Source organism: Myzus persicae, unplaced genomic scaffold (assembly GCF_001856785.1).
Source record: "Myzus persicae strain clone G006 unplaced genomic scaffold, MPER_G0061.0, whole genome shotgun sequence".
NCBI classification, from domain to species: domain Eukaryota; kingdom Metazoa; phylum Arthropoda; class Insecta; order Hemiptera; family Aphididae; genus Myzus; species Myzus persicae.
In genome coordinates this window covers 15,823-81,102 of record NW_019104303.1, presented here as the reverse complement: position 1 = coordinate 81,102, position 65,280 = coordinate 15,823, and the positions used below count along the sequence as shown (strand labels likewise).

Here is a 65,280-nt window from a genome sequence, read left to right as displayed (position 1 = left end):
AGTTTTCTGGTTTTAAAATAATAATAAAAAGTAAATTTTGATGTAATACGTAGCATCATTAAAAACAATAATTTTTACTATATTTATTATTTAATTTTTTTATAAACAAACTATGCAACTAGGACTCGATTAAAAGTAACTCATTATTTAATAAATGTTTAGCAATAAAAATCAGTTAAATTAAAAATGTTGAGATATTGAAAATTATATTAAAAAAACTAAAAATCTGGTATGTGGAGGTCGCTCTGCTGTATATTGGGTTACAAGTGGGTCACTGTTTGAAAACTATTGAGAATTTTTTACTTTTGACCCCTCAAAGTACCGATACTATTCACATTTTTACAAGAAAAGATGCTTGTTAAAAAAAATTTTAGCACTTTTACTCTCCCAAAACAACGTGATGACAAACAAAAAAAATAAAAAAATAAATTGTAAAATCAATGCATTCATCGCTCCACTCGGAATCTAAAAGAAGTTAAAAAGTTAAATTGACATAACTTAAATTTTTTAACTCGTATACACCCAGGTTTGATTAACTACAACATTTTAGATTATTTGAACGCCTGTGTCTATAGTCTATTTATATATTATATAAAGATACCTATACTAGTATAAAAGTATATTTTTCATTATCACTTGTACGGAGCGATTACTGGTTAGGATAGTAAGTTTACCACTCTGTGAACATTTTTGTTTTTTAGATACAACTATAATATAATGTAATTTTACCTAATATATAATAGGACAATGAAATATATATAACACTAAATTAATAGTGTCCTGTTAATGCTAACTTTGGATTTAAAAAAAATTATAAGTTATAAATAAAAATTGTGTCTTATGAGTAATCACTTATAACGGGGATTTCTAAATTAAACTGTATAATGATTGTCTATTTCAAGTACTTAAAAATAGGTTATAATTATAAAATTACCCTATCATCATGGTTCAGATAAACGACAACGACGAGCGGCGTTTGTATATTATTGGATCTCTCGTATTTTGTGCATTTGCTCTCAGAAATAAAATATGTGTCTAAACAGGGGTAGCATATTTTTCATGAAATTAAATTTTTATTTGAAGTATAAAAAATAAATGTAAGCGCCAAAAAAATATGAAACCAAAATTAATTACTTTAAACATCGACGCTTTCGGGCTTCGGTGAAATTCCTGATATTGCATGTGCATTGAGGAATAAATCAGATAGGTATACGACTGAACTTAAGTCTGAAAATATTGAAATTTATTATGAAAAAAAAAACCGTACGGATCTCTTCTTGTTTCTTGTTCATGTCTGTAGCTTTGCAAACTGAAATTTTAGATCGATTGCGCTTTGCAACTACTTCGACAATCTCCACGGATTGCATTATAATTTATACTACGTCAACACGATAAAACCATGGATATATAGTATATTACACATTTCTATATCAAGGAGGTCTGTGTTTGAGATTTGATCATTAAGATAATGAAATGAGGTATAACAATAACCAAAATAGTTTATAATTTTAAAATTTATATTACAACAATATGTAAAGTGCATATCATTTTAATAATGAATAAAGGTTGTTTTTAAATATTCCAAACACAAGTATATTTTTTTTTTATGAGTTATTAAATAAAAATCTTGTTGTAAATAAATGTGATTACTACTTTTTAGATTTAACATAAAGGTATTCATTACCCAATGCATCACATTTACCGTACATCGACTATACTAACTATAGTTTGTAAAATTCCAAGTTAAATCTTTTTTTCTGAATACTGTCGAGCACGAAATTAATAATTAATATTTTTTGTATTAATTTTGAGTGCATTGGTTATGTATATTTTAAGCTATTTGAGAATATTTAAAATTTCCTTATTTAATTCTCGATAGATATTCAATAATCACCAGAGCGACTTTCCCAGCTTTATAAGATAATTTGATGTTTGATGTACGACGGCGTCACTTTAATTCGCGGTTCGACCACAAGCAGACGGTATAGTAATATTCATATATTTCTCAACATTTATATAAACTAAAAATAAAAATTGTTGAATTTTGCGGGACATAAGAACTACCGTGTACTGTACTGCTGTAGTATGACTAGTAAGTTCAACACTATTTATATCTATATTTAATTGTATAAATATGTTATTATTCTGCGACTTGGATATGCCGTCGTCGTTTGTGCTATAAGCGTATTTTTTTTGTGTTGCGCACTCGGGAACAAAAAATATGCCCCTACTTTACCCGGGTAGCAAATTGTCTGTGATAATATATTTTAATTTTGAGACCAAAAAGAAGTAAGCCCCAAAAGAATAGGTAATCAGACTTACGTATGCTCTTCATATATCGACTGTTCGGGGATTATATAGCTGCAAGGACATATCTGGAGGCAGACGCTATATCGAGGAACTTCTTTTTTCATCTAAATCCGAACTGAAAAAATTACTTGAGTAGAATGAAATATGTGAGCAAATGTTTATTGTTGCCTTACACATTTCTCTTTTGTTCAATGAAATTATTATAATTGTGAATCGTCTCCGATGAGTGACGACGATCGGCTTTTGCCATAGATAATAGATATAATATAATATATTGTTATCAGTTTTCGAGTTTTTGAATTTTTTGGATGACACGATACATTTTTTATTTCAGATTCCGAAACATAATATTCTCCCGGCAGTGGGAGTGTTTAAATCTAAATAATTCAGAACACGGAACTCTGCGTATAGGCCATTTAGATACACTACTGTCGCGAGTCCATTTTTTTGTCCGGCATCTCACAATATTGTTTTTAGTCTTCACGGTTAAACTATAACTTAACATAAAACTCTAGAAGTATCGAGACATGAAAAAAATTCAAAATTAGGCTTTGAAATATACAGAAGTAATAAAAAAATGGATACTTTAATCGTGAATATAATATTCTCTCTGGGCTTGGCATTAATATGTTATCAAACAATATTATTCTATAATAGTATGCAGTATTTGCTAGAAAATTGTGTGATTATGTTATTCTACTACACTATAGTGTAATAAATAACGTAATATGTATACAGCCGTGTAGGTACCTAACTAAGGCTCTCACATAAAGGTAAGTGACGGGGGAAAAAACCTTATGAGTTATGATCAAGGTTCGGGACTTATAGCATTTGCATATTTTTTTTATTTATTGTAAAATGTAGCAGAGTGCGAAATAAATTCATACCAAATCTAAAATTTGAATGTGCATACTTTGCATATTTCATACATTTTGTCGGAAATCGCTTATTTGTACGTTATTGTGCTTAATTTGCATATTTTGGAAAATTTTTCGAAATTTCAACTTCACAAATTTCACCCCATCTAAAAAAAAAATAGTAATGCAGCTTACTCGCAGTCTTATGTAGTTACCTATTTGCTATATACAACTCACAACTCCTTATAATTTTCGTGGTTTGAAAGTGTGCCACCCGCCGTTGAAAAACGACTGTGTTTCAACTGTGCTACGTCGAAAACTATACCATGTCCAACAATAATTTTTAAATCATTATTCAGCAATCTCAATGATATGGAGTTTAGTTTGAAAGAATACAGTGAAGTAAAAAAACTAAATGCACAGAATTAAACGTTTGGGATTTTTAAATGTAACGAGAATTCTAGTAATAATCATTTATTTATTGAAACAGATTAAATTACTGAGTATCAAGAGTACTCATTGGCTGACTTGCAATGTAGTCTGGCAATTGACACTAACAGGTATTGTATATAATTATTTCAAAATAATACAGGGTGTTTCTGAAGTGTGTGAGGTAATTAGTATACGCATACTCACTGTGATGCCACAATGAAGATTTTTTTGAAATTTTTTTTCTAACTTCAAAACCTGGGTTTTTTAAAATTATTTTTAGAATATTATCTTGAATGTAAAAATAAACACTCTAGTCGTATTTTTTTGCAAAATTCTCATACGAATCGAGATATCGCATCATTTTTACATGAATAAGAGGCTTTTAATAACATGGGTTTCACTATGTGATATAAATTTATAAACAACGTACTTAAGATATCGTTACATGAATATATTAATTATTAGCAATATACAATTTAACGTTACTCATTCAATTTAGAGTGTATTAATTATGAAATACAATATTATATCATAACACTGAGCATTACTGGTAATTTTAAAATATTGTATTTTATTTATTATTATATATTTTTGAGTAAATGTCGTATTTAAATCTAACCGCAGAATTGTGTTTAACTTGTTTTATGTATATTATAATGGAAATTTTATTTGAAAACAAATAGCAGGGTACATCATTGACATTTGTTTGATCTATTTAATAATCTATTCATATGGCCATCGATGAACTTTTCTGTAACTATTTCACATTACATAGTTGCAGAATTATTTATACTGCATGAAATCTAGATATATTATGCTTATTTAAAATGTATGATATCTTAGTTATTTATTAACAAGATTATGAAATTAAAATGTACCAATATGTTATTGATATTGTAGAAAAAAAAGAGGATTATTAATTTCTTTTCTTTTATTTATGTGAATTGTGTTAATATGTATTTTAAAGTTTTGATTTATCGAGTATTGTAGATTTAGGTGCAGGGGGGTGGGGTGTCTCTGCCCCCCACAACTCTGTGATGCATTCACAGATTTAGCACCCTGCGTTTTAGAGGTCTAGTTGTGCCATTGCATATAGATAACATAGAAAACGATAGTTTCGTTGAAGAACCTATAGGGTCAGATACTGAACAAAATTTAGAAACAGTTGAACAAGAAGTGATTTAACAAACAATAGTTACTGAAGATGCAGAAAATGAAAAATCTAGTAATGAACCATTATTTAAAAAACCAAGAACAAACCGAAAAATGTGACCCAGTGAAAGAGTGGTGGAACCGATATTGGAATTTCTAAAGACAAGAACTCAACCAAAAAAAATTAATGGGGATACACCTGAACTTTCTTTTTTTAAAGTATTATTTAAGACATTTAAAATTAAATGATAAAAATCAAGGTCAATTCAAAAAAATTGTATTAAATACCATTGATCAGCTTCTCGACATCCGAGAAACGTCGTATGAAACGCCAAGATACAATAATGCGCCACATTCTAATATTATACCTCATTTATCATTTAAATGCAAATCATTAACCGCAGCAATTTAATGCAATTCAGTACATTGCGAGTTCTCCAGATTTCTCTTCGTCGGATAGTTCAAGTTCTTATATTTTGCATTAATACAGTTGATTTTTCAGTATAATAAATTATCATTTTTATATTGTTAAAAATTAAGTATAATTAAGTTTAATAACCTTATTAAGTGTTAACTTATTTTATTATAATAATATTATAACAATAAAAAGTAATGCGTTCAAGAGAATTCGCAAGTCTAGAAGAATTATTTTTATACTACCTGCTATAATTTAAATTCTGAGTGGAGCGAAAAAATGAAAATGTAAAAAAGTTGGACAAGTGGGTACCGCTCTACTGTTCAGTAGTTGTCAAGCATGTCGTTGTAATGGATATGTTATAATTTAATTCAATGATAAATCATTGTATAAAATAAACGAATTTTTTTTTTTTAAAGCACATCATTGTAAAATCAATACATTATTTCGCTATGCTCCGCTCAGAATCTAATATCCAATTATTTAGAATTTGTTATTAACTTACCTCAATGTCACCAATAATTTCTCTTCTGGAGTGATACTTTTTCTGAAATAAGTATCAGTTTTTCGAATTACATCGTTAAGTATTTCTAGAATATAATCAAACGTGTCGGTACTCATTCGTGTAAAATTTCTAAATTTACATTCGTAATTTCGAAGTTCATGAATAAAACATTTAATTGTATTATTTTCAGTTCGCTTCAAGTTCAAAGGATGAACCCAAAGTTTTTTTTTTTTCCTGTTCAATTTCTCTTAAAAGAAACCATATAGGAATAGCAACGTCCTTTTCGTCGGACGACATTTTGACGACTATTTGATATACTTTGATTTGACTAACTATGTTTTATCTAGTGAGCGACAACAATGCTTTATTATGACTAAATATAACTTACATAATACATTTCTCCAGTCAATTTTGCGTTACCAGTGTGTGGTCACTGGTCACCCTTACTGGAAATTCAAAACTAGGCATGCGGCAGCCGTCAGGCAGTCGGCAGATGGCGCTGTTGCTATGTAGATGGAAGAAGAGTATTTATTTACTATTCTTCCTTACGCGATGTTATTATTATTATTATCTTATTATTGTGTGTTGTTATTGTTAATAATTTTTTCGGCACAATCGGTCTGTCTCGTCAATGACCGTCGTGGCCTCATTGCCACAACCCGACAACCGTTTCTTATCATTGGCGGCACCGCAAAGTACTATGTGTGCACACCCGTGTGTATATGTGTGTCAACATTTAAAATATTATTCTTTTCGTAACACACGAGTTTAATTTCCAATGTCCAGGACACTACTGTCTACAATATTTGTCTGTATATTGATATCACATTATCAATAGTCCAGTGTACACTACAACTGTTAACACTTCGCAGTTGTCGTTTTTCTGCATGAAGTAGGTGGACATTACCTATACTGTGGGTTATAAATTGTAATATCACGATTTACGACCTTGAACTGGTTACTTATTAATTAGTAATTAGTGATATTATTACTACCACAACTTACCATATTACTGTGGTCAGGCATAATTTACTATAGTGACATTTATTGAAGTGTAAATCTGAATATCGTCTGTGTACTTATGATCATTATTCTTTTCGTAAGGTACCAAACACCAATATAATGAGTTTGACTGATTTAAGGACGTCTTATAATAATTATTGCGTCCAAAATTCAAAATACTAATATCCAAACGCATTCAGGTGGTAAAACCTGAAACTCCTAGAGGTTCTCTAGATTGTTTTATATTTCATTAAGTTGAACTGTTTGGGAAGACACACATCGGCGCAATGTCCAGTAAAAATATGAAAAGCACTAGGGTCGAGTCCGAATTAGCCGGATGTCGAGAAGAAGGAAATTGGTCAAAGATATTGGAGCTCGTCGAACAGTTGTCCTCTGGCAAAGGCAAGTACCCATATTCTGATATAATCTATAACTCCCAACAATCTGTTGGACTGCAGTAGTAATTTGGCAAAAACAAAATTCATTGCAGCTTGAAAGCATAATGTAAGGTGTTGGCGAGGTGATTGGACAGGATTGAGTGGGTATGACTGTTGAAGTTGTCGTATAACTAAAAAGTATATACTAAAATTGTATATCAAAGAGAGAGAAAGCTAAGCTTTTTTATCCATTTAACAGTCACTAAAGTAATGGGGAAAATAATTTCAGAATACTTACAAATATGATAGCGCATTAATGCATTATAGACATTTTTTTTGTTAAGTTGTGTTTTGAACAATATAAATTTATTCATAATTTTTATATAATCAGTGAAATTACTGTTAAGCAAATCACCATTAACACTATGTACAATGGTTTATAGTTATAACTACCATACTACTTATAAATACCCAAATATATTGTAGTTTGACTCGTTATTTTATTTAAATCAGAAATTCAAACATCTATCGATATAATATTAAACAATTAAACTGTCTCTGAAGTCTATAAGATATTAATATCTTGAATGTTTTATAGTGTTTGTGTAATATTTTTTTCCATTTTTTAGCAATACTGTACAATTTAATGGTTGGTGAAGCAAAGTTGGAAATGTTTTTAGAGGAATACCCTCCCATTGAGAGCAACATTGCAAAAGCTTGTGGTGGTCTTAATGAAGCCAAATCATACTTAACCGAATCAATTAGTGAGCTCTCTACACAAGTAATAAATTAATAATAATATTTGTATAATGCATATTTTACTTACTTAATTCAAATTATTTCTAGTCGGGCTTGAGTATCGATAGTCATATGTTACTTGCTAAATTGTGTTACGCTTGTGGTCATTATGACGAAGCGATGGAACATTGTACAGAAGCCAAGTTGAACTCAATAATACAAACAGATTTACAAATCCGTAACATAAGGATATTGTCGGAATCATTTGCAGTAAAAGGTGAGTTTAGTTTATTCAAAATTCTACTGAAAATAATTGTAGTGTAAACATTTAATTTGCATTGTATTCTTTTTAAAATTATAATCATAGGTTTGTGCCAAGAAAAGTTAAAACCAGCTTCCAGTTCTCGTTTTAAAAAAACAGAATGGATTGAAGGTGTTATTAAAAACTATGAACAGGCTGCCAATTTAGGCATTTTGTATTTGCAAGAATTGGACAACAAGGAAAATCAGTCTATGTTACCATCGCCACTTGGTGGTAATGCACCATTGATCACAAATAACAATTCTTCATCTGCTACAGGTATTTTTCATATTCTTGCTTTTATATATTAAATGTCTGAAGTAAATTTCTTTTACAGGATCTCATTCTCCACAGCCTGTGAACATGACACATTCTCTGAGTATCTTAGTTGAGACAGCTATCTTGAGATTGCCGCTATTGCTTATTGAGAGTTCAAACTATGCTGGTGCCATTACAACATTCAGGTAAATATTGAGTAAACTTACTTACATTAAATATCTGATTACAACTCTTATGGGTTTTACTTAGGAGTATATTATCAGCTTGTGAAGCCCATGGTAGTCATTCCATTCGACTCATTTTAACATACCAATTTGCTGAATTTCTTTTGCGCAAAGTCTCTCCAAAATACTATTCACTACCAACTCAAAGTAGTAAGTTCTTCTTATAAACATTTTAATTCAAAAATATAAGCCGATTTTAACTATTTTAGCTCCCTCTAAAAAACAGTCACCAAATATAAGAAGATCAAAAAAATATAATTCTATTAATATGTTCATGCCCAGAAGCGAACATGAAGAAGTAATATTATTGCTTATTATAAGGTAATTGCTAAATACTTTAAAAATAATTTCAAATTTAATAACTGTATTGTTTAACAACAGTGAAGCAATGGCAGCAAGAAATGCAGTACTTAGTCAATCGCCAGAGTTCAAAGAAGCAAGAATTAGAGCTTTTAGTTTGGCCACAGCCATTTATGATCTGCTTACTTTTGCATTAGTCCTTTGGGGTCAATATAATATGTTATACGAGGTTAGTTTTTGTTCTTTTTGCATCTATTTGATATTATATAATTTTAATTATAAAATTTGATTAGTCTTTTGAACGTGCAATGAAATTTTCTGCTGATGATGCTCATGTTTGGATGCAACAAGCTTTATGTCTTGAAGCAGCTGGTCGTCATATTAAAGCTTTGGAAGTATTAACTCAAGTCATAAGTATGCAACCCAATGCAATTGTTCCGTGTTTATTAGCTGCTCGAATTTGTTATCAACATTTATTTAAGGTTTGCTTTGTGAATATTATATTATTATTAATATGAAAAAATATAAATACTAATTTTAAATTTAGATGGAAGAAGGACTAGGTTGGAGTCAAGAAGCTCTTAAAAGAGAAAAAATGCACTCTGAGAATTTATTATCGAGATGTAATCTGTACATAGGCATTGGAGCACAGTGTATGGCATTGACTTCGTTTTTGAAATCAGTCAAAGATAAATACCATGCCCTATGCTTTGAATCTCTTACAAAGTAGGATTTTTTTAATTTTAATTTAAATTTATGTTAATTTTTTTTTTTGTTGTTTATTATTTTAGAGCACAGCAATTGGATCCTAATGATCATCTAGTTTATTATTACTTAGCATTTTATTACGCGTGTTTGGCTAAAGTGCCAGAAGCTACAACTAAAGTACGTCAAGCATTAACATTGAATCCTGAACATACACCATCACTACAGTTGGCTATCTTATTGTTGAGTGCTCAGAAAAAAATAACCGAAGCCAAATCTCTTTTAGAATCATCTTTGGAAGATTTTCCTGATCATATTGGTTTGTTATTCATCAGAGCCAGAATCGAATTGCAGACAGAAGCTTCTGATGTAATTAAAATACTTAACTATTTTCATAGGCTATGCTTATTATTAATTTTATTTTTGTTTACATATATTTCACAGGTTGCACTTGTGACAGCTAAACATATGCTTTCTATGTGCAAAGCATCAGCTAGCAACGAAGGTTCTCCTTCCGTAGAACACACTGATACTCGTAGTATTTTTCAGCTTTACACCACTGAACTCTCAGACAAAGATTCAAGTAATACACGCATTCAATTTATACAGTTGTTTAAGAGGACATTGTACCCGCATTTGTGTTGGGTTTGTCTTACTAAAGCATAATATATCAAAATGTATGTACAACCAGGCCTGTTATTAGATATTTTCTGCCCTAAAATAATGCATGACTTGCTTGTACCTAGCCTTCCTTCAGCAGTTCTGATTTTGTGTTGATAGCTTAAATATTAGAGTGAATTGACTTATTATCAAATCTAAATGTAAGAACATTATTTGTGTTATCTCTCTGATTGTTTAATGTTTATGATATTTTAATTTTAAAGTGAGTTATAGGTACATATTTAAAATATTAATATTTAAAATTTTCATGGTTCACTTAAAAATTGAAATATCCCAAAAATACAGATAATGTTCTTACATTTAAATTTGATAATAAATCAGTTGGCTAATATTTAAGTTAACAATACAAAATTGGAACTGCTGGACCATACCATTTTGATATATTATGCATTAGAAAGACGGATGTTATGAGGGTACAACATTCTCTTAATATTTATATTCATTATTAAGATAACAAATTGCATATTGCGTAGATTCCTTGGGACCAGCGCGTATTGAACAAGCCTTATCAGAAGTAGCGTCATCTATTAGTTCACTGGTACCCCAACGACCTGTGACCAATACGGTGTGGCACACACAGCAAAATGTTTGGTTACTTTTAGCCGAGGTTTACTTGTCCCAAGAACAATTTGACTCAGCAAATAATTGTTTATTGGAAGCAGCCAGTATTTTTCCATTATCACACCACATCATGTTTATGGTAAATGTGCCTTAATATATCACCTTAAATTGAGTTGGATAGGTCTGCACTCCTGTGTATTTCCTAACGAATTATCCAACTTTTGTTGTTGTTATTTTATATTTGTTTGAATATTATTATGATGATAATTCTTTCTCAGACGCGGATCCAGAAAAATTGATTGGGAGTACTCAAAAAAAAAAAAAAATGGTTATACCTTTCTGTTTTAGATTATGTAATTAATTTACCATACAAATTTATCTTATTGGTGACTTATTTGACAGGGGGTACTCAAGCACTCATATCTCCTCTCTCTTGAATCTGCGCCTGGAATCAGTTTTATAGACTCAGTTTGTAATTTTTAAAATACTTAAGTTTTCCTAAATGTACTTCAATAGAAAACAATTTAAGACAGTATAAATAGACTAAGATCAACGTGCAATATTACCAATAGACTACTGTGAAATTGACATGCATTAATTCAATGTAGTTGCTTAGTTTCATATTTTTCCTATTACCATAAAGTGTCTTATTTTATACTGACTTCAGAAATAAAGTATTTCTCTTAATATGTCGATACAGAGAGGATTATTTCATGAAAAAAGAAACGAATTCAATGAAGCAAAACAATGCTATCAAAATGCAGTAACAGTTCATCCAGCTCATTTGAAAAGCTTACAACATTTGGTAGTTACATCAATGTTTATTCTACAGCCAAATTTTTTATCACAGTACTTTTGTTATACAGGGTTTGATGTACCATTATTTGGGTAGCCACAGATTGGCCGAAAAGACATTGAGAGACGCTGCAAAAATAAATCCTTACTCTCCGGAAACATGGTATGTTTAAATTCATATAAATTCAATAAAATGTTCCATGTTTGTAGCCATTGAATTGAACATTTCAAGGTACAACTTGGGGAAAGTCTTGGAGAGTTTAGGAGAAACCGACAGTGCCACGGACAGTATGGCCACTGCTCTGCAAGTAGAGATGGTCAGTCCGATTATGCAATACACAAGCATTCCTTTGCCATTTGATTAAAACTATTGGTTTTTTTTTTTATCATTATTATTTATTATTACGCTGTATGATTTACATAGTAGACAAAAAGTAATTTAAAAAAAAAAAAAAGGAAGAGGTTACCGTTACCATACACTAGTATCTATTAAACAAGTTGACATGCTTGTTGGTTGGCAGTATTAAATTATTTTAGTTTAAAATGTTACTTATTATTTTTCTTATTTGATAATGTTTGTTATGTTATTTGATCAAATATTTGTTGTTTATTAATAAATGTAGGAATTTTGTTTGATTGTCAATAATTTTGGTTTTCCATAAATAAAAAAACCATCATTCAATTGTTGTCTTATCATTTTAATACAACCAATCAAATAAAAAGTAAATACTTCATATTTTGAAAATGTTATTATAAATATTAAAAGGTAATGGATAATATATCATTAACAATCACAAAATTATCTATTTAATGAATCATGCAAGTTAAATACAAACTTCCTTCTTATTGAAAGCTAAAAAATATGTAAACCATTTATTTTTTTTTATATTTCAAGTACAAATTTGGATAAAATTAGATATTTAAAGATGGTTTAAACAATATTAGTTATTTTTTCTTAATTTGAAAATATTATAATATAAGCTGACAGAACATATTCTCATAATTGTTTTCCAAATACAATGATTTTATATCTTTGAATTCAAATTTAACACTTGCATTATAGTGACCCATACACACTACCTGTACAGCAGGGTGGACCTACCACTAGTACCCACCATTTTTTAAATTAGTTTGATTCAATCTTGAAGAAGTGGTATTCCTGCATCATTAAGTATAATCAATCGACAATTAAGTGTCTATTCATTACAAAATGTGTCTTAAGCATAATATTCTCGTACAAGTAATTTGTTTTGGAGTCACATCTATTTTAATTTTTGTGGTCAAAGCTGACGTCCATACTGGGAGGTGTAGGTAGTTAACGATCAGATTATCGAGGTGTATGTTGTATTCTGTTCAAGACAAAAACAGACTTCGGTCGCTGGCTTATGTGCATGGCCTCTCAAGTCGACTTGATAAAGGAAGTGTCTGAAAATGAGTCTGATTGTTGCAGAGGTCTGTTCTCATCTTGAACTGAGTAGTAGGAGTGAAGATTTTAACTGGAAGTGTAAATTTGGGTACAGAGTAGTTTTCTGATTGTTTTCTCCTTGAGTGAGTTTTTCGTCTTAAAAAGCATTGAGGTGATGAGTTATCTTTCTTATTCCATTCTAATGGTTGGTTTTCTACAAAAACTCAATAGGGTTTACTGTATATTTATAAGGTAAACATTTTTGTGGCACTTATGGTTCTGTTAATATTATTTTCCATTTATTGAACCAGGTGGAGACTTAACTTGAAAAAAAATAGAAATTAAATTCAACCTTAAGAAGATGGTTGGTGTTTTCAAATAGATAATTCCAAATAGTTGTCTTGAGTAATTGAGTGAGGATTGTTTTATTGTAAGCAAATAATGGCAGTAGAGTTAAGAGATTCAGAGATATTGTGACACTATATTATATTAAGGAAGGTTGATCTTAGGACTGATCCTTGGGGAATCTAGCTTTGATTTAATTTTAAATCTCCTGAGCAAAAAATTATGTTTTGTTTTGAAAAAGAAAAACCAAATTAATGAGCTGTATAATTCAGCAAATCATATTGTAACACATAGCAATAATTAAAAGCTGGTGTAGTAAACCCAAAAGAGTAGTATATTATTCATTATTATTCTATAGCAATTATTAGAATATATTACTTAGAAATCATAATAATAAATTATACACGAGGCATAATTTATGATAGATAGGTAGGTATAAATATGTAATGTTCGGAAAAGCCTAAATAACAGGAAACAGAGATCAAGAGTGAAAACAACAAGTTGTTTTTACCTATTATACAATATAATAATGTGATTTAGCATTATTGGGGTGTAAAATTAGACTATTAATATATCACGCCATAATAAGTCATTGCTAGAACCCGCATAAATACGGGTAGAGCACCTACCAAATGTTAGAAGATATTCAGCACTGCTCGATAGCGTGACGCGCTTACGACAGTGTGCTTAGAGATTTTTTATGTTTATAAATAATAATTAATAAATTGTTTCACTTTATTTGACTAAACGAGTCTAAGTGTTTTATTAATTTCAATACATATCTTCTCAACATACGTCTCAAGACAGCGACAAACGTGCTACGTCGTTTAAATAATTATTGTGGTACCGATCGTCGTTTCCTGCACAGCGATCACTACACTGGTTTGACAATTCACTTCATCTCAAATAAAACAGATAACGTACAATTTAGAATTAAAAGCATGTTAATTAATAATTGTAAATAGTACAAATAAGAAAATAGTTCATGAATGTGATTCAGACAATGAAATAAAATGTAGTTGTCTAGGAATAAAAGAAGTTAAAAAATGTAAAATATCTACTTTTGACGTGTAATAGCCTAAAATGGAATAAACATATTGAATAAGTTATTATAATTACAATACTGTTCTGGAGAACCTTTTTAAGAACCTTTATAGAAAGAATATGTAATTGATTTATACTACTCTAGCAAAATCAATAACATCCTTAAATTTTTTAGTAAAAGTATATTTTTAAATATCGTTTGTGCGATTCTACCGATCTGATACTCAAAAGACCTTGGATGTTGACTGCTTATACTGTACAGTAATAGATTACTCCCATGTTATATGAATATTTAGTGAATAGTGAAACATGATTATTTAAATCAATCAAAATCAATAAATAGTAAAATATTTTGGATGCTTAAACCAACTAATTAATAAAAATGAGTTTTTGTCTAAACTAAAAATCATACAATTTTGTAAAAATGATAATATACTCATAAATTATATAATATATAAAGAATAAAAAATCATTTTATGAGAAGACCTTTTAATATTACGAAATAATGAACAAACAGATTTAGTTTAAAAATGATTAAAAAGTTGAGTTCTTCCTCAATAGCCTTTGGATAACTCCCAATTGCTCTCCAATAGGATAAAGTTTACATGTACAATTTGATTAAACTTTGTTTGTCTTCTTGAAAATTGTTACACCGAATAAATACTCATAGCACTCAAGCCTAAAAATCCATTAAAAAGAATAAGTAATTTGTGCGCCTAATACATTTAAACGTTTAAACTCACTGTGTTTTAGCTGTAATCCATGAACTACCCCAAACGTACATTCCATGGTTGCGGACCAAAACTGCAGAAGTGCTGGGGTATTTTCTCAAAGCTAATTTAAAAGTTTCAACTAAATCTTTCTCATATTTTGAATTCTCGATTATTGGTATAACAAGTTCTTCATCATTATCATAGAATTTTCCAGTTTTTTCATTGAAAATTCCCTAAAAAAGTTTACAAATACTTTTATCTGTGAAAATACCATTTCATAGTTGTTGCTTACTTTTATCATTTCTAAGCCAGTAATCCTTAGTTCATTTTCGGGATTTAACAAACATAATTTGACTGCTTCCATAGAATGTACATGTATCACAGCTCCTGCATTTCTCTCTAAATGTTTTCCATAAATTATTAGTAAAAAAATAAAACATTTCTAATTATTTAATTTACCAGTATATGCACACATGAATATGGGAGTGCACTGGCTTTTTGATAGTTTTTTTTCAGGCTCCGGAACTATAATATCCTCACCATCCAGATTTTGAACAAATAAATCGTCAGGTTCAATATTTTCTTTTTGAACACCAGATGGTGCAATAAAAATTTGGTCACTAATCATCATAAAAAGTTAATTAATTTTTTAAGCTATAATTACCAAAATTATAGTTTATTATACATATTCAAGTCATACGTAATTATAACATTGAATAGGGAAATAACTAATAAGCATATTATAAAATTATGTTACTCTATTAGATTAACACAATTTAAAGAAAATTAAGATGTGATGAACAGTAATAATTATGTACTTGTATTTAATGCTTATGCCGCCACCTGTTCCAGTGACCCAGCCGTTGGCATAGAATTGTCGACATAGCTTGGGGATTAAATGACGAGGGTGATCTTTTGAATCATTATTCTGAAACATAAATTACAATTGTGTACTTTACATTTTTTATTACTAAATTCATTATATTAGTTAAGATAAAAAAAATCCAGTTGTTTACTAAATATAGTAAAATAAAATACCATAAAGTAGGCAAAAAAATCTATTGAGATTTCCAGTCTAGTCCCTATAAACTCTACGTTTAATTTCAATTCTATTTTAATTTTAGACTTTATTAATTAAATGTTTTTTTTTTATTATTTAATATATTAAAATGTCTCAGCATACAAGATGCTATTACAAGTATAAACATTATATGATTTTACAAAATATTATGTTGTGTTAGTTGAGTCGAATGGTAATTGATTATGTATAGATATTTTTAAATAATATAATGGGAAAAGGAAATGAGATAAGATATTATATAAGTTAATTAATTTTAGTATGGATTGTCTGGGCGATAAGATTATGGAGTGCTATTAGCTGTGAGTGCATTTAGGACTGATGAAAGAAGGGAGATAAGGGGGCTAATTAGTGAGTTTAAATTTGATATTAAACTTGAGAGCGTCGGTGATTTTGAGTTCCGAGTGTAGGTTTTGATGAGTTTTGGTGGCTTCAGGGTAGGATTTGGTGTTTTGATAGTTGTTAGTGTTGTTGGAATCAGGAATCTTGGCTGGATGGATGGTTTTTTTAAGGCAGCTTTGTAGACTTGGCATCCTTTGAAGTTGGCAGTATGTTCCTTAGTGCAAAGTGCACATTTGGCGGGACTATGTCAGTCTTTAGGGCATTCTATTGTAAGGTGGTTTTCACCACATTTAACGCATTTTGGTTCGTGGCAGCAGTTATTTCTCGTGTGTCCATAGGATTGACAGTTGTGACATTGTGGTGGGCCACGTCTCTTTTTGTGTGGTTTCTCAATCAATACCTTAGTATTGAGTAGGAACTTGATGTCTAGGATGTCTTTATTATTGCCTTGCTTTAAAATATCCACAAAGAATAATGGTAGGGGACATTTGTTTTTATTTTTGACGTTGTATATGTGTTTGGCTGAGTGTCCTAATTCAGTTAATTAAATGTAACCTTCCATTAGCTACTCAGTATTATGATATAACTTGATAAAACAAATTCAGTAATTTTTATTATTTATTATAAAATTGATTTATTAATACTTACACAAATCAATATATTTGTTGGGGCAAAATCATCAGCATCAACATGATCCATTATTAATATAAAACTTAAGATGAATTTTTAAAGAGAAAAAAAATCTAAAAACACGTGTTTTTATAATACAATTTGTATGAGAAAATATCTAAATGCGATTATTTCTAATGATGTTGAAAGTCAATATCTCAATTTTTTACTATCTCAAACTAAATTGAAATACCCACAAACAAACCATTATAATAAAACTCGATAACTCGATATCTTGAAACTTTTTTCTGTTCCCCTTGAGATTTGACATAACGAGTGTATTATAATTGAGTACCAATGTTATCTTATCAACCAAAGAATAATTAATTCTTAACATTGAATTGATTATAGGTTACTTAATCATAATACAGTAGATTAATTCACCGATAATTTTATAGTATAAATATTTAAATATTCATGTAACTGCTGATAAATATTATATTAAACTTTTAATTTACCACCAATGCCTGCTCTTCGTGATTAAAATCAACTTGTTGGTCGCCATTATAATTGTCCTCGATCATAGCAAGCTGCTTGATAGGAGTTTTCTGTTCAGTGGATGAATCAGCCTAAATAAATGAATAAATAAATAAATGTTAAATTGAATGATTTGTCCTAATAAAAAATATAAAAATATCTTTAAATAAAGTTTAGTTTATAATTTATCAATATTTGAATGATTTATGTCAATGATAATGTTGTAGAAATATTAACACATTTAAATTGATTACAAAATAACATAGAAAATATTTATAATACAAACAATTAATAGTATATTGTATTATGCAAACTTGTTCAGCCGGGCCAATTATATTTTAGAAGAGAGAATAATAAAAATAAAATATACAATTATAAAAGTTATAAAAATACAAATACAAATAACAATATTTGTATCATAATTATTTAGACTCAATTACAATCTAAAAAAAATTAAAATTAAACTACAATAGTTTTAGATTTAATTGTACTTTTTTTTAATATATTACAACAAGAGTGCTGTTGGATAATATATTTTAATACCATCTATTCATTTTATTTGACAAAATTTGTGTTTAACAATGTAAAATTATGTTCATTATTAAAATGTTGATTTTAATTAAATTAGCCTTTTAAAATAAAATATTTTAATTCTTTAGAATTCTTCAGTAATAAATTAAAAATATTGTATGTTTAAATATAAATAAATAAAAGTAAATTATAAAATATATGATTAAATTACATTAGTTTGCATACCTTGTTTTCCGAAGGTGAATTAGGTCCTAAAAAGTTGTTACCAAAAAATGAACTTATGCGCTGGTGTCTGCAATTTAATTTTAATATTTCATCTTATAATATAAAAATAACGATGAAGAGTAGGTATACAATTTTTATACTACTTTAATACAGATTTATCATTATGATTTAATGTTTTACTTATTCATTGCTGCTAAATGTTCAGCTTCATCAACCGCTTTATTCCATTTGATTTTTAATTTGCTGCGAGAAATCTGAGTCTGAATACAAGACAAAAATACACAAATACATATAATTCAAAAATAAAAAGATAACATTAATTAACAAACAGTTACTTCATATTCATTATAATTTTTAACATTTATATTTCTAATGAATTATGTGAAACCTCAGACTAACTGTATAATCAGACTTAGCCCAGGAAAAAATGAATATAAAATATGGCACTATATTGATTTTAATGGTGTAAGTAGTTATCAGTATCAGTGTACATCACTTTGTGAACTAATATGAAGCAATTAAACTGCTCTCAAAATATTCCTGATATATCAAAGAAAATCTCTGAAACTTTTGTCAAAATTGGTCATGTATTTGTTGAGTCTACAAGCTAGAAACAAACAAATACTGCCTTTTTCATGAATGTATAAATAACAATGAGGTAAATATTATTTTGTTTCATTTCAAAAAGATCTCATAGCAATGCATGACAAGTCGGCTAATTTAAAACAATTTAATTTTTACTAATTGGGTTTCTTTGCCAACACTCAATTAATGTGAGTAACCCTATAAGGATTGAAACTCAAAGCAAATAACACTTATAGAGTTTTAGGAATATGTGTGTAAAATGTGGTGTCAATTGGTACAATAGTTTAAAAGTCTATAAGCCCCATACAATAATATATATTCACTTTTATACATACAGATATAATCTAATCTAATATCATGCAATTATGAAATAACAATCCACCATTTTATTTAAATTTGTATGCAGAACAATTATCCACAGTTGCTTCTTTAATAATACTACAATAAACAATAGCAGACTGGAGCAAAAGATTATGAATAGTATTATTTTTAGAGCTGAACCTGCAGAAATCTTAAGATAATTAAGATTTTAAAATTAATAAATTAATTTAGCTTTCATTTAAGACAGTAAGACACATTCTTTTTTTTTCTAATACTTTTTTTTTTGCGATTAAGAGTTTTAGTCACGGCACCATGTAAGACACATTCAAAAATAAAGTGGACTGACAGAGCAATGTAAGATATTACAACTGGATCGCTGCCCACCGCTGTCTGTGTACCCGACTGTTTGATAGCATCTTTAAAGCTTTTCAGATGTTTTATACAGAATGCCATGATATTATCACTATGGCACTACCACAATAATAATAATTTTATAAATAAAAAATGTATTTTATTTTTTGATTAAATTATAACTGCACCCTAAGAATATTCATCATATTTAAAAATTGCAAATTGTTCAAAACACAAATCTTGATAATAATAATATATTAATGTTATCAGTTTTAACTTACAGTTATTTTGGGAATTTCTGTTAATATTTCTTCTTTACCAGTGAATTTAGAAATTTGTTTCATTTTAATCCAATTTCTTTTATAAGCGTCATTGCAATAATAAATATGCAACATTGGTATCATATTCTCATCTAAAACATGACCATAAAAATTAAAATTAAAAATGTTAGATTCATAATACATTATTTCAACATACTTTTAGAAAACTTATTTGTTTCTGGGTCTGTAATTACAATTCCTGGCCATACTGGATATTTTCCTGTCTTAGCCCACACCATGTCACCAACGTTAAATACATTCCTTTTGCCATTACTCATGTCATTAACCGAGGCTATTGAAGAGGATTTTCCATTGCTTTTTTTGTTCAATATAAAATTTATTTTTCGGTACGACTCACCCAAAGACAAGTCGAGCTCTTCATTAAATTTTCTTTTATTTGATATACGACCATATCGGCTTTTTTTTTGATCTTCCATCTTTTTCATGATTCAATCTGGAATAAGAGAAACTGATTATAAAAAAAGAAATAAAGCCTTCAGTTACCTATATAATATATACAGATAGGTAACATAGATTATTAACAAATAATAAGAAACATTTTCTCTACTATGCTGGTTAAAGATGTTTTTCTCTGTTAATTTGACCCAAAGTCAAATAAGAAAATGTTATGTTACATTGTTCTGTTAGGTATCTGGATGTTAAGTCGTTTTAAAAGAGGTGGTGCATAAATACAGTGACTTATAAGTCTCCAAATAAAGCCTGTAACAAAAATCTTACACCTGGTTGAGCCATGAGAGGGTGAACGATACTTAGAATAAATCCAGCAAGGATGACAAATCTTTTTTGGGCCCGATTTATCATCCTATTTTCGGTTGCAATACTTGGAAACCAACCTATCGTCAACATATACTAATTCACAAATGAAACAAACCTTTACAGAACACACTATGCAAACCAACAAATCAAATTTGCACCATAAAACATCCCATTTGCACTGGATAAAATCGTTAAATAATACAACTATCTACATGCAACATGAATAGAAATAATTTTTAAAAACTGATTAAGTGCACACTTACAGATGTAATATTTGTATGGATTTTATGTCAACTGTTTAGATTAGTTTAGTTTACGACAAACATGAGAACACCTGAATACTTTAAACATAACTAATTAAACACTGTAGAAGATCATTCACAATCTCAGTATGACACCTATAACTTAGAAGAGTTACGCTTACGACTCCCAACTCAAACCACGACCTCAAAAATTCACAACAGGAAAAAACTCACCCAAACAGCAAAACGAACAAACACAGAATACAGAAAAATACAAAATAACAAATAAGATGGGAATTTGAAAATGATTGTTTTCTTAACAAAAATAGTCAGGCTGTTACTTTCAACAAAAAATTATTTCCCTTAACCATAGGCATCACTGTTGACAATCCGATATATTTATAAAATTAACTTTCAAATTTCAATATTATGATGGATGTAGGTATTCATATTTTTATATTCTTTACTTGAGTTTTATAACTGGTTCAGTAATTTAGCTGCTCATTGCTCAAGACTCAATAATATTAGTATTGTGAGCTGATTAGCCGCGGCGTGGTATACACGCTATTTAGGCAGGAACTAAGGCGCTAGACCCTCCCCCAATTCCCAAGATGTCTGTAACAAATATCATACATGATTATCACATAATTTAAACATTTTTTAAATATAATTTATAACACGAATATTTTTGATTAATTGTTTATCAACCTTAGATTTTCTAAGGCCATGCTAAAATCTAACCAACTACGGACTATAGATGTATTGTGGGTCGTGGGTATCTGTTGGCTATCTATATTTGTAATTTAAAATATAATAGATTGGCCAAGAATATCACCATTCTGCGTACTATTTGTTTTCACTCTCTGGGCCACTTTCAAAATGGCAAATTTGGTAGATTGACGAAGCGCGAAGAAATCATAGTTGTTATTTCAATATTTGTTAGCTTTAAAGTGAATTCAGTGACACAACTACCGGGGTGGTTCAGTGCTTGGGAATTACAACCACTGGGCCTCGGGGCCTCCCAATATTTTCATTATTGATCACGCATTTCATGATTTCACTATAAAATATATTATTTATAAATATAATAAGATAAAATTCATATTTGGATATCAAGAAAAATTTCCTGAAATTATGGATTAGGTTCTACGTAATTATTGAGTAACTGTATTGGGGCACAAATGCAGGATTGAGGCAATAATAATTTATAGAATGTAATCGATAGCGATCGTGGCGTCAGATATAGCCAAATCGGTCGATCGGTTTGGTCACCAGCTGCAGTATAATATATCATAATTTTCCCTACGTCGTCATTCGTAGTTTGAAGTTATCAAGAGTGAAGACTCAATGTCGAATACCTACTTGGATTAGTTGGATTAGTTTTATTACACGAGTCGAAAATTTCAACATCGTGGCAGTTACCAACTTGTTGAACTCGATTTTAATATTTTATTATCTTTTATTACAAGTTACAACCGCGGATTAACATAATATCCAATATGTCATTATGTATGGTACAGAACACGACAGTGTATATGTATAATAACTACAACCAACAACTCACTGTAGCCTACACCAGCAGCTACCAGACAGTCTGTGGGCTGCACTGCGAACCTACTGCCAGTGTTGCAGCAGGACAGTACAGGTGGTCCCTGTCGAATCCCTTGCCAATAATTTGCCATTATGGCCAATATAACCTGTCGAATATTTCCAATGTAAATTGGAATTCGTGACGATGCCCGGGAAAAAACGTTACTCCGTCATGGCGATGCCGGTAAATTCCGGGAACCTACTCTTCTCGCCGCCACCCGAGACCCTAAATTCCATATTCACAGCACCGATAACACTGTCACGCTTAATTTATGTTGTTAAACTTGATTTTCTTCACCGGCCGAGTTCCCATGAAAGTATTTTACCTGTTTATTTTCACTGGCGGAGTTGCGCTTCTCATTTGTAAAACGGGGGAGCCTGATTGGTCGCCGTTCAACTATGTATGTATATAGGTTATTTTTGGTGAAGAGAATACGTCTATTTTTATAATATTTTGAGAAATATTATTTCATGTACTAGGAAATTGTTGTCACAATAATTCATTGACTATTAATAGTTGGAATTCACAAAATACACTTATTATTTATATAATATAGATTTTAGACGCACGGGGATGTGAACGTTGAATGAACGTTTTTAATGTGTGACTGGTGAGTGGTGGCCGGTGGGTGTACGCGAAGAGAAACATAATTAATAATTATTATTATGATAATAACTGATAATTATTAATTTTATTGTTATGTATGTACTACTGTAATATAAGAAATTTAAATAGTTTTATTTCTGAAATTTAAAGTTAATACAAATTCTAAAAACAATTACAGCTCTGCACTTATACTTGTTCTTCTAAAACATCTGCTACGTTATACTTAAAAATTACGTTGAATGTTAATAATAAAATAGATTTTATTGTAAAGATTTTAGAGTAGAAAAATGTGTAAATTACCAAAAGTATAAGATGGGAATGGTGATTTGATAAAGTGTGAGCATAGAAATGTGCTTGCAAGCAGAGCGATCGGTTTTTTTTAAAGTTAGGTCCTTATTTGGATTGGTCAATAATTTTTCGCCTCAATTGAAAACTGAAATGATGAGACTGGCACCTCTAACGGGCTCTGTTCCCTATACCCCGGATAGTAGACATTGTATCCTGTCCTGCGCTTTTTTATATAAGATATATGAAATACTTAATATGTATATATACTTATAAGTTATAATATACCATATCAACAAGCAAACGGAGGTAGAAGTGATTAGCCATTAACACCATTTTTCTGGATGGCTATTATACAACACATATTTTTCCTTCTCAATATCATTTTCAACATCGCACAATTTAGATAACAGCTAAACCGCGTCGTACATAATAATATATATTTTATATGTTAGTATGTGAACCGATGTTCGCGTTAATTTAGCAATTGCGCTTGTTTATTTCTTATAGGTTCGCTGACTAAATTAGTGCATTTAAGCGAGCAGTAAAGCAGTCAATGTGATACATTGGTGATCACTGAACAGGAACTTAAAAACAACCAAATGATTCAACATTTATTAATAAAGTGCAGAATACGTCCTAATAATAAGACTTAAATTAATGAAATAAATAAATTAGAAGGTGAACGTGCACTCAGAAAAATGTTTTATATATTTGAGAAAATGTGTATATTGATAAAGAAAATTGGGCAAGATTTCGAACCTGTGATTTTAATTATATCCAGATAGTTCTATATTTTAATACATAAAACACATGAATTGCCATTTATATAATAATGTATATTAATACAACTTCATGCTTTTCAAAAAATTTAACGGAGGTCAATTCTGCACTAAAACAATATATAAATCGGAGTGTTGTTAAAAATGACAGACGACTATTTTCAAACCAATTACCCGTACGCATATTGGTTTTATGCTTGACGTTGCATTTCTAAAAAATGTCTTTTTGGCCGATGTATAATTTTTTTTATGACCGTTTTTGCATTCACGGTGCCCCGGAAGTAAACCCTTCTCTTGAAAAAATTCAATCGCATCTTTTTCACTGTTCGATAAATTTCACAAATTCATAATTATTTTAAAATTAATAAATACAATAACGGAAATACAACTGTTGGCAACAGGTAATCGAGCGAATTGTAGTCGCAGCATCGGCGTGGTAGAGATGACTTAATGGAGATTTGCGGTAGTAGGGATTACAGAAAAGTACCAAAATAAATACCAACAACTTTTTATTAGACAATTGATTTACCATTCCACTTGATTAAATCAAAATTGATCTATTTAACTGTAAAACATGACTGTAAATTAATGATATTAATGATATGATGTCCTAATATTTCAAAAAAATGATACCTTAATTAGAAAGTTCATTGCTTAAAAATAAGTAATAAGTAATAACATAGTTGTATTACCAATGTAATCCTAATATTTTCCTTGTTTTTAGCATATTTACTACGTATTACTATATACTACTACAGGGATATTTTTATTTATATCTAATAAATTACTCATATAGGTATATTTAAAGAATAATTTATATAAAAATCAGTACGCAATTGTTATCATTTAATGGAATTTAAATTATCTTCAAATTTAAGAAACCCTTTGTTAAAATTAATAATATTTTTTTCGTTGGAAATATATAGATTTTCATTTATATTATGAAAAAAAAAAATGTAAATTAATAATAATTAAGATCAATATAGCATAATACAGCTTAATATAAATACATAATAGTATTGAAAATAGAAATTAAATAGGTATTTATTAAATATTAAATAAGACAGTAGGTACCTACTAAACATACAAATAATATAAACTTAATTACAACAAAAATTAAATAAAATTAATAAAATTAAAAAACAAGTTTTTAACAACAGTAAGCCCAATTATGATATTGTATTCCAATCGTCCAATACCGCATGGTATATTAACAAGTTTTTTAACTTATTATCGACTAATTATTTGGGAGGTACTGGTTTGCGCACAAATACCCAAAAGACAACTTGTTTGGGCACAAAACTACCACTCGTTTGGGAACAGTTGAGCCGTAACCATACACTTCGTTTGCGCACAGTTACCTTTTAGACTTTAATAATTTAATTCCTTGCATGTTAATATTTGTTTGTTTACAAGTAAATTATTAAAGTACTTACATACATTTTCCTTCCCCTTTAACAGACTTAGGACTGTCTATGAATGTATTTATAGGTGTGGCTAAAAATGCATGTTAATACTTGCTTCTTAATACTTGTTCAAGTTAAAAAATGCATGTTAATTTTAATTGTAATATAATATGATTGGTAAATATACGTGTAGGATAATTTGCATGTCTATCATTTTCCGTAATAACAGTTTCCCATTATTTGAATGTATTTAATTTAGTCTATTTCGCCGGATGTATATTTTGTCCATATAAGTTTATGCGATGTTCGACTGATTCTATTGACTCTTTACGGCGATAGTTATATTATTTTTAATTCTGTTTCCGTTTGTATTTTAAGAATCATGTCTGTTACCTGGTGTATGTGGGGATCTGTTGCCGAAATAAAATTTAATTATTTTTGTGTGCGCAAACAAGTTGCAGCCAATTATTTAACTAATTAATAAAAATATCGAAAATCGGGCCCCATAAGATTATAGATAAAATGTACCTAAAGTTATTTTAATAATAGGTATTTTTGCTATAAACCGCTCCAATAAGCAGTATTATTTGGAGTACGAAACCATGTTTTTATGACATATTTTGTTCACTAGTGCGCATTCTTATATCAAACAATTTTTTTTTTTTTTAGTATATAAACTTAAGAAACATTCAATTTTTAAATGTATAATTATTTTTAACAGCCATAGTTGATCGACTTTTCTGAGTGGAAGTCAGCAAGTGTATTGGTAAAGTTAAAATTTTATCAGTTCCTTGTTGTAACTGAAAATACTCGTGAATATAGTATTATTTTACTTGTGCCAGGCTGTGCGTACGAATGAAAGAGAATATGCCTTTCGTTTTCTACGAAAATATAAACAAATTTTTATTGACAAACAGTAAAAGATAATTCTCAATACTCATACTCATGTTGATAAGTGTGATATTTAAATAACAAATTAATTTAGTCTTACTACATAATACTTGTTATTCATACTTTTGATTATTGAATGTTAATGTTTTGTTGTATGATGCATATTCCGCAGGTAAACGTACAGTTGATGATGTGTTCAAACAGTTAAAAAATGAGGCAACAATGTTGAGTAATAATCATAAAAAGTATAGCACTATAAAGTTGCTTAATTATCAGTGAGGATACCAAACACAATATCGCTAGAACTAAGAGATGCATTATTTTTGGTTTTGGAATCATTGCATGGACGTAAATAGGGAGGGCGTTTAGCCCTCTCTGGGTCATTTAAAACCCTCTTTAAGATGTTTTAATATATAGATAATCTTTATTATGGTAGATGATGTAAAAGCATTCGTATAAAAGTTTCGTTCACTTTGATTTATACCAGTCAATCTTGCAATATGGGCTACTAGTATGGGGTGGTTTAGGTGACTGCACTACTAACATATTGCAGGTAAACCAAAACAACTTAATAAGAATTTGCGTTCTTCCAATTAAGCTACTTTATAAAAATATCGCAATTATGTTCATTTTTAAGAGTGTCATCAAAGGTCAAAATAAAAAAATCTATGATGGTAAAAGGGAATGCAGACTTTATGACATTCCAGTAAAATACACGAGAAAATCATTCGGCCAATCCTTTCTTAATTACTTAGGATCGGTTTATTTTAATACTATGTCATATTCATATAAAAAAAACGTCTTCTGTACCAAAACTAATCCTAAAAAAATTATATACCACTGGTTATTCTTCCAACTAATATAATTAATTCCTCTTTCTTCTGAACACCTATCTATTTTTATGCTTTTGTATATCTTTTTTTTCTTTTGATCTGTCTCTAGTGTAATTGTAATTGTATTCATCTTAATATTCACTCAAATATCTTATTACCTACGTTAATGTTTAAACTTCTTATTTTGTATTTAGTCACATAGCATTATTATTTTGTATTACTCTCTATCTCAACACAAGCTACTGCCTAAAGAGATAGATAAATCTAGTAATTAACATTTTATTGTATGTATTATGTAATTTATGAAGATTATTATAATAATAAAAAAAAAAAATTCATAAAATCGTCACGTTATGGTTTCGAATAAAGAAATTATATCTTAAAACAAATATGAGAGTTGAAAGTATATTTGTAACTATTATATAGTTACCTATAAACTTAAAAACCGATTTTGTGAACATTTTTCTTGGAGATATTAAGAAAGTTTAAAGAGTACCTAGTTTGAACCAAGTTCGATTTATATCAAGTGCTATACAATCCACCACAAATTGACTGTCCATCTTGGTCGAGTTAGTTCACAGAGCAACGGAAATTAGCCTGTGAACTAAGGTAAGTAGGTATACAAAAACCAATATACAAATCTCAATTTTGAATTTTATCACTAACAAAATTGGGTTGTACCACTACAGTTAATACAGCCTCAAAAAACTATTCGATCGTGGTTTATTTCCATTTCGTATGGAAGCTATTATGTTAAATTATTACTGTCATTGCATCCAACCTCAAATATTTCAAGGCAATACGACCATTGAAGTTGTACATTTTAAAGTAGATTTTAAAAACCCATATCGTTAATGAAATGTGGATATGCAATCAGTTGAGACAAACATAAGGATCAATTATTGTATTAATATATTATGTAGCTAGGACCTAGCTGACCTAGCTGCTAGGTGTTATATTAGACTGATCATATTTAGGTAAATATAGGCAATAAGTTCGGTTAGGTATACATTTCTGCATAGTCGCATAGGTATTATATTAGATATTGAGATCCACAATTTTGCTGTAGGTGTGACATAAACAGAATTGCAAAAAAAATATTTATATCTTCTTTTTCTTCTTATAAGTACTAAAAATTATTAGATAGTGATATATTTATTATACTTAATGAGATCTTTTGTGAAATCTAACAAAATTACAAATTCAATTAAAAATAAACTGTCATTTCAATAAAAAAAAAAAAAATAAGAATAGTTTACAATAATATTATATAAAATGTTGCAGTTCAAACAGAGTTGATTCATATCTTATTTATCCATGTTCATGTTTATAACAAAGATATACAATAAAAAAACTAAACAATTTTCAAAAAGGTATAAATTATGTTCGTTTTATAATTGTGTCATTTTTTAAATTCTTTTTGCAGATTTGATTTTTTCTTGAATACTAGTAGGAAAATTGGAAATATATTTTCTTGCACATATAGAGCAGAAAAACTTTGAATAAAATATACTGCATTCAGGCTTAACACAAACGTCTTTATCACACATAGAACATACTGATCCTAAGATTAAGAATTGTCTTTTGCTGCGTGGAGAAAATGGATCTCTTGCTAAATAACAATCAACTTTTGTTCCCACATTGCGATTAAATGAAACATGGTTGTTAAAACAATCATATCGTTCAGTCAGATTACAGTTTTTGCATACAAATATTGGCCTCTCTTCAATTACTGGTTCTGATCTATAAAAAAAAGAATGTTTTATACATTTAATTTATGAGGAGATTGGCTGTTTACAGTTAATAATATTAAATAAAAAAATACACTTTAAATGAGTTACCAACATTTTGTAATAAAAAGTTTAAGTATTCAAATGTATTAGGAGTGCTACAGGCTTGCTATCTTCTATACATATCTTTTCATATTAATTATAAAAAAACTTACTATTAAAAATGAATTGATAAATAATTAACTCAGAGACAAAATATTATGTAAATTACACAAATTTACTTAGTATACTAGAGTTAAAAAATGAATTAAGTAGTAAAAAGTATTTTTTATAAATAATACTTACTCAGTCTTAACTATCTTTGTTTCTTCAGCTTTATTATCTGGAGTTTTAGTCCTTTCAGATTCTTCATTATTTTTACCCTCCTTAGTCCTTTCAGATTCTTCATCATTTTTACACTTCTTAATGTCAAGTTTTGTTTCTGATTTTACAATTAAAGGATGCTCTTGTTTGACAGACATTTTGAATTTCTAGAAATTAATATAAATTATAACTAATTATCTTATTCACTTATCAACAATAATACAGTTTTTACAAACTGTAGGTAGATATAATTTTTCTTTAGTTATTGTAATTTAACAATGTGATAACTAATTACCAACCTCTATAAATAATTCTATCGTATTCTAGAATTGTATATCACAAGAAACCTGATTAATATCTGATTTAGAATCAATATGTGCTTCGAGTGTATAGTTCGAACACTGTAATTATAAAATAGTTTATAATAAACATAAATATAATTACACAGGTACACGACTATTCAGTTTGAAACCTCAATCATTATTTTTGATAATTAATAATAGTTATCAATAATAGCAACTCAGTGTTTTTCAACTTATCGATTTCGTATTATTAAAAACATCACACATGACACAATAACAGACAACTTAAGTAACGTTTGTCAATCCTTGGCATGCTTAATAGTTGGAGCCACAGTCCACAGGTAAAATCTATTTTTTTTTAAGAGAATATCAGAACACTATTTATTTTCTCTCTATGACCCACCCATATGGCGAATTTACGTTTAGCAAAACAAACCCTGTGTTATTACTTTTAATATTATTGGGGTGAACTCATCAATTATCAAACTTTAAGTTATGAACACTACATGTGTAGGGACACACCCTATGTTGGCTATTTTTAATGATATTTTTATTTCTATTAAGTTATGAGTGTGTGAATTATAACAATTTAAAAATGCATATAAATCGTATAAAAATTAAAATATAGTGAAAAAGCCAATATACGGACACAGGTAGTGCACTTGATTAAAGTTTAATAATAGGTGAGTTCAATCTTAGATTAAAATTTAAAGTAATAACACAGGGTTGATTCTGCCAAACATACATATTTTGATATGTCGAGAGAGGGAACAAATGGTGCACTGACATTCTCTTAAAGTCTTAACGAAAAATCAATGATAAATGGACTTACAAAGTATTGTCCTCTGCCTAGTGAGTACCCACTACTCACTACTCAGTAGTGATTCAACAGGAAGTCAGGAACCGTTACAACTACCCTAGTACTCTGACTTCCGAGGTCATAAATTGCTCAATAAATGAATGAAATAAAAATCGACTAATCGGACTAATCGGTCATCGATGGCTCGATATAAATTGTAAACATTGAATATTAAACACCAAATGTTTAAAACTTTAAATAGATAAGGTCTATAATCTTATCTCGAATCGTGATGTAAACACCGACATGCCTAAGGTTCCGGAAACGCGAATACTACGCAAAGTAAGATCCCGTTTATTTAATTAATATTTATCATATTTATTTTTATTATGATGTTCACCTACCACTGAGCATAGAATATAGATAATGAAATAATGCTTCTGAGTACTGACTGCATACTACCCAATTCGTTATTCGTCTCTACTCTCTAAATGTATGATACAAGTAAAAAATGAAACGCGTAAAGCCGTAGCTCGTGCCCCATAGACTCACCACCACCTTTTGACCGTATATTTGGAAAATGATTTCGAAAAATGGCGTTGTAAGTGTTTACGGTTTTCTGTTGGGCTTGTCCATCTTATTCGTGTGGTTGCTGCTTCGGAATAGTGACTTGCTGGACACGTATGTCGACCCTGAAGTTGTGAACCCTTGGCGCTTGTTTATCGTCTATGCGGCTATCGCCAATGTCCTGGTACGTGTAGTCAACCAAGGAACCACGTATAAAGTGAGTATTGTGATCTTCATATGGACCACTGTGTAGAGCTAAATGTATCTATTTTAACATGTTGTCTGCAAACCTTTCAGGTATGTGCCCAGGCCTTGTTCTTGGGTCTGGCTATGGCTGCAGGATTGCTGATTTCGATCCAAGCACCTGCCTCGTGGAAGCCTTTTGGATGGTAATGAATGTCAATCAAAAATCTCATTTACATTCCTGTTAATTATCAGTTCACAATAGTCACCACAATATCGTATTCATGATAATGTAATATACTCAGTTTTAAAACGTTTACACACAGCTCCACAGCACTTTTGAAATAGTTAAGGAATTTACTGTGACGTAAAATAATGAGATTGTACTTAGAGAAACATTAGATAGGATTACATTAATTCAAAAACTTAATGTTTACTTATCATAAAATTAATTAGAGAACCAACTTGACGCCCGTTTCATATATAACAATTAAAATGCTCAGTCTATGTATCTAGTGTTTGACAAATAATTAAGAGAAAGCTTCACCACGTGTGTTGTGTCTGTTCTACAAACTTACTTAATTTTCTCCTGGCAGGTCTGACCCTGAAAAAGATGGTTGATATATTGAACCAATACAATGAGATACACTGTTGCTTTATTGAAAATCTTGATGGTTTTATATAAATAAAATAATAGATTTTGAGTGATTTTTTATCTATCATTCTGTTCAATTTGCACAAATGTTTTGAATTATCATTACGAGCCAACTTTTTTATAATGAAAACTCTTACCATTTACATAATGATTAGTAATGATTCATTATAGTTTAAAATATTATAATAAATAAATCAAAATGCTTAATGTTTCATTTAAAGAATAACCATGTTCATTTAATTTGTTTTTCATACAGGTATATATGTGTGATGGCCATTTTTCATTACTCAGAGTTCCTCAGTATAGCCGTGTGTAATCCTAAAACTCTAACGTCTTCATCGTTCATGCTGAATCACAGTATCGCGTATGGTGTAGCTGCTGCAACTAGTTGGCTAGAATATTTATTGTGGCATTACTTCTTACGTGGTAATGAAGCTTTAAAAGTACATTAGACTGTCTTCGTCATTTATGTTTTTAATATATTTAAGAGTAAGAAGATTTTTTAATGATTTTTTTTAGTTATGTATGTTGTTATAATATTTAAAATTATTGTCAACAAAAAAATTTGAGCAAAATATAATGTACAATATCCAGCCACTTTGGATATTACTTATTTTATGCACAATGCTAAAACCAAATCTAATTATAATATACTAAAGTCTATATTATAATATTATTATTCTATAAATCTATACATACAGCAATAGTTAAGTTCTTTTCACTTTCTCAGATATGAAAACTATTCATGAAATCAGTTACTTTGGTCTTCTATTATGTGCCTTTGGCGAGGCTTTGAGAAAGGGTGCCATATGGACTGCCAGGGATAACTTCACACATTTAGTGCAGCAAGAAAAATCGCAGACACATACGCTGGTCACACACGGAGTGTATTCATGGTTCAGGCATCCTAGTTATGTTGGATGGTTTTACTGGTCCATAGGCACACAGGTAATGCACACAAAATCAATAACATGGTTAACAACAAAAAGTGCTGACTACACTGTTTAATTATACGTCTAGATTGTCATGATCAATCCTGTGTGCGTGGTGGCGTACGCATTGGCCAGCTGGAAATTCTTCAAGGATCGAATCTATTACGAGGAAATCACACTCTTGAATTTCTTCGGAGAAGACTACATTTCATATCAGGAGAAAGTCGGAATCGGCTTACCATTCATCAAGGGATTTGTGGTTACACGTGACAAACAATAAGAAACAATTGTTTATCTAACTCACTATGGGATTGGAAATAAACATTAAAAAACATTCTAGACAACCGTGTAGAGTTGTTTCAATTTTGTTTCGCATATGATAAATTAACTAAGTGCATACAAATATGTATATAATATATTTAAAGTATAAAAATACAAAGTAATACAAAAGTCTATTGTTAAATTACTTTTTGTGTAAAATAAGCGGTTAAAAAATAGCACTTATACTTATACTTATGTATATATAATATATATTTTTTATAACATGTATTTTGATATTAATAATAATAATAAAAATAATAATAAAGGTTTAATCTTATTTTACAATTTGATTTTTATTCACATAAAGTAAGATTCAAGTAGGAACAGGAACTTATACAGGGTAAAAATGGAAAAAAAACAATATGAAGTAAAAAAATTGGTCCAAAAATAAAAGAAGTCTTACAATATACTTATTGGCAAGTTATATCCCATGTTAAATAAAACTACTAATTTAATAAAATAATGCGTTTCCAGAAAAAAAAAAACGTTATTCAAAATATAATTTAAATATTGCATTAGGATAAGTTATTTGGCACATTGTTTTAATATTGCTGAACTTATACTAAAATACCCCTATTATTGATAGTTGCCCCCATGTTATCAATAATACCACTGGCCGCTTTGACAATGTCCCAATTAGTATTTTCTAAAGCGCTTAAGCACACGCTGTGTTTGATATTGGTATGGCCCCCGGCCTCCAGAGCTGTTTCTAGTTTGGCCAACTTTATCGCATGGTGCACATCCCAACCAGTAACTCTTAACTTGTCCAAACACTGTTCACCTGACACCTGGTAAAGAAAAGAAAAAAATCACGCAAGTTAACAATACGGATATCATTATGTGTTTATTTCGTTCATAAATACATACTTTGGTCCCGAGAACTTTGATCATTATTCTGACTTCGTCGCAATCCAGACCCCGGCCATGCTCGGGTCGATCAACAACATCGGCAGCTCTGTCAAATGTTTTTTGCTGCTCAAAGTTTTCCTCTTCGTCGCAGCCGGGGGGTTCAAGAATCACCGGAAATGTGTGAGCTTGACGTTCGGCTACTGGTGATTCAACGGCGCCCAACTGGTCCAGGGCGTCTAGTTCTAAGGCGATTCTCTCGTCGAAACTCACTTCAGAGGTACTAAAAACGAATTGAAAAACCACGTGAAAACCAATGTAATTATATCAAACTACTACAATCATTTATCTAAATTAAAACATGACAGTTATATCATATATATATTGTATCCTCTCTCTTAAGGGCCCAAAGTTCCGATACATTTATCGGAATAAATAATCGGAACCCTAGGACATGGGTATGTATCGTCAAGGTACAATATCTCTGCCGACATATATGGGTTACCTTATAGTGTATGATAGTGTACCTACTTAAATACCTAGTCACACTATAAAATAACGTCAACCGTATGTCCGTATATAGCGTCAGATATTATTATGTGAGCATTGTCTCGCTTTTGAAATCTACTTTCACTTTGAGGATGGTCTCGTAGTCACTAAAATTCATTACTTAGGTAAGTTGTAGTAATGGTATGTTTAAGTAAATATAAACATATTGGCAGTTTAAGATTTAACAGCGATGTGCCATTATAAGAAAGTTAACAGCGGGGACTTAAATCACCTATGATCAAGGGTGCCAGCAGAAATACGTGTGGGCGGAGGGGGCAAAATCGAGTATCTGATAACACAGCAAATACAATTTTTCTGTTTTCACAGGTGATACACAATTTATATTTACTAAAATAGCAATGGGAAGGGGAATGCACCCACCAGCAGGAGCCTATGCCTGTGACTAGAATTTCATTATAAGGAATATCGTTAATACTTAATTGTTTAAATTAGCTTATATTATCCATAATTCATCTTCATATTTTCAAACTATTTATGAATTTATTGCAACTTTTCTGTTTACTTTAGTAGTTCAGTATAAGTTTTGTTTGGAATCCTATAACAGGACATACCTAGCCAGTAGCCACATACTAGGTCTTAATATTGTAATGACATTTTGCTTACACCTTACCAGCTGATAAACTATGTTGACAACTGTCAATATAGGTAGGTACTTAACTAAATCCCACAAAAATCAACTAGGTTGTATAACATCAATAGCCACTATAGTCCCCACTTACATACATTTTTTAATACTAATATTATTAATTAAAAAAGTACAAATTAGAAACCGATCAGCAAAAACTTACTGACGATACATCAACTACATCGCGACACGTCATGCGATTTCGCATCCAGCTGCAAATCACACCAGGACGGAGGCTTTAGGCAGTAGGCAAAATTAATCATATAACATATATGTTTGCAAATTTGCAATAGACATGGTAGCCATACATAGCTGAGTCTATAATTAATGCTGACAGTTCACCAATAAGAATCACACGAAAAGTGACGAATTGCGTAAAGCTAACTACAGCAAAAAGTTAAAACTCAAAAATAACGCGTCATTTATTTTTGATGGTTCGTGGAATTTATATTATTTGTATTTACTTGTCTAAATTCCGAAAGTTAAAATAATACAGTAGGTTAAGGGTTTTATAAACCTCATAGAAAATGATAAGTTGTTTTTTTAGAACAGAAAATTCTTTATAAAAGAATAAACTGCTAATGTAAAAAGAGCTTGACAGGTACCCAAAAACGAGGAAAATAAACGAGAACAATCTAAAACGAGTTAATTTTTCATTCATCGAGGTGCACGAAATATAATAATAATAATTATTATAATTTAATACATTTTATGAAACTAAGAAAATCTAAGAATAGAATCTGGGTCTGAGTCAACAATAAACGTAAAAACTTTATACTAAGTTAGTAAAAGTTAAACTAGTTGAATGCTTTCTTCCTGACGACTACAAAATAATTAATAAACAATCAAAATACATTTTAATATAATTCCAAATCCAAAAGATGCAAATTATTGTCTTAGTTACAAAAATACGGATGGATTTTCTCGAAATCTAAGCGGGACTTAGGAGATTTAAAAACTAAACCAGTTGATATTAGCTTAATAAAAAATACCTATTTCAATAAATCATTAAAAGTTAAAATTGAGTAAGTTGAAGAAAGATACGTAATTTAAAAACAAACACAAGAAATGCTTAGTGGTTACAGCTGTTATAATTGAACCGTCTAACTATTCACATTTATTTTCAATTTGTTCAATTCAAAAATGATTACTGCTGCAAGATTCAAGAAAAAAATCATCAACACAATACTGCAGAATGATATTATAACAGAAAATTAAATTACGCCTTTTATGCATCGATTTTTCAATTGGAATTTTTAAACTACTGCCAACAGTATAATAATTACGTCTTTAAAACTGTTAAGTACAATCCATCTTAGCCCTTAAATACACACATTTTTAATCTATGGATATTATAAACAAGTTATTAAAAGTTGCAGTCTTACGGCTCATTAATACTGCAGGGGCCAGGGGGAGTGCATTGCAGTGGGACTTTATGATCGTCTCGGCGAGTCAATGTACAATATAAATCGAGGCAATCGAACAAATAACGACAAGGGTACACTTACATCTGTTCTTGGAAATGATTCCTATCTGCAATAATTTCGTTTTTATTTTCCAAATCTGAAACCCCCGTCATGGCTCCTTGGCACGACGAACCACCACCGCTGGAGTTTGGCATGACCAACGGATACTTCCTCTGGTGCCTTGGTTTCGACGCGTTCATTTGCTGTACGGCCCTTGGGTCTTTGGGCGGTAACGGTATGATGTTACAGTCTGTAAATTAAAATGATTAAGGTGTGAGGAATAAAAGTAATCTAAAACTGTTACTGCGCAGAAAAATCGTAGACTCACTCGACTCGTTTTCGAAGTCTTCGGACAATACAATGCCACCGGACTGCAAAGACCTGTAAAATACAATCAAATATCATAATTTATAATTGATTTCAGCTGAATTGATAAATAATAATAACTTATAATTAATAGTAAAGATAAACAGTTAAATTGCATTTAAAACTAATAAACATTCTCAATGCGTTTTTTTATTCACAATCCGCTGGAGTAAAGAATAAAGCCCCCTTGAAATTGTATACATATAGGTGCCAAGTTCAAGACAAATTAATAACTTATACAGAAGTGTATCCCGCGTACCTAACACTATTTTTCTTATATTGTACCTTAGTTGATAATATCATATCCTCCCTATATAGAAATCTTCATCATATTGTACTCGGAGCCTGCAGTTGGTTAAGATTGAATATAGATTATCAACGATAACTTCCAAGGAACATAGTTTTTAAACTATAGTCCTAAGCATTTATAAAAATAACGATAGAAACTAATTGTTTTATAAATTATATATTCCAGCACACGGTATATTTTGGAACATTTTAAGTTCAGTAACACCGACCATAAAAATCTGGCTACGCTTATATACTTATACTTTTTCATATTTATGAGTACTCGTGGATAAGCTTTTAAACATAGAAAAAAAGTAGAGGCCTGATCACATTTGCACCCGAATCCTATATATGTTATGTCTCAGCACACACTTGTGGAGCTGATTCTTATAATAAAAACTGATTTATATATTTACCCGTTGTCGTTTTTGTTTAGCCTGAACTTCGGTTTGGCCACCGGAGTTGTGGTTTTTTTCAATATTCTCAGCGAGTTGGTAACGCCACCATCCATAGAAGTCGTAGGTTTTTCGATGAGACCGTTGTAAGCTTGTTTAGCTTCTTCGGTTAAACATCCCTATACAAGTGCGATCGTAGGAAACCGATGGAAGGTGATAGAAGGACAAATGGGAAGCAACAAAAATAAAAAACAAAAAAATAAAAACACAAAAATAAAACTAAATAACTAAAAAACTGAAAAACAGCGTTAAAAATATCTACTTTTAAAAAGTGTTACTACTTTTTAGTAAGACTTTTTTTTATCAATTAAAATCTATTAAATACGTATAATAAATGTTGAGCATTATAGGATAAATAGTTATTGGTATTATACAAGCCAACAGCAAAATTACAGTTTCAGATTGTAAAAAGTTTCGTTATATAAAGGCACTATATAATATTATATACCTATTTATATACATTGTAAAAATGACAGTCACATACTCACATGCAATCTTTATATATTAGGTTGGGATTTGTACTGCTAAGCTCAAGAGTTACGATTGTTAAGAATATATTTTATTTTAACCATATTTAGTGCTATATTTTATTTTACACATGCATGTGCATGACGCATAATGTATTTGTGGCGTGTGTACAAATTTGGGCAGTTATTTATCATTGAAACAAAAACAATATATATTATTGTGGCTTTTACAAATTATTGGAACAAGACATTTTTGTAAAAAAATGATTTAAATATGTATTATTTTTTCAGTTTGTATACTTCGACAAACCAATAGATACATTTTATAAATTGCAAATTAGTAAAAATTACAACTAACGGCATATTAGTATGTTCATATGTGTGTTAAAGTACGTTTAATACGTCAGAAACAAACCTAATTAATGCGAAACTATTAAATTCTGAGAATTTGTTTTGCATTTTCATGTTGGTTACAAGCAATTACCGGCTTACTAGTTACTTTAATTTTACCTTAATGTAAAAAAAAGTTTTGTCTATAAGATATAAACTAAAAACTTATTCATTTCGATCATAATTTTTAATAAGACACAATATTATTCATGAATCATGACCTGTAAACAAAAATAACCAGCTAGAAATTGTTTACCTAAAACCCTAAATATACATTATGTATATTAAAACACGAATTTAGTGTTTTAGCATGCGTTATAAGTTTCACTTTACAAGTAGGTACATTTCTGGTAAAATACAAAACATTATTACTGCACCATCTGGGTACAGTGTGCAACAAGCATCATATTAATTGAAATTATTATATAAACAAAGTGTGTGTTCGAGCTTCGAGCCCACATGTGCATTTAGTTAAACAATTTCAGAGTTATTCCACAGAAAAAGGCGCAGCGGCGAATGCTAAGGCAGAGAAATAACTATAATCATTATCGACAAAACCGGCGATGCATATCATAATATTATGATTTACAGCTGGCCGAATATTAATAAATCGTATATTACAGCGAACACACTGAGTTAAGACATACAAATATGAATACCTACCTATTATTTTTTTAGTACCAATCAAAAATATAGGTACATGGGTAAAAGCAAAAAAACGTTTTAGTTGTAAAAAATTGTATGACGTATGTTTGTATGATGTATTTCGTATGTTTTTTATAAAAAATAAAATATTATTCGATTACAGAAAATTAAATTGAAATAATAAGTGGAAATTTAATAGAAAATCATACGTCATTAATTATTGGAATAAAAGTATAAAACAATAATCTCAAGATAACATCACTAAAATTCAACTTCCTGCATAGTAACTATATAAGTACAGCTAATATATACAACAACTACTACCGGCTACAAAATATTATAAGCAATTACGAATACTACTACTTAGAGTTCAGCAGTTTCGTCATCGATCAAACAGATATTTATAGGAACTTTGTTTAGAACATCGTTGGAATTGTACAATACGCTACTCTCAGAATCCGACAAACTCCGCCTCAGTTTGTCACATTTTTTGCTATTGGGGAGAGTATTTGCACGAAAAGCTTCGACGTTTTTTGTTTTATTCCTTAGTTTAGGTGAACTGGGACACGAATACTGTTCGCCAACTAGCGTTTCGGTAGAATCAACATAGGACCGTTCAATAGTCTTCAATGAGTTACAAGAAATGTAGTCAAGTGAACCTATACTGGGAGAGGCCTTGGTCAATAACTCTCTAGAGCGAGCAAAATAGAATTCCGTGGAAGCCTTATCCCACAGGGGCAGACGAAACGGTGCAGTGTCCAACAAAGATTCGGCGCTGATAAATGACGAAAATGAATGCAAACTACTGCAAGACTACAAGCGATGAATATAAACGCATCGGAAGGAATAGAACGAGGGAGATATATTTTAGAGATTAGTATTGTAAACGCAGTTAAGAGCACATGTATAAAATAATCCAAACTATTTCTTACCTGAATGTCTGGGATGGAAGCAGCTTCGTCAGTGAACGTCTTGGTTTCGTGTTTTGGGGTTTTGGTGAGGGACCCAATTGGAGGAGGAAACTTGAACGTGAACTTACGTTTGCTTGGAGATGACGGAGATTCAGGTATCTGGTGATGTGGTTGTTCTATATCAGATCCCATTGAACGACTAGCCATTTCATTGGCCATTGCAATAGCAGAATCTAGACTCTTTTCGTCAGAAGCAGATATCGGTTTAACCTTTGGAAAAATAGTATATTGTGTCAAATTTTTGTTAGCATATTACAAAAAAGGTTTTGTAATATGCTTATTAATTATTATTAATATCCTTATTCATTGAGATAAATAAAACTAGGTGTATATTTTTTTATGTTGCATTTTACCGTAGCTTGTTTTTTTTTGGTCTTTGAGTTCACGGCAGCAGCAATAGTAGCAGCAATTTCTCGTAATTCATTTCTGTGATTTGTATCCAAAGGATCAAGCGGAGACCTTGGTGGAGACACAGCATAGTTACTGACTCCATTAGTACTTATAGTTCTAAACATGGTTTCCATTTCTTCAACAAGGCTTGGTCCAAAATCAAAAGTTTTCTAAAATAAAATGTTTTGAGACTATTGTTTTAAAATAACTATACTTATGATAAATTTGAACTTATTATTTAAATAATTAAATATGTAAGTATTTTAATTATAGATACTTGCTAGATACTAACTAAAATCATTAATATTAGACATCATACTATAATTTTGAATGTTTTAATTAATTGAAGCATATTTAAAGAATTAAATTTAAGAATTTTTTCAAAAGACTTACTTCAAACCTAGGACTTTCAGCAATAGTATCTTCATCACTAATTTCATGGTACTCATGGTCAGTCAAAATTTTTGACAACTTATTTTTATCTAACCAGGTTGTTAAATCTACTAATAATAATAAACAAAAATAATAATAACTTTACTGCAAGTTTTACAATCCTTAATAAATACCATTCTTTTTGCTTTCTGATTTATCGCCATTAAGCAATGGAGCGCGATCTGAACAAGCCTTAATTGAAGTTGGAGAATCACTTACACTAGCACAGTCTTCTTGTGGTTTATATGGAGCTACAACTTGATGTGGTAAATGATTATACTAAACGAGATATGAAATAACACAAGAATAATTATACATTTATACATCAGTCAGAAACATTGTTAAATAACTATTAATTACTTTTGGAGCATTTGTACTCATGAATTCAATATCTCCAAAATATGCACCATCTAAACCTACATGTCCCATATGTTTAACGTCGCCTTGAGGACAAGATATCATATCGATCCTTAAACGACTACGTCGAGATGCATACTTTGAGTCTGTAATATAATTTAAATATATACAATTAAATGCAAATGAAAACTGATAATTTATTTATTACCATTTCTAGTGAATTCAGAATTTCTGTTGGATGGTAAATTTAAACCCAAATACGCCACAGTATTGGAAGGATTGAAAAAACCAGTTTTTCCATTGCACAGTACACCTTTCCATAAAGTGGGAACACCAGGTCTACATGAAACAAAAATTATATTATTGATGTATTGTTTGAATTAATATTTTTTTATTTAAATTTATAGTATACTCACGTTTTATCGAGTACTGTTATAACTTCCCCAATAGTATAGTGGAGCATGTCTCTTTTTTTGTCTTCAAAGTTAACAACAGTTTGCACTTGCTCTGGTTTACACTAATATTATAAGTATTTCATAAAAATTAATTTCAAAAATAACTTTTACACCAAATAGTAACTAATAGTACTTACATCAAGTAAAATTGATACTAAATCAGCAAATTTAGGTCTTTTAGTAGGTTCATGTTGCCAACATTTACTCATGACATTGAAATATTCTTTTGGGCAGCAATCAGGCTGCTCTAATCTCTGAAATTTAAATGTGTATAATATAAAAAAATTAAAATATTAATGTTTAAAGATAAAACTACCTGAAACTTAGGTTCATCAATAGCCTCAAGTATTTGTTGACCTGTGAGAGCTGCCCAAGGCTGAAAACCATAACTGAACATTTCCCATAAAGTGACACCATATGCCCATACATCAGAAGATGAAGTAAAACGTAAATAACTTATACACTCAGGTGCACACCTAAATCAAACGTAAAAATTGAATGTCCTAGAGACATAATTCAAAAACTATACATTGAATATTCCAAATTTCATTACCAGGCAATTGGCAATTTCAGATTCACATTGAAGTTAGTTTGATAATAGTCTTTACCAACACCAAGTGCTCGAGATAATCCAAAATCTGAAATTTTCACCTTGTTTTTTGTAAACACTAATATGTTTCTAGCAGCTAAATCTCTAAAAAAAAGTAATAAAATGCATTTAATTGAAATACTCGAATTTAAGTAAAATACCTGTGTATAAATCGTTTGGTTTCCAAATAATGCATTCCATTACATATTTGTATAGCAAAATCACATAACGACATTACTGGAAAACTTGCGCGGAGTGATGGTTCTTTTAAACATTCCAAAAGAGATCTCAAAGGTGCTAACTCTGTTACCTAAAAATTAAATCACACAATTTTAATACCAATTAATCACCTAATTCATAAATAGGAACTTAGTAAAAAAAAAAAACATTAGTCATTACTAGCATTAGGGCATCAGTATCCAAAACTACTCCATACAATCGTACAATATGTTCATTGTCAATGCTATGCATAATAGCCGCTTCCTTCAAAAACTCTATAGGATTATTTTGCATACGTTCTCGGCTCAAACATTTTATGGCAACTTGAATCTATTAAAAAATCTTTGAAATTAATATTTATGAAAAAAAATAAATATCACACATTTAAAACTAACTCTGTCTCCTTCGTTGGTCCAAACGCCTTGCTGGACTACACCAAACTCGCCTGCACCTAACTCCTTGTTAATAGTTATGGAATCGGCTGGAATAATATGTTTGTTGGGAACACGAGCAGGTGGTCGTTTTTCATAAATAGGCTTTAGTGTATCTTGTGAACCAGAACTTTCGCTCCACTGCTCTTTATTGTCTTTAGAAGAAATTAACTAAAAATTTGACATAGTATTATATAGTACAATCACAAAACAAAATTAAAGTAACTGTTTACTTTTTTAAACTTTGAGAAATAATTTTGAGGATAATACTTTTGGAAATATTTTTTTAAGCGTCTGATCTCTGGCTTTGTCATGCCTATCTGATACAGATCATCCTCAGTGACAAACTTTACTTGAGGCACAGTCGTCACCTAAAACCAAATAATGCACCACCATTACCACCAATGTATAAACATTTGTAACAGGTAGGTACTGCAGTTAAGTAGTAGTTATCTAAATTTACCTTCAAGTCGTTCTTGAGTTCTGAATAGTACTGATGAAGTTCTGCTTCCAGCAGAAACTCGTACAGATCAATGACTTTTGACATTGTACCTATCGCTGATGAACTCAAAACACCTGAATCAAGTTGTTAAAATACTTGTTTTAGAACAATATACCAAGCACACATAGGTGATGAGTCATACTGGGGCAAGTTAACATTTTTCAGGCTATTTCCCTACCAAAACTACCAATTTATTCTTATATCTAGTTTCCTAAAAACTCCAAACCTATAGTCTGTCGATAAAAATGGCATGGTTAAAAATGATGGGTATTTAAATTGCAAATTGTATACTGTTAATACCTAACTGTTTAAGATCTTGGGTTAGACAGTCGATAAATTAATAAGAGATGTAATATATATTCATTAAGTAAAATAAGACAAATCTAATAATATGATGTAAAATATTAAGTATTCAACAGATGATAGTATTTTAACAAATGTTTGGTTCCAAAGTCTTACACAACTTTTTTCAAAATTAGTGCAGGCCTATTTGGCTTAAGCTTCTTATACAATTTACTCTACCCCAGCACCTCCAAGTACCTACCCAAAGGTTGAATTTTTGAAGAAACCGTACAGTATAGATCAATGGCAACGTCAACAAACGGATATGATGGCCAGCCGGGAGGGTAGTAGGTGTTACGACGAACTGGTCATCGTGCAGCGGCAATTTAGGATCCGATGAGAATATTCAAATTGTTATTAAAAAGTTATCCGGTCATATTAGATTTCAAGAAAAACGAAACGCCGGCACATCTTTCGTCGGTCACAATCTCACTCCGTCAGCCGTTTGCGCCGGTCACAGCCGGTTACTGCAGACCTCTCAATAATATTGTTGAGCTTATCTTCAAAACTGTCTGAAAAGCGTAAAAAAATCGTGCAAACACCCACAGTGGACCATGGACAGTCGGCGGGTATATTCTAATGGCTACCTACTACGAAGGCATCTACGGACTACACGCGTCTGTCGACTACGGACTACCGACTACGACTGCAGTAGCCTGCACTCAGCAGTGCACTAATGACTATGGACTACTGAAGTACTGACTTCAAAATAGTAAATACTATGGCACTACGGTTCACCGTTTACTATACTTGAAGAACTGTCCGCTCGGGCGCTCGGGGCTCGGCGTTCAGAGTCGGCGCATTCGATAATCGGAGACCACAATAACAATAATAATGGATATATAGTAATAATAATATTGGGAGAATAAAACAAAAACTTATCAGAAGTAATACCAACACTGCACAGATCCGACATTACCTGATAACACCATTAAACGGCTGATAACGACGCAAGTCGCACACGTCCGGCTTCACTACTTCCGTTGCTGCGGGCCGCGGTCTACACGAATTACCTTATAAGTCTTTTGTGCATTATAAGGTACCCACGCCCCCACGGTACACCCGCGACATAAGGGGTTTTGGTTAGACTATTCCAACGCGGATTTTTATTGATGAATAATTATTGACGATTCGTTGAATTATAATAACAATGATATTACTTTTATTTCAAATTTAATTTACAAGACACGTCACATTGACTCGTTCATCTCTGTTATCTTGAAATTATTCATTAACTATTAAATTGGGGACACGACGTGAAAAGCTCCAGAATAGAAGGTGTGGAGGGGGGCAAAATTGTCTTTATACTGAGCTGCCTAAATTATAACAAAATACATAAATACGCATTTATTTCTAAATATTGATAGAGTTTCAAAATAATTAGTGCCTTATGTCTCACACCTCAACGTCTGTATTTTGTACGCTGTACAAAATCATCATGTACCTATATAAGTTAAAATTTAAAATACGATCCAGTTGAATTCCGAATATTAACTATGTTATATTATTTAGATAATTATAGCTTTATACAATTATACGTCCTACGCGCTTCTAAAGGTATTATAATAGCCAGTACTTGATAAGATTTTAGATTATTATGATTCATTATACCAGCGTTTCCCAAAGTGTGTTCCGCGGAACCTTAGGGTTCCGTGGGACAATGTCAAGGGTTCCGTTAGATGTATGAGATTATTGAGAAAATTATGTTTATTTAATGTTTGTTGTTTAAAAAATGTTTGATTGAAAATTTTTTTTTAAACTAAGTTTAATAATGAAAAGTCATTAACAGTATCATTAAAATATTATTTGGACTTGAGAGTTTAAGGAATTGATTTTCCTTTTTTAATTTACAAAAATTGTAGTTGAGTTGGATTAGACATTAGGGTTCCGCGAAACACAAACAATTTTTTAAGGGTGCCGTGGTCGTAAAAGTTTGGGAACCGCTGCATTATACATTTGACCACAAGTCACATATTGTACAAAAAAAAATTATTACACTACCTATCATAATTGACATTTTGTAATCGCTGTAAATTATGTATGTGTACTATCTTTTTCAAAGAAATACCTAAATGATAATAAAAATAATTATCGAATCAAGTTACATTCTTCAACCAAAAATATGAACGTTAAATTAAACAGATTATATATTATTATTTATTATAATATTATAATAATGTTTGATGTGCTTCTAAGTCCTATGGTGACTATAATATAGTGGTCACTGCAGGTCAGCACTAAAAATAATAACAGCTTATTATAACTACTTACAATTTAATAACGACTATTTGTGAGACAAAGGTTTTTATAATAAATCCAAAGTCCTTTTTTACTAAATATTTATTTTTAATGAACTATCAAATTACAAAATCAATTTTTGTTTACATAGCAAATTGTGTTGATAATTTTATTATTTCTTAGTTAATTTAATAATAATTATTTAATAACAATTTGATAGTATTTTATATTAATTAGTAATAACATATTCTCGTAAATTATTTATAAATACTCTAGTATTAACAATTAGTTCAACATAGTGTGCCTATACATTTTTTCTCGAAAATGTCTTCAAGGATTTCGTTAGAATTTCGTACCTAATTTAGGGTTTTTTTAATTCAACGAATTCATTTGTGAAAATGTCAACTCCAGGAAAATGAGTGTTTTTAGTTATGTTAAAAATTAGGAAGATAACTATAATTCAGTCACCTTGGTAACTTTATTATTTTCATTTTTTCTCGAATTTTGAAAAAAAAAGATAACTGAGTTAGGTGAATTTTAAGTGGACAAGTTATATAGGTTCTCTTATTATATAATTTTGTTCGAATCATATATGATTGAAAAAGTAATAACTATTAAGTGTGTTTCAGGTTTCTCAATTTATTTGTTACATAATACATTCAAAATTAAGTGCCTCAATTCAACGATAATTTCCAAAGTTTTTAATTAAGATCCAATTTCATATACACCATTTCAGACTAATAAAATAAAACCAATAAACCTTAAGAGGACGCTACGTGGACATTTTTTGTTGTAGCCTTCTGTAGGTCACGTTTAGCTTCATTAGTTTGAAAATTAGAGTGATCGACTTATTATGAAACTTGATGGTAAGAAGATTATCTGTGTTTGTACAAAAAACTTGCTAAAAAATTGAACTATCTTGAAGAACCCACAGAAGTACAAACACAAATAATGTTTTTATACCATCAAGAATTCATTCTAATTTTTAAACAAACGAAACTAAACACAATCTGCTGAAAGTAAATGTTTTAGTTCATAGCACGTCTTGTAAGCAGGGGTGGATCTAGTAATTTATCAAGGAGGAGGGGGGTAATTAAAATGTATTAACAGATACTATTTATACTCAATAACATACTTTTTAATATTACCATTGGGTAGTGGGTACGTAAGTACGTTATTATCGTTATAACGGTACGTAACGCTGAATATAACTAGTATTTCTCACAAGTCACATTGTAATAAATTTGATTATAATAAGCTCAAGGGTGAGGGGGGTGGTATTTACGACCCTCAACAACCCAATTAAAAATATAATATTAAACTTATTATAGGTATAGCCGTATAGGTATTAATGTATTATTAAATCTTGAATGGGTACTGTTAATTCATCTTTTGAGTTTTGTCTGGCAATTGAGTAACATATTATGGGGTTGATAATTGATTCAATAATAATTCAAAAACCACTACTAAATTTTGCATCATAATAATATATGTTTATGACTTGTACAATTATTAATTTATTATAAAAATAGTAGGTATAGAGATTCTATACTTCTATTTATGGAAATTCTGAATGGAAAAATCACAAATATTATATTATAATATCATATATATTAATATATTTAAAAAAAACATATTTTACGTGTGTAATATTATAACACCTATATATTATTGTATACTAAAATATCATTATAAAGTGCCCCTTTATAACTAGATTGTTATGCCGATAAATATAGTTAGGCAATATTATAAAAATGTATTATAAATTAATCATTCTACAGCAAATGTGTCAATAATATCGTTATATTTTAGTTATTCTGAAAGTTGTTTCTTTAGATACGCATTAGGTATATCTAAGGCGTCTTTTTCTTGGGACAAAGTGCTCTTTTGTTTTTTTTTTTTATCAATTTCAGCTTTAAAAATTTAATTTTAATACCTAATTTGAAAATTATATTTTATATTTTTGTTGCTTGCTATTTCAGTTATAACAATTATCCACTAATCTTCTGCCCGATGCCTATTTAAGGAAGATTATATAGGTGGTAGGTGGTAGGTTATATACTGCAGTGTATTATATCAACAAAAGTGACCTTACAGGAAAACTCTCACACCTCATTTATAATTCGAATTTTGATAATTTATTTTTTATTTTAAAAATTAGAACTTGTTTAGGTCGAATTAAAGCCCGAATTTTCATTTTACTTTAAACAGTGCTAGAAAATTAAGTTTGAAAAGTAACAAATATTATACATTATTCAAACGCATAATTTAGCTTCTATAATTGTAATTTTAAATATCGGGCTTCTCCTACCCACAAAATGTCCTTTTATTTGAAATTTAAAAAAAATAACGGAATCTGACTATTGTACGGTGCCTAATAGTTTTTCCTAAGTAACAATGGATCTGCAGTTTGTTTTATTATTCAAATTCCGATCCGTTTCTGTCTAACTTAACTTATTGACGAACATTATCTGTGTGATTCTTTGCTGTAGCTAGTTTGACCATCATGATTTTTGTCCGGGGGGGAGATCTAAAATATTTTACTGTTACTTTTTAGGGCTTAAGAATAATCATTAAATGTTAAATAATATGACCTACAAATTCCAAAAAAAGTCCATATTTCCCTGATTATGCCACTGTAGTGAAGTTTTAATATTACCTTTTTTATTCAATAATGTTAATTTAAACTTGTGTTTTAAAAAAAAAATACAAATGTCGTATGTTTCTAAGTCTTATTTCTTATACTTTTATGTATTTTAATGTTACCAAAATGTAATTTTGTAAAGCCAATTCGTGCCCGTGATAAATGAAAGTATAATTTTAAAAATAATATGGGGGGGGGGGTCTTAGGCCCCTCTAGCTACGCCAATGTTAGGTACCTTATATAGTAATATTTAGGCTATAGATATTTATATTTATTAATGTATTTTATATTGGTACTTACCTAATACACGGTTGTCCATTATAATGAATTTATTAGAATAGCTATGTTTACTATTAAGTGATAGCAACTAGTAGGTATATAATATAATATCTAAAGGAAAATTGAAAATATTTTGTAATAGGTAGGCAGGCAAAAAACATTTTTCTTTTGCTTCTGTAATTAGGTGTGGCAACTGCCAATCGTATGCACATTATAAAAATATGTTACCTATACTTGTTGCATTCTTTAAAAAAATTAAGATATACTTTATCTCAACCAGCTTTTGTTTACGAGAATTCTAATATCTACTCATATTTGATTAAAATATACCTAGTGCCTAGTATGATATTATTTTAAATATTTTTAGTGTATAATTATTGTTCTCCACTTAGGTATATTAACAGGATTAAAATTTAAGACTTACCTATTGTTGTATGATAATATTATAACCAATATAACCTATACCAATATATTCACTTGGATGCACATACAACTGTATAATCCGAATTCGATTAGAAAATTCAGGAAAAAAACAAATATTTTGAGAGCTGTTCATACGTAGAAAGTAAAAAATTTAAGTTATATTAATTATATTCAATTGTATTATTGAAGTCAATATTCTAAGCCAGTAAAAAAGTACCTACCCACCTATTTAATGTTGTATTAAATTAAATATGAACAATAAATGTTATTATGAATATACAATTATATTAGTTATTAAGTTATTGCTTATTACTTATTAGATAGGTACTTATTAGTTTTCAAAATTAATTTTTAAAAAAAAACACTGGTCACTGTCATAATAATTAGCATGCAGAATAATATACAAGTATACCTAATTCAACACTATCAAACACTAATTAAAATGACGTGACAATATGTTTTACATGCGAAATTCCCCCCCCTCCACAGTCCATTTAACGATGACCAAATCTGTCACTCCAGACAAATGATTATAATCTAATATAGGTACTGGCTAGTCTACACCGTTTGTACGACAAGGTACCTAACCTACCTACAACTTACGTGTGTCATACGGTTACACAAGGTACATAAAATATTATAATATTAGGTACCTATACTAAAATCATGTATAGTTGCAAATTTGCAGTATTGCATAAACTGTTGAAAATTTAGTTTGTTCGAACTATTTACTTTCTACTTTTCTATTTAAAAACGTGAACTATGATATTATTATTCATTATATTAATATATATATTATTACCTAACGACTTTGGCATCATACATTCTGACATTCATACAATCAACATTCATCATAATATGAAAATACATATATACTTCAATACTTGTAAAATCACACTAAAATTAATAATATAAATAATAATCAATTCATTGTATTTAATTTATGAGATGTATAATATTATGGACTCTCGAATTGCAAGAGTAAAAAACTTGCGTACCTGTATATTTAAATATCTTATTGATTAGGATATAATTAGAAGGATATGTATACCTACATACCTACCTATTTTTCCAAATAAGAAGGATTTTTTCCTCCTTCAATTCAAATTTCAAGCACTGTGTGCTTCATCAATTTTAGTTGTACGGATGTTCTGCGCATTATTAGACATTATGACGGATCATGACTATCTATCACTCGATCAGTATATTCAGTGGCAAAACTATCATAGTCTTCAAGAAGCAGTTGCTTCTCGATTTTTTTTTTTAAATATTTAGTGGTGGATTGACGGGTGATCAAATGCTCAATATGAAAGCGAAAAACAATTGCTAAATAATAATTATATTAGTCAAATAGTAATAATAATGCTAATAGTTCTTGTGTTTGTTATAAATGTTTGGTAAGAAGTAGGTGGGTGGTGGGTCAATTTTAGCCTCTAGATTTGTTTCACCAACGCTATCTATAATTCCAGTGGTCTAAAGTGACTACATGAGTGCTCTGATCTTGGTCATCTTGGAATTAGGATCGTGGGCCTAACTAATAATTCCTAATCATTTTCTTGAATTTTTCAACATTTCAAAAAATCTCAAAAATCAATTAATTTATCAAACTCAATAAAGCACATGACCACATACATTTAAATCAAAATTAATTCTTTTTTTTTTATTCCTTTTGTGCAGTTGACGCAGTTTTTATTTAATTTTTCAAATATTTACTAAATTCGGGCACTTACCGTGTCATTCACATAGGCATGCTCAAACTTTTGTCGGAATACCGGGAAAAAAGTACCCGTTAATCATATTAAAAAAAACATAGTTGTACATTAATTGTTAATTACTATTTTTTATTGTAACTTATTCTTTGAGTAATTAGTAGTTAATTACTTTCACAAGTTGTTCTCATTAAGGCCCAATAGTTTCTACTTTAAGAAACTAATTTTATACAAAAAATAAATTCACAATGATATTATGTTAAAAATTCCCATCAGCAAAAATATACTTTTATAGTCTCTTAATTCATAAGAGTATGAGTATAAAATAATATATCTATATGTAATGGGTAAGTTTCAATACCTTGTGGGATCTAGTGATTGATATTACACAAGTAATTTACGAAATTAACATTACCTTTATAAATAATATTTTTACTTTATCTAATACAGCGGTTCCCAACCAAGGGGAAATTTACTACTCTGCTCGGGAGGGGGGAATATAGTGATGATGGAATCATTGGAATCACGAAAATAATTATGTTATTTAACATTAATGTGTAAAATTGAAATTACTAAATTAGTTTTCAGATTCTTGGGCATCGTTAACAGTTATATATTAGGTATAATGATAGTCGATAGACCGAGATATTATTTATACTTTATGTTATTATTTTTGCTTTTATATTCAATATTTTTTTCTTATACTTAATATCATATTACTTTGTAAGTAGATTTTAATAGGTGTACACGTGAGTATTTTTTTAAAATTTTAATTTAATGTAACATGTAAATCGTTACTAGAGAATTGAGTGTTATTCAGTTTGTAATATGTAGTTTTTGAATTGTTTTAAATTTGTAGGCAATGTGTAATTTTTAAACTATACCGGTACAATATATAAATAAAAAATAATAATTAACAGTACTATCTTTCTTTTTACCTTTTTCGCAGGGTATGCGGTTGATAAAATGCGTTAACAAAAAACATAAATGCTCTTCCTAACTATATTGCATTAAAAATATTTGTGATAAATTGATTACCATTTTTTAGTACTATTTATCATAAGGTACTTAGAAAAAGGTATTTCAGTATTGTTTCTATTTTGAAAAATAAAATTTTATTTTTCATTTTGGATCATTGTTACTTAATATTGAGAGGACATTAAACAGGCATATATCCTCTTTGTTTTACTAGTGGGTAACATACCAAATTGTTCTCAGCATATCACGTTCAGTTCCGTTAGTTTAAAAACCAGAGCAAATCGATAAAAATCCTCTTACAAAAATTAATGGGCTTTTTATCATATTTTAATTTTAAAATACTTATAACCATGGCTCATAAGTTCATGTCCTAAAAAGCGCCTAAACAAGCATGCATTTATGCACTCAAAATTGGCAAATAAATATACCAAACAAGCAAAATAAGACTTCACATATTTAACTGTGGTATCTTGAAATGGTTTTATAGGTCATATTGCATTAAATACAACTTAGCAAGATTTATATGTAAATGCATGAACTTACGAGCCTTTTCGTAACTAAGGGAGACAACAAATGTCCCTGTTGCGTCGTGATAATTACCTTTACTATTTTCAGCAAGTTACATTTTTTTTTAAATTTGAAGTGATGAACAAAAAGTGTATTGCTTAACATATATTTGTTTTAGTGATTTTTAATTTGATTGATTTTGACATAATTTGCATTAATATAATTATCAAACAACTCAATTTAAAAATGTACAGACTATAAAGTAAAAATACTAAACGAATAGCATATTTTATTTTATTTTTTGATATCAAGTGTAAAAAATGTATCAATTAAAATTAATTTTAAGTACAAAAAAAAGTAGGAAAAGGAGAATAATTGAGAAAACAAATCCAACATTAGAACCAAATGTTATTTTATTGTGAAAAAAAAAATAAAATTTATTTCAATGGAATAAACCTAGAGCTGTGAGTGGCACCAATACCAGGCCTTCCGTGCTTAACTGGTTTGTATGTCACACTGAATTCACCCAAATAATGACCAATCATTTCAGGCTGAAAAATAAGGTAAATATGATTAAATACTATTGATGAGAAATTAAACACAAATATGAATAAATTATTTTTAAGATACAAATTGAGTATAATGAAAAAAGTAATATTATAGTATTTTACTAACCTTGATTTCAATTTGATTGAAAACTTTTCCATTGTAGACACCAATGATACTGCCAACCATTTCAGGAACAATGATCATGTTGCGGAGATGAGTTTTCACGGCTTCTGGTTTTTCCATTGGTGGAGCATCTTTCTTTGCACGGCGCAATTTCTTCACCAAAGCTGACTCCTTACGCTTAAGTCCACCACGTGAGAAACGCCTGCGAGCACGTGAGTGCAACAGCTCGATCAACTGCTCTCTAAAGAACATAATTGTTTAGTCAATATGAGTTATGAATGTCAATATTAATTTAATAATAGTAATAGATGATAATAATAATAAATGTAATAATTTACCCTTGGATGTCCAAAAGCTGGTCCAAGTCAACACCACGGTATGTGAATTTACGGAAAGGCCTTTTAGCCTTGTGTTCAACCTCTGCCTGAAACAAAACCATTTAAACTGCAATTAAAACAAACAAACACATATGGTGTGGCAAGCGAACATAGATAATGTATTTGTTAAATCAAATACAATGTAAGACTCAGGCTTCAACGAGACTTCAAGGGAGAAGGCAGATTTAGCATTCACAAAATTATCTACATTCTCTTGCCAAAAACTGTCCTTGCACTATGTTTAATTTGTTTTTTGGTTCAATATTCACATATTAAAAATAATTAACGATGTACCAAACCAGGAAAAGCGAAAGCTCCCTCTCAAAACCGCCAGGACTTTACATAACTTTGTAACCTAACCGAAGAAACGATGTGGGACACGTTTTCGATGATCAGAAATTGCCCGAAAAAGCTACAACACTACAACTCATAATAACGACTGATACCGAGTCTAGCACGAGTCTGGATGTCGTTTGAGCCGTTTGAGGTGATAAATTAAATCAAAAGTTAATTTATTAGACCCCTAGAGACGGCCGAAAGCAAATTTAGTACTTCAATGGTTCTAAATTGTAGGTTAAAATGGTTAAATGTATGCCGGAACTTTCTAGATCGTTGGACGTTCATTTTGAATCGCCATCGGGTTGAAATCGTAATAAAACAAACTTACGGTGGTGTTTTCAGCCATTTTGATGTGGATATTCGTCTGAGGTAGTCGAAAAACGAATTTCTGGAAAACGTGTCTTTTTTCCGAACAAAGCTGAAATCGTAGAAATGATGAAAAGGTATATCATGTAAAAATGTGGTAAATGGTAATGTATAACAAATTTATGAGACGACTTTACAGTGTCGCCAACGGCACCAAGCGCGTGAGTGAGTTGAGTAATAACACGTCTTTGGAACTAACATTTTTACTGTATCTTCTTATCACTAAATTTGTTGATTGATTAAATATATGAATCACAATCAGCGATATCATTATATCCTGTATATCTATAATTATTAATAATCGTGAATCGTGATGTATGAACTATGAATTATAAAAATATAAACTAATGAACTTGCTGAATACTGGATAGTGGATATTGATTAATCGTACTAGAATAGTAAAAATATTTTTTAAACGATAACTTATTAAGTACTAACGAATTTGTGAAATTATTGATTGTTCCGTAGCAGTAGTTTAGTAGTTGCGTTACCGTGGAATAAATTTCGACGGAGTTATAACTCATTTCCTGAAGCTGACATTCAAAACCAATCATGTTTAAACCTCACCTGTTGGAAGTAGAAAGTTGGAAAGGCGATTGGGGTTTGCCGTCAATTGATTATAAATGCCTCGAAGTTTTGGTACATTGATAATATTTTTCCAGTAATATCGATTTAAAATAGTTTATAAAAGAACACTACAATTGAAGCAATGGGATACAATTTGTTTTAGGCTTTTGCAAGGTTTACAAATGCGCCAATTAATATTTACCATTCGAACAATCCATACAAGTCCGTTACTGGACACTTGCCTGTTGTAAGTTATAATAAGCGGTTATTAATGGATCGTGATAGTCTAATCGATTGTCTTGAAAAGCAGGTAAATTAGTTCATTACATATTAATATGTACTCTTCTTATATCGTTTTGTGTTCATGTTTTCTAGAATCTCACCCCAGATTTTGGCTTAAGTAGTCTTCAATTGGCTGAGGAACATGCAGCTATTAGTATGATTGATGCTCAACTTGAACCAGCATTATTGTTCGCTTGGTAATCAAATTTAAAAAAAATCGTGTTTCTGTCATATAATGTTCATTTATTTGATTATATATTATTATTGTACAGGTGGATGGATGAAAGTAATTGCCTTAATTTTACTAAGCCATGGTATAGGAATGCTTTAAAATTTCCATTTAATTGGTACTATCCAAATGCATATGAGAGGGAAGCCAAGCACAAAATCTATACATTGTACAATCACCTAGATTCTGACAATGACATAATGACAGAGGTAAATTATTTTAAATTCAGTTTCATAATGATTTATTGTAAGTAAATTATGTTTTGCATTCAGATTTACGCTGAGGCCATTAAGTGTATGAATGGTTTGGAAAGTCGTTTGGGCAACAATTTCTATTTCTTTGGGTCACATCCTACATTATTAGATGCCGTTGCTTACAGCTATCTAGGGCCACTATTAAAAGCACCTCTATCTGAAAACAAATTGCAATCACATTTGAAGACATGTAAAAACTTGTGCATTTGGATAGACAGGATAACGAGAGAATACTTTAAAATAGACTGGCAAGCGCACAAATGCAACGAAAAGAAGAAACTTGAAGAGACTAAGCAGCAAATGAATGTCATACCTTGGTATAAGAAAGACGAGACAAAAAATGTTTTAATTGGAATAGTCACAGTCATTACAATGGTTGTATATTCATTTAAAATTGGTCTCATAAGTGTGAGTTATATTAATTATACAATACAATTAACAGATTTTGTAATTTGAGTTTATATTTTGTAGGTAAGCGATACAAGTGATGAGGAAGATGAAGATTGATTAATCGTAAAGTTTTTTAATTAGTCATTTTTTTAATATTATTTTTTATGTTCCTGAATTTATTAGACATTAAATAAATGGATCAAACTTAGTTTTTTTTTAACATGATTTCATTAATATTAAATTTACATCTTAATTATGGTTTATAAGACAACAAAAAATTTATTTGGTGGTTACAAACTGATATTGGACATCATAAATTCCAACAGGCTGGTTCTGTCTTTCATCATAATCTACCCATTCTTTTTCTTCCAAATTGATATCTTCAAATTTAGTGTTTGTTTCAATTCCACAACACTTAAACCCGTTTCTAGGTGAAAAGTCAATGATTGATATACCACGACAATCAAATGTGACAATACTTTTAAATTTATTTGAATCTTCTATTGTATACTTTGAAATAGTATCTGATAAAATATCTGAAAATAAAATTATTATAGGGGGTTCAACAAATATTTCTATACTATGTACCTAAAAAACTTACCTAATGAACTATCCCTTGAACACATTTTACATTTAGTAACTAAATGTGCATGTCCTCTACTTCCTTTCATTGGGACTGTTATCTAAAACTTTTTTCAATTAAATAATCAGCTAAATTAATTATAACTAGAAATACTAACATCTTGAGATAAGTATATCCATTTGTCAGATTCTTCACCACAATTTGTACACCGAAACTGTAACATTTTTGTAAAAAGAGTAATGATTTTTGAACGATGATTGAAGTTAAAGGCATTAACATAAAACAAATTGAATTTCAATGGAAAAATGTTTTATCATACTTTTAAATACCATCGAAAGTCTTCTCCGTCAGGTGTTAAGTCGGTCACATTTTCTAAATTTGCTTTAATCTGTAATGCGATCTTCTATAAATTAAATAACCAAATAACCGAAATTAGTAGATATATATAAGATTTGTAATTTTCAAAACTTTAAAAATAAAGTTGAGCTGCTGTTAACAAATATCGTGTTGTCACTCCTCTTCTACATGTAATTTGTTTGTTAATTATACATAACATATTAATATATATACTCGTATCAAATTTGTTTATAAACATTATTTTAAAATCAAATACACAAATTTTAAATTTAAAAATAAATGATGTAGTTAAAAGAATAAAACTTACAACCATTATGCTTTGAATATTGGGTGATAATTGATGTGATTATATGAATATATTCACAAAAAAAAATTATAAATTTATAAATTAGACGTTGAATTATTTTGAGGACGGACTAACTACCACGATTGAACGACAGTAATACAGAAATCGGATTTAAGAACAGAATAGATTACAATTTAGAGTAAATATAAGTAAATTATACTATTATCTACCGAAATTAATGAATATTGAATACAAAAATGATAAGGATACCAAACGCCGGATAAGAAATACATACCAAAAAAATAGCACAGTGAAACGGCCACGGGCCGCGCTATTGTTCTGTGGCCTCAGATGTAGTACTGCAGTAAATATTGAAGTTTTGCAATGTTCTATTGGTTTTTTCCAAATTTTAAAATTCGATCTTACATACCTGTTATAAGAATAGTCAATAGATATTTGGCTTTTAAAATTAAGCACTCATACATTGTACCACGATGTAAATAAAATTGTAGTTAAATCTTGCATTATAATTAAGTAGGTACCTACAAATGCATTACAATGTATATTTAATATATATATTGTGTCTACAAGTAATAATAAAAGTAATTTAATTGTTAGAATAGTTATGATAATGTCATTAAAATCTTTCAGCTACCTATTACCTAATATTGATTATTATTTAAAAAATACCAATTGTATGAATAAAAACATTGATATAAATTATAAACAGTTTTTGTATATAATTAAAATAATACTGAAAATATAGATTGAAATTATTCTAAAATTTATGCTACCGCAGTACCGCAACCTGTTGCTTGAGATCATATTTTGATTGCGTACTTGCCACTTTTTCTTGGCTTGTAATCTACGAGCAATGCTGCGGCGGCTGCCCAAGCATAGAATAGATTAAATCTATTCCGTGGCCCGAGTTTGTTTTCTTATTTCAAACATTGATATTAAAGTTATATACACAAAAAAAGTCGATGCTTCTTTAATAATGTTAATTTGTGTATAGCAATAGCATGGACCAATAAAGAAATTCATTATATTTTACCTTTATTTATAGATCTAATACTTCAGTATTCCACCTTGATGGCTGATGCATTAGAATTTAGAATTAGATCTCTTCTCTGAAAAATCTTAATATATATAGTCTTTGCCAATGCTTGTATATTTAGCTATGATCTTTGTGTGCTATAAATCCATATTATCAAAGATGCAGATCGGATGGTTACACCAGTACACCACAGACTAAATGAAACATATTTAATAAGTAGTATGAATAAATATAAATATGAATATAAATAGAATATAAATATATTTAATAAATTTATTTATATATAAATTTTTTTAAATTATATATTTCACATATTCTGTGGTTACATGGTTTAAAAATTTAAACCGTGGATGGTTAACGCTTATCACTTGTAGCTCTCTATCAACCTGGGCGTGTTAATCGACTTGTGAGTTGTGTTTACTAAACATTACTATATTATTTTGAGCAGTAAATAATTAACAATTATTGAGTTTGCATTCCAGGTTCGGGTGGATGTATATTTTGTCTCACACCTTTCATTAAACTTTTTCAAATTTCAATATTCATTTCATGAACCGTGACAATTCAATGTGACCATCTAACGTTAAAAAAAAAAACCACGACTCCTAAAATTTTGTATTTCATGTAGATTTTCTCGGTTGACAGTTCAGTTTTTATTGTTCAATAATTATACGTACATTTTTTTGATTTCACCGTTTCTTTCGACATGTACGCCAGAAGTAAAACTCCCAGCATGGGAACGCCGTCCGTCTACTCGATACACGCCAGTCATCTGACTATCCGATCTTCTAACCTGCGGTCGACGCGTTCCATGAAATCTTTGCGTATACCATGGTACCAACGTCCTATACTGAAAGACGCTTACTTCCTTGATACACAGAGAGGTGCACTTGTCATTGCCTTCTATTCTCTGGTAAGTAGTCATTCATTTGGACAAATTAATTTGTGCACTGGTTTTTTTTTTAAATTTAAATTTTATAATTAAATTTATTTATGATATGGTTTTAATGTCCATTAGTTTCTAAGCATTTTTACATTGGTGACATCCGCTTTTGATACTTATTGTTTGGCCATGGCTGCTCCTGGATCTACACATTATGGTTACTATGTCATGAGCTATCAGTTTGTGTATGTTGGAAGCTCTTGGGGTAAATATAAATAATAATGTTTTGTGTTCAACAATTTGTTAAATTTCTTTATTATTTCACGAATCTTTTTTATATTTCAGTCAGAAATTTGTTGGTCTTATTCTCGTTGTTTTCGTTTGTTGTGGCAGCTGTTATTTTTGTGACAAGTTTGATTTTAATATCTGCGTTACGCAAAGTAAAATAATAGTTATTTTCATAACTAATGTAATAATAATCATATTAATAATAATTTTTACAACTTTCAGGAGCACGAGAAACGGATTGTGCCTTGGTTATTTTCGTTTGCTGCATTTACAGTATTTCGATTTATTGCTTGGTTGTTTTCTTCAATAGCCAACGATCCCATATTTGGATATAATTTCACCATGATTTTGTTGGGAGCATTGTTCAGTGTCATCAATGTATACGGTTGGATACTTGTATACTCTTTGTACTTGGAACTGTTTGATTTGACTAAACTTGAAGATTTAGCACATTTAAGAGTATGTAGTTGATCATTTTTTCTTATGTGTAAATTTACAAATGAACTATTTTGTTTTAGATTGGAACTATGGCCTCGCTGAATGCATCTACAACACATTCTTTAGCTGGATCTCGTCCCACTACTCCTCATAGTACAGTCTCCACTGTTCCAGTATAACATGATAATATTTTATTGACAAATCGACCTGGGAAATGTAGTATTTACTATTTTATTTTTAAACTATAGTATAGTCATTAATCTAGACTTGATATAGATCCGGGTATCCGGACTAGCAAGGTCTGGATTAGCAAGACTCTACTTACTGTATTATTGGTATTATTATTTAGATTTATGACAATGCGCTTGACACAATGTAATCTTATCCGTCCATTTTGTGTTCAAATGTTATATGTTGACAATTAATCAGTATTTTTTTTAATCATAAGTATTGTATTTTATTTTTATACTTGAATACATTTTATATCATTATTTTTAACGTGGGTTAAGTATATTGCACCTACATTGACTAATCTATTGCAGAGCTTCCACTTAGTAATAGTAAACAAAACAAAACAAAAACTCACTTTCCCACTACAAATAAGAAAATTAAAATTGTTAATGAAAACATTCATTGCCATTTATGTAGGGACTGTGGGATTCCAATGCTCCCAACCCATCAGATAATTTATATTGCTTACATATTTTCCTAAACAAAACATGAACACTGTAATGTTAAAAACATTTTTTTTTAGAATATTTCGTATCAAAATTGATTTTTAGTATTGTATAGGGCCTTATAAAATTATCCCTTATAACCCTTTCTAAGAAATTTTTTTTGTTTATATGCCACTGAAACACAATCACTATTTTGTTTTTACTTTTATCTTAGTTGCCTAAGTGGACCTGGCATAACATATAAATTGACAAAGTTTGTACTATAGATTGAATGACTAACATTTGAATTTATTAGTGGCAAAGCTTCTATGCCATCCAGATAAAATAATCAAATTGAATAGTATTTTCTATAAGTATCTATACTCTACACCTACAGTATGCTTAACCCATGGTATTAATAACTTTTTAAGAACAAAAGTTTCTTTATTTTTATATATTTATTTTTATTGCACATATCATCTAGTTTATATTTTTTACCAAATTTTATAGTGATATTTTATCAGTCACCAATAGTTTATATTTTTTTAAATTTTAGTTTCATTTGAATGTAAGCCAAATTATTTTTTGCAGTATAATAATATACTTAATTAACTGGTAGGAGCATTAATTATATTAGACTAAATGATACATGCAAACTGTAAATTTGTTTTATGAATCTCTCCTTATTTTTATACATTTTATTAGAACTTTATAATAATAGAGAGAATATTTTAGTTTTCTCATAAACTAAATCAAATTAATATTTTTTTACATTTTTTTTGTGTATAAAAAAAAACTATAAATGCATTGTTAACATAATTTAATAAATTAATAGATATGAACATTTGTATTGTTTTAATAATTGCATTATCTTTATTTTGTATTATATGTCTTTGTTAATTTAGCCATTCAAGTATCAATTATTATATTTTAAAATGTATAACCAAGTACAATTATTGAGTGCACAAAATTGTTTTGAAACCAACTCAGGTTATTATTCATGAAACTTATGACTTATCATTCAGAATTAATTGATATTAAATTTAAATTAATGCCTACTGGTATTTTGTGCATGGAAAAAATACTAGAAAATCTTGAGGCCCTATATTGTACTCGGTAAATGTACAATTCCCCCCAATTTAATGTTCAAATACATTTTTTTTAAATATGGGGGGGGGGAATATCCGCACACAATAATATATAAACAGGGTAAAAGTCTTACACTAAAAATAGGCTTGGGCAAATCGCCCTACATTCCTATATGATATACCAAATTTTCTTTTATATAGTTTGTTGTCGGAAAAATTTTTATTTTGTTTCCTATAAATAGTTCAATTAAAGATTATTAAATATTTTAATTGAAAACAAAACGGCCAAGAGGATTTAATAGTAGTTATATATTATTGGGAGGAGCTGCAATATGCATGTAAATACAATTTTTACAAAGATGTGTGTGTGTGTTTTTTAAAAATATTTTTGTTCGACACGATTTAGCTATTTGGGTGGTATATTTATCTTGTCTCATAACACAATAAACCTCCGCCAAAATAAACTCAATCTAACAGAGTAATCTACACATTACATTTTGATTTATTACTAGGTCGTTGGTTTTATGATAAATTTCTTACAAAAATGTCGAAAATATAAAGTAGCCTTTGTAAAATATAAAAACATTATAATATTGACGGAAAATGTTAAATGCCGTAATTCAATAAAAAAATAGAATAGGTAAATGACAACAAGGTAAAATGCGACAGCATCATAGTTGAAATAGGTAGTTCGTGTAAAGAGGATTCGTCTTTGTCCAACACACGCTTGTGACCATAGGCGCAAATAGGGAGTTACATTGGCGGGGGCTCAAGCCCTGCTTTAATATATTCAACAAAAATTCCCCACATCAAATAAAAATATTACTTTTTTTTATTAGCTTCTAGTATAAAACTATTGCTTAATGCACTTATATTTATTATTAACTAGGTATAGATAATAGGTAACTACATTATTAAATTTATTCTCCTGTTGGATTTGGCAAAGTCATTTAATACTGATACCGTGTCATCAACATTAATATCCTTTTCAATATTTATTAACCCTAAACTACTGAATCTTTCTTGGAGCATTGTTGATCTCATCCATGTTTTTCAATCTCCTCATGGCGGAAAATGACCTTTCGCAAGAAGCGGAATTGATTGGCAAAGTCATTGCTACATTAAATAGTTTATAATAATTTGGAAAGATTTGTTTTTAATTATTAACATTAACACTGGTCCCTGACACTGACTATTAATAATAAAATAAGCTATGATGCTATGACGTTATATCGGCAATATGCTTGATGATTGCTGGGAAACGCGCTAGCTGTTGACCAGTTTACCTGTATATACTCGTACACAATATAACACATTATATAATATCATAATATCCTACCATTTGACTATAACTTGTTTATTTTTAAGTCTTAGACTCTTAGGCTAGGAACACATGGGCGTTATTATAACGCGCGACATTTTTACCGACTATAATTAAAATGTAAAAAAAAATTTATATTGACTATATGTACACTTTTACAGTCAAAGGGAGCAGTCGAAAACAACATTTGATTATTAATAAGTGCATTAAATTTTAATATAAGAGTAAATATTGGGGGGGGGGGGCTTAGATGGAATCAGGGGGTGCTTAGCCCCCCCACAAGCCCCACCCTATTTGCGCCTATGCTCGTGACATAGGATTTTAGACGTGTTTTTTCCCAAACGTCGGTACCTTACTGATTGATCTAATGAAGCGATAAGAATTCTAAAAGCAGATTCAAAAGGCTACTTGATATTGATTTTCCCACATTTTTGATATTATCCCTCAAGATCCCTATAGCTTTGTATTACAAAATAATAAATAAAAAATTGTCGTTAATTCAACCATCGGAGAAGTTAAAATCAAAAATTTGGGAAATTCGATCTCCAGTAGACTCGACGACAAATATTCAAGTCGGTTTTCAGAATTCTAATCCTTTCACTAAATCAATCGGTACGTTTGGCAAAGAACACAATATCTAAAATCCTATGTAGACAGTGGCATGGCGTAGCTATCATCGGGCAAAGCAGGGCATGAGGCCCTCAGAGCTCCTGGTAAATTTTAAAAATACATCCGTAAAATATTTGAAATAAAATTGAAAAAAAGGTTGGATATTTTTAACATGATAATTGAATATTATTGTATACCTATAAATACACACAATATGTAATGATGGGTGTTCAACTACGGAGTAATCGTTATTTTATCGCACAACGGCCACCTAGGTTTGTAAATATTACGATTGGGATTGGGAAGTACATAGGAATTGCTAAATTACAATCCTAAAATAGCCTGTTGTCAATGTTATTGCACCTTCCCTCACCTAATAATTACCTTAATATTATTGAACATATTATTATCGTATAATTATGTTCACGTAGCATAATATTCACTATTCAGTATTCAGTCATCACTCATCAGCGTAACGTTATCGTGTTCGTACTTTCGTAGCGCAGTGCGTACGCTACAATTTTATCAATTTTATAGCTTTTAACGTTGTCATACAGTACCTAATGTATTGAAGATAAAGTTAAAATTATGGAAATAAAAAAGAAAACCAGTGGTACCTTTAAGCGAAAACAGAGACAACAAAGAGAAGAAATGAAACAAAAGTTGCCGAAAATGGATATATTTTTAACTAAAACTAAATGTGATTCAATAACTAAATTAATTAATTATCCGTTTATTATTTTCATTAATGGTTTTATAGAGGTATTTATATTTTAAACAACAATATAACGTATAATGTGTTTTTTCCTTTAGATAGAATTAAGGGGCCTAATTTATATTTACTGCCCTTGGGCCCTTTCCCATCTTGTTCCGCCACCGTACGTCGAGTGTGTTGTACAAAGACAGAAAATCACGGTGTCGAATCCCCTTAAGAAATCTATACATTATATATATTATATTATACATTACTTTACAACAATCTAAACAAAAAAAAATACAAAAATTAATATAAAAATATTCACAGCTCTAATAATGATGTAATATTCCACTCCAAATCAAACATAGAAAATATATTTTGTTGTGTTTTATATACGAGCTACGAAAGGCTATGCCTTACATTTCACATAATATTATTATTGCAGCTGGGTTTATGGACCATATTTATTATAGGTACCTACCTATATGCTTTGCTGAATACGCGGCAGGAATATCGTTAAACATTTCCGCGGCGTCCCTGGGGGAATCACGGAGGATACCAAACGGAAAGTCTGGACAATGCATATATATATGATATATTTATGAATAAGAAAAAAAACTAGTAGGTAAGGTTTATTATGAAATATTTTTAA

General features: G+C 29.9%; 9 protein-coding genes across 22 annotated transcripts; 4 read left to right on the top strand and 5 right to left on the bottom strand.

The window, feature by feature from the left end:
* The first annotated feature begins 6,262 nt into the window (after positions 1–6,262).
* On the top strand, positions 6,263–12,107 carry LOC111041034 (tetratricopeptide repeat protein 7B). Of its 2 annotated transcripts, XM_022325188.1 has the most exons (17): positions 6,263–6,563; positions 6,776–7,075; positions 7,680–7,831; positions 7,897–8,065; positions 8,156–8,368; positions 8,427–8,553; positions 8,618–8,742; positions 8,802–8,913; positions 8,974–9,121; positions 9,186–9,374; positions 9,440–9,618; positions 9,684–9,966; positions 10,042–10,180; positions 10,752–10,978; positions 11,540–11,644; positions 11,706–11,797; positions 11,867–12,107. In XM_022325188.1, exons 2-17 carry the CDS (start codon positions 6,961–6,963, stop codon positions 11,997–11,999), a joined length of 2,508 nt encoding a protein of 835 aa, XP_022180880.1. In that variant the 5' UTR covers positions 6,263–6,563; positions 6,776–6,960; the 3' UTR covers positions 12,000–12,107. The 2 variants fall into 2 exon arrangements, with proteins under 2 accessions (XP_022180880.1, XP_022180879.1); XM_022325187.1 differs by having other exon boundaries at positions 6,263–7,075.
* Positions 12,108–14,899: 2,792 nt separating this feature from the next.
* On the bottom strand, positions 14,900–21,365 carry LOC111041035 (probable methylthioribulose-1-phosphate dehydratase). 4 transcript variants are annotated; one of them, XM_022325192.1, is made up of 12 exons: positions 21,294–21,364; positions 20,399–20,494; positions 20,198–20,332; positions 20,002–20,132; positions 18,644–18,723; positions 18,464–18,530; positions 17,689–17,799; positions 15,960–16,069; positions 15,601–15,761; positions 15,434–15,540; positions 15,172–15,374; positions 14,900–15,107 (listed from the first exon to the last, which is right to left on the bottom strand). In XM_022325192.1, exons 2-12 carry the CDS (start codon positions 20,484–20,486, stop codon positions 15,047–15,049), a joined length of 1,254 nt encoding a protein of 417 aa, XP_022180884.1. In that variant the 5' UTR covers positions 20,487–20,494; positions 21,294–21,364; the 3' UTR covers positions 14,900–15,046. The 4 variants fall into 4 exon arrangements, with proteins under 4 accessions (XP_022180884.1, XP_022180883.1, XP_022180882.1 ...); XM_022325191.1 differs by having other exon boundaries at positions 21,081–21,340; XM_022325190.1 differs by having other exon boundaries at positions 20,198–20,494; positions 21,294–21,365.
* Positions 21,366–28,662: 7,297 nt separating this feature from the next.
* Positions 28,663–30,794, bottom strand: LOC111041038 (cysteine-rich DPF motif domain-containing protein 1). 2 transcript variants are annotated; one of them, XM_022325194.1, is made up of 4 exons: positions 30,681–30,794; positions 29,846–29,947; positions 29,529–29,713; positions 28,663–29,196 (listed from the first exon to the last, which is right to left on the bottom strand). In XM_022325194.1, exons 3-4 carry the CDS (start codon positions 29,702–29,704, stop codon positions 28,863–28,865), a joined length of 510 nt encoding a protein of 169 aa, XP_022180886.1. In that variant the 5' UTR covers positions 29,705–29,713; positions 29,846–29,947; positions 30,681–30,794; the 3' UTR covers positions 28,663–28,862. The 2 variants fall into 2 exon arrangements, with proteins under 2 accessions (XP_022180886.1, XP_022180887.1); XM_022325195.1 differs by lacking the exon at positions 29,846–29,947 and having other exon boundaries at positions 28,664–29,196; positions 30,681–30,793.
* Positions 30,795–30,942: 148 nt separating this feature from the next.
* LOC111041037 (protein-S-isoprenylcysteine O-methyltransferase) lies at positions 30,943–33,417 on the top strand. Its single transcript, XM_022325193.1, has 5 exons — positions 30,943–31,431; positions 31,512–31,603; positions 32,309–32,478; positions 32,783–33,000; positions 33,073–33,417. The coding sequence occupies exons 1-5, from the start codon at positions 31,228–31,230 to the stop codon at positions 33,262–33,264; spliced, it is 876 nt and encodes a 291-aa protein (XP_022180885.1). The 5' UTR covers positions 30,943–31,227; the 3' UTR covers positions 33,265–33,417.
* Positions 33,418–33,770: 353 nt separating this feature from the next.
* LOC111041029 (tyrosine-protein kinase PR2) lies at positions 33,771–49,425 on the bottom strand. Of its 7 annotated transcripts, none has more exons than XM_022325176.1 (22): positions 44,699–44,877; positions 44,314–44,623; positions 43,731–43,843; positions 43,501–43,638; positions 43,232–43,438; positions 43,017–43,166; positions 42,779–42,927; positions 42,582–42,722; positions 42,345–42,504; positions 42,166–42,282; positions 41,990–42,090; positions 41,782–41,912; positions 41,577–41,719; positions 41,351–41,495; positions 41,178–41,287; positions 40,748–40,954; positions 40,356–40,604; positions 37,883–38,040; positions 37,141–37,193; positions 36,855–37,062; positions 34,173–34,434; positions 33,771–34,093 (listed from the first exon to the last, which is right to left on the bottom strand). In XM_022325176.1, the coding sequence occupies exons 3-22, from the start codon at positions 43,812–43,814 to the stop codon at positions 33,863–33,865; spliced, it is 3,144 nt and encodes a 1,047-aa protein (XP_022180868.1). In that variant the 5' UTR covers positions 43,815–43,843; positions 44,314–44,623; positions 44,699–44,877; the 3' UTR covers positions 33,771–33,862. The 7 variants fall into 7 exon arrangements, with proteins under 7 accessions (XP_022180868.1, XP_022180869.1, XP_022180866.1 ...); XM_022325177.1 differs by having other exon boundaries at positions 44,703–44,877; XM_022325174.1 differs by lacking the exons at positions 44,314–44,623; positions 44,699–44,877 and adding an exon at positions 49,294–49,400 and having other exon boundaries at positions 41,178–41,284.
* Positions 49,426–53,283: 3,858 nt separating this feature from the next.
* Positions 53,284–54,767, bottom strand: LOC111041033 (40S ribosomal protein S15). Its single transcript, XM_022325186.1, has 4 exons — positions 54,606–54,767; positions 53,900–53,985; positions 53,565–53,802; positions 53,284–53,440 (listed from the first exon to the last, which is right to left on the bottom strand). The coding sequence occupies exons 1-4, from the start codon at positions 54,621–54,623 to the stop codon at positions 53,327–53,329; spliced, it is 456 nt and encodes a 151-aa protein (XP_022180878.1). The 5' UTR covers positions 54,624–54,767; the 3' UTR covers positions 53,284–53,326.
* Positions 54,768–54,897: 130 nt separating this feature from the next.
* LOC111041030 (metaxin-1) lies at positions 54,898–56,573 on the top strand. 2 transcript variants are annotated; one of them, XM_022325180.1, is made up of 7 exons: positions 54,898–55,041; positions 55,112–55,282; positions 55,374–55,520; positions 55,586–55,689; positions 55,765–55,930; positions 55,994–56,383; positions 56,447–56,562. In XM_022325180.1, exons 2-7 carry the CDS (start codon positions 55,196–55,198, stop codon positions 56,480–56,482), a joined length of 930 nt encoding a protein of 309 aa, XP_022180872.1. In that variant the 5' UTR covers positions 54,898–55,041; positions 55,112–55,195; the 3' UTR covers positions 56,483–56,562. The 2 variants fall into 2 exon arrangements, with proteins under 2 accessions (XP_022180872.1, XP_022180873.1); XM_022325181.1 differs by having other exon boundaries at positions 54,898–55,282; positions 56,447–56,573.
* On the bottom strand, positions 56,411–58,782 carry LOC111041032 (UPF0587 protein C1orf123 homolog). 2 transcript variants are annotated; one of them, XM_022325185.1, is made up of 6 exons: positions 58,646–58,782; positions 57,887–58,021; positions 57,278–57,351; positions 57,106–57,162; positions 56,967–57,048; positions 56,411–56,901 (listed from the first exon to the last, which is right to left on the bottom strand). In XM_022325185.1, exons 3-6 carry the CDS (start codon positions 57,278–57,280, stop codon positions 56,645–56,647), a joined length of 399 nt encoding a protein of 132 aa, XP_022180877.1. In that variant the 5' UTR covers positions 57,281–57,351; positions 57,887–58,021; positions 58,646–58,782; the 3' UTR covers positions 56,411–56,644. The 2 variants fall into 2 exon arrangements, with proteins under 2 accessions (XP_022180877.1, XP_022180876.1); XM_022325184.1 differs by lacking the exons at positions 57,887–58,021; positions 58,646–58,782 and adding an exon at positions 57,613–57,852 and having other exon boundaries at positions 57,268–57,351.
* A 254-nt stretch (positions 58,783–59,036) lies between these two features.
* Positions 59,037–61,186, top strand: LOC111041031. The gene is made up of 5 exons (XM_022325182.1): positions 59,037–59,561; positions 59,667–59,796; positions 59,877–59,971; positions 60,042–60,278; positions 60,338–61,186. The coding sequence occupies exons 1-5, from the start codon at positions 59,355–59,357 to the stop codon at positions 60,434–60,436; spliced, it is 768 nt and encodes a 255-aa protein (XP_022180874.1). The 5' UTR covers positions 59,037–59,354; the 3' UTR covers positions 60,437–61,186.
* Positions 61,187–65,280: the final 4,094 nt, after the last annotated feature.

Bases quoted from the DNA above. Each gene is read 5' to 3' on its own strand.
- LOC111041034 (XM_022325188.1), top strand. From the start codon at position 6,961: ATGTCCAGTAAAAATATGAAAAGCACTAGGGTCGAGTCCGAATTAGCC. The intron at 8,066-8,155 runs GTGAGTTTAGTT...TTATAATCATAG, and splicing joins GGAATCATTTGCAGTAAAAG to GTTTGTGCCAAGAAAAGTTA. The intron at 9,967-10,041 runs GTAATTAAAATA...TATATTTCACAG, and splicing joins TGCAGACAGAAGCTTCTGAT to GTTGCACTTGTGACAGCTAA.
- LOC111041035 (XM_022325190.1), bottom strand. From the start codon at position 20,486: ATGAAAAAGATGGAAGATCAAAAAAAAAGCCGATATGGTCGTATATCA. The intron at 17,800-18,463 runs GTATGCAAACTA...TCATTTATTTAG, and splicing joins ATTCACCTTCGGAAAACAAG to GCTGATTCATCCACTGAACA. The intron at 16,070-17,688 runs GTAAATTAAAAG...TTTATGTTTCAG, and splicing joins ACGAAGAGCAGGCATTGGTG to AATAATGATTCAAAAGATCA.
- LOC111041038 (XM_022325194.1), bottom strand. From the start codon at position 29,704: ATGTCTGTCAAACAAGAGCATCCTTTAATTGTAAAATCAGAAACAAAA. The intron at 29,197-29,528 runs GTAAGTATTATT...TTTTTTTTATAG, and splicing joins ACAAAGATAGTTAAGACTGA to ATCAGAACCAGTAATTGAAG.
- LOC111041037 (XM_022325193.1), top strand. From the start codon at position 31,228: ATGATTTCGAAAAATGGCGTTGTAAGTGTTTACGGTTTTCTGTTGGGC. The intron at 31,432-31,511 runs GTGAGTATTGTG...CAAACCTTTCAG, and splicing joins ACCAAGGAACCACGTATAAA to GTATGTGCCCAGGCCTTGTT. The intron at 32,479-32,782 runs GTAATGAAGCTT...TCACTTTCTCAG, and splicing joins GTGGCATTACTTCTTACGTG to ATATGAAAACTATTCATGAA.
- LOC111041029 (XM_022325172.1), bottom strand. The intron at 37,194-37,882 runs GTAAATATATAA...TGTATTTTACAG, and splicing joins CTAAACAAAAACGACAACGG to GTCTTTGCAGTCCGGTGGCA. The intron at 37,063-37,140 runs GTGAGTCTACGA...TTTAATTTACAG, and splicing joins AGACTTCGAAAACGAGTCGA to ACTGTAACATCATACCGTTA.
- LOC111041033 (XM_022325186.1), bottom strand. The intron at 53,803-53,899 runs GTAAATTATTAC...TATGTTCTTTAG, and splicing joins CAGCTTTTGGACATCCAAGG to AGAGCAGTTGATCGAGCTGT. The intron at 53,441-53,564 runs GTTAGTAAAATA...CTTATTTTTCAG, and splicing joins TCAATCAAATTGAAATCAAG to CCTGAAATGATTGGTCATTA.
- LOC111041030 (XM_022325181.1), top strand. From the start codon at position 55,196: ATGTTTAAACCTCACCTGTTGGAAGTAGAAAGTTGGAAAGGCGATTGG. The intron at 55,690-55,764 runs GTAATCAAATTT...ATTATTGTACAG, and splicing joins CCAGCATTATTGTTCGCTTG to GTGGATGGATGAAAGTAATT. The intron at 56,384-56,446 runs GTGAGTTATATT...TATATTTTGTAG, and splicing joins TTAAAATTGGTCTCATAAGT to GTAAGCGATACAAGTGATGA.
- LOC111041032 (XM_022325184.1), bottom strand. The intron at 57,163-57,267 runs GTATGATAAAAC...AAAATGTTACAG, and splicing joins ACTTTCGATGGTATTTAAAA to TTTCGGTGTACAAATTGTGG. The intron at 56,902-56,966 runs GTAAGTTTTTTA...TTTTATTTTCAG, and splicing joins TTCAAGGGATAGTTCATTAG to ATATTTTATCAGATACTATT.
- LOC111041031 (XM_022325182.1), top strand. From the start codon at position 59,355: ATGTACGCCAGAAGTAAAACTCCCAGCATGGGAACGCCGTCCGTCTAC. The intron at 59,972-60,041 runs GTAAAATAATAG...TACAACTTTCAG, and splicing joins TAATATCTGCGTTACGCAAA to GAGCACGAGAAACGGATTGT. The intron at 60,279-60,337 runs GTATGTAGTTGA...ATTTTGTTTTAG, and splicing joins AAGATTTAGCACATTTAAGA to ATTGGAACTATGGCCTCGCT.